General features: G+C 38.8%; 2 long non-coding RNA genes across 2 annotated transcripts; one reads left to right on the top strand and one right to left on the bottom strand.

Moving 5' to 3' along the window:
• Positions 1–29,600: 29,600 nt before the first annotated feature.
• On the top strand, positions 29,601–43,682 carry LOC126236175 (uncharacterized). Its single transcript, XR_007544879.1, has 3 exons — positions 29,601–29,933; positions 43,040–43,158; positions 43,341–43,682. It is a non-coding gene; the product is annotated as an uncharacterized LOC126236175 (long non-coding RNA).
• LOC126236176 (uncharacterized) lies at positions 39,502–65,954 on the bottom strand. The gene is made up of 3 exons (XR_007544880.1): positions 65,723–65,954; positions 42,101–42,778; positions 39,502–39,773 (listed from the first exon to the last, which is right to left on the bottom strand). It is a non-coding gene; the product is annotated as an uncharacterized LOC126236176 (long non-coding RNA).
• Between the last annotated feature and the right edge of the window lie 6,135 nt (positions 65,955–72,089).

Below are 72,089 nucleotides of genomic sequence, written 5' to 3'. Positions count from 1 at the left end.
CGTGGAAAACTTTAGCTTGGCTTGGTGACTTACCCCAAAAAATAATCCCATATGGCATTATGGAGTAAAAGTAAGCATAGTATGCCAGCGTTTTCATTTTTATATCCCCTATGTCTGGCAGAATTTGCATTGCAAATAGAGATTTGTTTAGACGCTTCAGCAGTTCTGTGATATGCTCCTCCCAGTTGAATTTATTATCAAGCTATAATCCCAAGAATTTAACACTGTCCACTTCTTCTATCTACCTGTCATCATATGTTAGGCATATACTCATGGGATACCCCTTACAACTTCTGAACTGCATGTATTGTGTATTTTCAAAGTTTAATGACAAAGAATTGGCTAGGAACCAGTGATTAATGTCCACAAATACTTTATTAGCTGATCTTTCTAAGACTACACTTGATTTGCTATTTATTGCAATGTTTGTATCAGCGGCAAACAAAACAAACTTGGCATCTGGTAATATTACTGATGAAACGTCATTGATATACACAAGAAAAAAGGAAGGGCCCTAAGATGGAATCTTCTGGGACCCCACATGTAATTAGTTCCCAGTTGGATGATGCCTGATAGCTTAATACATGTCTCTTTCCTAATAACACCCTTTGATTCCTGCCAGAGATATGAGATTTGAACCATTTTGCAGCATTTCCTGTTACACCATTTTTACTTAAAAGTATATTGTGATTTACACAGTCAAATGCCTTTGACAGATCACAAAATATACCAAAATTGTCTGAAATTTTTTGTCTAATGAATTAAGTACATTTTACTGTAAGTGTAGATAACCTTCTCAACATCAGAACCCTTTAGAAACTTGAACTGTGACTTTGACAGTATGTTATTTGTGATAATACGGCTATAAAGCCGACTGTGCATTACCTTTCCTAAAATTTTTGAGAATGCTGGTAAAAGTGAAATTGGACAGAAATTTGACTCTTATTTCTTTATTTCCCTTCTTAAACAGTGGCTTAACTTCAGCATATTTCAACCATTCAGGAAGTATTCCACTGATAAATGACTGGCTACACAGATAGCTTAACATGTTACTTAACTCAGAATCACATTCTTTAATTAACTTTGTTGATATTTCACCATACCCACTTGATGTTTTTGATTTTAAAGATTTTATGATTGACATTACTTCTGCTGGGGTAGTGAAGGTCAAATTCATATTATGGAAATTAATTGAAATATCTGGTCTGAGGCATCCCATGGCAGCATCTACAGAACCTGACAACCCCATCTTTTCAGTAACAGTTATAAAATGTTTGTTAAAAAGTTCTGCAACTCTATACACATCTGTCACCAATGTATCATTTACTCTCAATACTGTTTGCCCCTCTCCATGTCTGGTTCTATCGGTCTCCTCTTTCGCTACATCCCATATTGTCTTCATTTTGTTATCTGATATTACTATCTTTTCCTTGTAATATATTTGCTTTGATGTCCATATTACAGTCTTTAATACTTTACAGTATTTCTTGTAATGTGCTGTAGCATCAACATCAGAACTGTTTCGGATTGACAGATACAGTTTTCTTTTTCTTTTACAAGATACCTCTATTCCTTTGAGTAATCCATGGCTTCTTTTGGGGGAAAACAATGTTCAAATAAGGTAAGCACTTTATTAGCAAAAGTGTTATATTTTTCATTCATGCCATGAGTACTGTAAACATCAGTCCAGTGCATGTCTCTGAGGAGTGTCCTAAAATAATCAATTTTTGGCATATTGATTACCCTCTCGAGTTCAGATGTAACAGATTTTATATCTTGTTCAGTATTAACATTTAACAGAAGGAATTGCATGTCATGGTTTGAGAGGCCATTGATTATTGGTTTTGTAATATAATTTTGTTCATTTCTATAAAGATATTATCAATGGCTGTTTGTGAGCAATTGGCTATCCTAGTTGGGAACTTTACAGTGGGAATTAAGTTGATTGACTGTGTTATTAACTCAAATAAGTTCTTATTGGGAGAGTCTTTAAGGAAATCTACTGAGTCACCAGCAACCACTGTTTCTTTGTTTTTGGTTGTTAAATGGGCCAGTGCAGCTTCAAGGTGGTTTATGAACAGATTAAAGTTACTTGCAGGTGCTCGATATACAATTAATATTATGAAGGATTTTTTTACGAAATTCTACTTCTGTTGCACATGCTTCCATATGCTGTTCTAGGCAAAATTTATGAATGTCTATGTTCTTAAATTTATGACAGTTCCTTATGAATGTGGCAACTCCTCCTTTCTCCATTTCTGCTCTGCAAAAGTGAGATGCTAACCTAAATCCTGTAACATTTAAAAGTTCTATGTATTCACCAATTTTATTTCTCAGTCCTCGAATATTTTGATGCAATAAAGATAGCCGACATTTCACAATAACTGAGTTAAAATTGGGTAGAGTTGAAATGTCTGCTGACTGTTGAAAATTCTTAACCAAGAGCTGTTTATGCTTATGTAATAAACTAGAATTATGTTATTTGGTTTCTTTCTCAAGCCAAAGGTTTGTGTCAATCCTAACGTCTCTTAAAACTTGGTTCCTTTCTGTCCTCCATACCCTAAAAAAGGGTATTTTCTGAACCCTATAACAACTGGTATTTTATCACTCATGACAGTGCCTCCCCCCTTTAACTTTCCTGTTATTTTTCCAGCCAGTTTACACTTCCCTTTCCTATTGAGGTGGAGGCCTTGCCTAGTATTATCCCACCTATTGAGAGAGAATCAACAGGAACCACACCAATGTGTGACCCTGCACCTGACATAAACAGCCATTCCAACTCCAAATTAACTCTTCTGACAGAAGAGTTCAAATGAGGTCGGTCATGGTGCCCAAGAACAGATACAAAGTCAACACTAGTATGCTTCAATGCTGATGCAGTCTTTGCCAGGTCACACTCTATACTGTACCCAGGATCTCTGTCAGTACTATTATCCAGCCCACCCACTATAGCCATGGTGTCTTCCTTAGTGAAATCTTTGCAAAGTGATCCTAAATTCTCTGCCACCTGCTCCAGAGCAGCACTAGGTTAAAAAAAATTGGTATTCTCATCCTAGTTCATCCTGCAAAAGTTGGCCAACTCCTCTTCCATGGGAAACACCTAACAACAACACTTTCTTTCTCTGTACTGATTTCCCTACATTCTTACTTTTCAATATGCTGCTGAAACTTTGTTGTGCCCTGTCTACACCTGCAACTGCTTGAGGTTCACCAGCTTCTAACTGAAACAACAGGTCAAATATATTTTCCACATTCACCATGAAGCTGTCAGACAAAGTTCTAGGCCTGTTCCTCCTGTTGCCTGTTGCCACTTCCCACCTCTCTTTACCCTTCTCCCTCCTTAACCTGTCAAGATCTCCTCTGGCCTTGTCTAACTCAGCCTGAAGGGTGGCAATTTCCCCCTCCTGTTCTAGTATCTTCCTATCTCTTCTACATGTCCTACAAAACCACTGATGAGTCTCATTTACTTCCCCTGCTCCCATGCCACTACAGTCACCCACATGGAAAAAACTTCAGCACCTGTTACACCAAAGCCCAGACCTAGCAATTCTACAGCAAGTCAAGCACTTTTCACTCATGATAAATGTAATAGTTTATTAAGAGTACGTGAGTTGAATTACAGATAAACACAAAAATATGTTTCCACAAATTTCCCTCTGCCACACACCGTCAGGTGGCTTGCGGAGTATGGATGTAGATGTAGATGTAGATTTGGCCTATATGCAACTGTATGTAAACAAAATCAACAGTGCAATGTTTCTGAAATAACAACTTAAACTTTACGCTACTTTCCAGAAATGTGAGTTAAATAATGAAGAGGTATGCTACAGTTAAATTTCTGGAGAGAGCAAAGAATAATTAAACAAAATTCTATAGATTTGCTGTGGCAAGACGTAAACAGAAAATACGACTATAACCTGACTGTATGACCTTTCTGCATTTTATGCTATATTACGTAAAGAAAAATGAATCCTTTAATAGTACACTTAAAAAGCACACTAATACACCTATTTACCATGTAATCAGTACTAAACTAAATGTTGTCATAATCTAAAATGACTTATCTTTACGAGAACACCAAAACTAGTGCTAGTCACCTGGCTGCAGGGCTGCCAACCCAGACAGAGAAATATAAATCTGTATAGAGTGATTGAGCCTGTGTTTTTACATTTAAAAGATATTTGTAATGCTCCAACATACTTCTCAACAGAAAATAAGAGACTTAAATGGGATAGAGAAAGTGTATTCATTCATAAACTGCTGAGGTGCAAACCAGGAGTTAAAGTGGGAAAGGGAAGACATGCACCCAGATGCTTTGGTACAGGGTTCATAGTAGACAAGAGATAGGAGGATGGCATAACTGAAATGAAGAGCAGGTCAGAAAGGATATCAACACTGACATTTCAAGCAGGGAACAAAAAGTATACAATAATAAATGGACATGCACCAACAAATGACAAGAACAGGAAAGACAAGAAAGTTGCAGATAGTTTCTGGGAAGAGCTAGATGGTACACTGAAAAACATACCATACAGACATGTAAAGATACTCGTAGGAGATTATAATGCACAGATTGGAAGAGAGAAGCAACATAAAGGAGTAGTGGGTGAGTACCCTGCACACCAGTGGACAAACAAAAATGGTGAAAGACTAATTGAACTGTGTCGAGAACACAAAATGAGATTGATGACAGCACACTTCAGGACCAAACTGTGTAAGAAAAAGACACGGGCAAACCCATGCACCCGCCTTGGGGAATTCCAAATTGACCACATAGCAAGCAGCTGGACAAATGCTAAAGAGATCATGAACACAAAGGTCAGGAAGAACACAAGAATAGAATCGGATCACTATCTTATAGAAGTTAAGTGCCTTTGGATTCCAAACAGGGACAGATTGCTACAGACGAATAGAAGAACAGAAACATAAAGGTAGACAGAGACTAATTAAGACACAATCGATCCAAATATGAGGAAGGAATTGAATCATTCAATGAATGGGACAACATGAAGTGAAATATGGCGAAACAGGCTGAACTATGGGGAAAGGAAGAAAAGAAACAGAAGCACTGGTGGTGGAACAAGGAATGTGAGGAAGCGGTAGAGACTCGCAGGAAAAAGCCTGGAGAGACTGGAGCAGCAAGAAGGACCCGGAAAAATGGGAAGTTTTCTTAGGAGCAAGAAAGGAAGCAGCCCGAACAATAAGATGGACTAGAAGACAGAAGATGAAGCAGGAACTGGACGAGATTGAGACCAACTTCAGGAAAAATAACAGCAGACCTTTTTCGGGAAATTCAAAAAGAGTCTGATTGGATACAAGGGTAGAGAACTGTTTATAAAGAGATAAGAAAGGGGAGCTGGCTGTTAATGCAAAGGAGAACTATCGGATTTTTGCAGCACACTTTCACAACCTGCTGAACTGTGAACCACCTGAAAAAGAGCTGGAACTGGGGACTGACAGAGAAGAGAGAGAGCCACGCCCTCCAACCAGGGATGAAGTCGCACATGCCATAAGTGATCTAAGGAATAATAAGGCAGCTGGAAAAGATGGTATAGCAGCCGAGATGATAAAGTGGGGAGGCAACAAAGCAATAGACAACATGACCAACATAATTCACCAGATCTGGAGAACAAAGAAGTTGCCAGAAGGATGGAAGAATGCAATTGTACTACCAATACAAAAGAAGGGGGACAAGAGAGAATCAAACAACTACAGAGGAATATCGCTACTAGAGGTCGGATACAAGGTGCTGTCAAAACTATTGCTCAGGAGAGTAGAAGAAAAGGTAGAAAGTACAGTTGGCGACTACCAAGCAGGATTCAGGAATGGAAGAGGCTGTATAGAACAGATATTTATCCTGAAGCAACTGATTAAACACAGGGCCTTAAAAAACAAAAGGACAGTAATAACCTTCGTGGACTTCACAAAGGCATATGACTCCATCAACAGACAGACCCTTGTTAGGATCGTGAAGAACAGAGGACTTGATGGAACTACACAAGAACTCATAAAAGAAATTCTGACAGACACAAAAGCAAGGGTGAAATTCAGAGGAGCGCTGTCAGAAGAATTTGAGATCAAGACTGATGTTAAACAGGGAGATGGATTGTCACCATTATTGTTCAATATAGCACTGGACGAAATGATCAGGCAGTGGAGAGCAATAAATGAGGAAATGGGAGTACCAAAGACAACAGGGCTCAAGTGGACCGCCTAGCCTTTGCAGACGACATAGCAATAGTAAGTGAGACGGAAGAAGACGCAAAGACACAACTCGACAACTTAAGTAAGGTAGCCAGAAAGGTGGGACTGAGGATCGCCTATAACAAGACAAAGACATTAAATACCACTGCAGACTGGAAAACACCGGAAGGCACTGTGCAAATGGTGGACAAATTTAAATATCTGGGAGAATTTATAACAGGAAGGAACAGGAGCAAGGAGGGAATAACAGAGAGGATAAAGAAGATGAGGTCAGCCTTCTGCATGACGAGAGACATATTCAATAAAAATAATATATCCACAGAGGCAAAGATATGCCACTACAAGGCAACAGTGAGGAATGCAGTATTATATGCTGCAGAGACGATGATACTAGGAAGAAAGAGGCAGAACCACTAGAGAAAGAAGAGAGAAAAATACTAGGTCCCAAAAGAGGTGGAGAGAGGTGGATGCGAAGACCTAGGCAAGAATTGTACCGGAACATGAGAACAGTATCCGGGGAAATCAGACTCAAAATGGCAAGGTTTGCTGGACATGTAGTTAGGATGAGTATGGACAGAATGACAAAGAGAGTGTGGGAAACAACAGGGAGGACAAGGGGAAAGACAGGAACCAAGTGCTTGTTGAATTTCGGAAGGACGGGTTGGAATTGGGGATCAAGGTCGAAGGAAAGGAAAATTGTAGGAACAAATATACAGTGGCCAATATGCTGGAGATCAATGACAGAGAATAATACAGGAAAAGATTAGAGTGTCACCAGTGGAGCCGACAGGAGAAACGGAAACTGGAGATCTCGGAAGAAGAGCGGGAGAGAAGAAGAGAGGGAATGAAGAGGTTCTTGGAGAAGAAGAGAAAAATTCAGTCCACGAAGGGGCTACCCGCTATCCTACAGAGGCCGTAACGCAAGAAGAAGAAGGCTTCTGCCTCAGAGATGGATAAGTGGATGCCCTTTTTCCTGTCTCATACTGAAAAATGCATATCAGCATGCCAGACTAATCAGAATGGCATCCTATATGCAGCAGTAAAGAGCTGTAGGTCATTCCACCATTTGCATGAGAATCACTCATACAACCCATTCTGCAATATTGTTCAAGTGTGTGGGCCCATACCAAATAGGACTATTGGACATATACATAGAAGAGCAGCACAAATGGTTTCAGGTTTGTTTGACCTAAGGGAGAGTGTCACAAAGATTCTGAAGAAACTGAACTGACAGACTGTTGTAGATATAAACTATCCCAAGAAAGGCTACTTACAAAGTTTCAAGAACCTGCTTTAAATTATGCCGCTAGGAACATACTAGAACCTCCTAATTATCACTCCTGTAGGGATCATGAGGCATTGAAACAGTCACTCTAACCAGGCTCTGCACATGAATGGAACAGAAAAAAAACCTGAATAACTGGTTCACCGGAAAGTACCCTCTGTATGCACTTCATAGTGGTTTGCGGAGTATAAAAATATAGTTATTTGTGTTTGACTGGAAAGCCATTATGTAATACAGACAAGGAGCAGATTTCTAGAAAGATATTCAAGCCCTTTTTCCTCTTCATTTGTGATACTACCAAATGCATTAAAGCATTTTCCAGAGCTATAATGTATGCTAGATAATACAAGCGTACCGGCTAAGAGCCAGATGCAACTGTACTGCACAGATATAATATTGCTGAATAAACATATAATTCCCTAATGTTAACAGTGACTTACATATTTAAGAACTGGATGCCATTGTACAGACTCTTAATAAAATTCCTTGTTTAAAATTTTATCATTGGCCAGCTAGACAGCAAACTCATTGACAAGTGATAACAAAATATCAGCTTGGTATAGTCTTAACATATTTAGCTACGTGTCACATAGATAATTTGCACAACATGTTATAATGACATGTAGGGAGTCTGTTTACAGATTCATTAATATAATTCTTATATATATATATATATATATATATATATATATATATATATATATATATATATATATATATATATATATATATATATGCATACTAACGCTTGTTTACTGATTGTGCACAGAGTCAAGGGTGCCTATACCTGGGGGCAAGAGAGGGGTGTGGGATGAGGCGTGACCCCCACCTAGCTCTCAGGGGGAAAGGAAAAATATAGGTGTTTTTGATTCAAGAAAATGATTTAAAAGTCAGTATTTTGCAGGTTTTTAATAAGATCAGAAGGGGAACTTTTTTATGGCTACTTACAAGTCACCATTCAGCTTCCAAAATGTTAAAAATACTCCATACCACCAGATCCTGGAGCACCCTTGTGCAGAGTAATAAGTACATTAGTTCAATAACAACAGGAAGTGTGTTAATGTTGTACTATATGTGCCCAATAAGTTTACAATTAAAATTTGTGTATGAAGTAGCAAGAGTTGTCAGGAAAAAATTAATTTGCTTTTGAAGATAACTTAGTTATTTGTAATGGATCTTGCATCATTGGAGAAATGGTGGGAAATTTAGGTTGTGCATAATTAAGCCTTTTCGTAAATCCAGAGTCAACAAAAGCTGAGTAATGAATACAGTTTTGTCTTGTATTGTAATTACTGATATCGTCATTCATTTCGTATTATCATGAGTCATTCACTACAAAGTTCTATACAGAGATGCCAACAAGATGATTGTAAATGGCTATAGGATATGTGTTACAGCTTATAGTATGGCAGTTTCAGAACAGTGTTGATCATTGTTGTTTAAGACACATTTTATTGTATTATTCCAGTAGCACATGAGACCTATGCCAAAAAACCTGGGTGTTTTTACAATTTTTGTGCTACAGTGAAACTTCTTGTTCTTGTGGTCTTCAGTCTAAAGGCTGGTTTCATGCAACTCTCCATGAGACTCTTTCCTGAGAAGGCCAAATCATCTCTGCATAAGAAGTGCAACCTACATACATTAGGACCTGCTTGCTGTAGTTGAACCTTGGTATTTCTCTACATTTTTTACCCCTCCTTCCAACCCTGTGGCCACCCACTCCCTGCCATTAGTAAGACGATTCTTTATGCCTCGTGACATGTCCTGACCTCTTCTTTGGCTCAAGTTGTGCTATAAATCCCCAGCCTGTTTCAGTACCTCTTCACTTGTCATACAATCGACACATCTTATCTTCAGCATTCTCCTGTAGTGACACACTTCAAAAACTGATTCTGTCTTCTTATCTGAACTGTTTGTTGTTTACACGTCACTTTCTTACAATGCTTTACTCCAGTTACGAGGGTTGAATGAAAAGTAATGCCTCCACCTTCATTAATTAGATTTGGATGGGAATATTTTAATAAATCAAATGCAGAAATAATCCTTAAAATGTGATCTTTAATTGCCAATATTCACTTTTCCACATAATCACCAGCCAATTGGATACATTTCTGCCGATGATGAACAAGTTTTCTGAAGCCATCACAGAAGCACTCGACACTGTTTCTGCAATCACAGTCCCACAGTTCTCTCAAGGATAACGATGTCCCTGCAGATCATCTTTGATTATTGGGAACAGATGGAAGTCAGATGATGCTAAATCTGGACTGTATGGAGGATGCCGTACAGTGGTGAGATTCAGTCTCTGAAGTTCTGCTATGGTGCCACATGAAGTGTGTGGTTTGGCATTGTCATGCTGCAGGAAAACATTTCCCTTTTCCTTTTGGACATTGCTAGCCATCATTTCATTGTTCACAGCATTGCGATGTAACGCTCTGAACTTATTGTTGTTCCACGATCAAGGAAATCAACATAGATAACACCATCTGCATCCCAGAACACCATGGCCATGATTTTTCCAGCTGAGGACTGCGTCTTGAATTTCTTTTTCTGGGGCGCGTCTTTGTATCGATATTCCATAGACTGATGTTTCATCTCCAGGTTGAAATGGTGTGCCCACGTTTCGTCTCCTGTCACAATTGAATGGAGAAAGGTGTCACCTTCATTCTCGTAATGTGAGAGAAGTTCCTGGCAAATTTCAAGTCTGTGTGCTTTTATTTCAGGTGTCAGTATCCGGGGTACGCATCGTGCGCAGATCTTCCGATAGCCAAGCAAAGCAATAATGTGACCCACATGTACTTTTGAAATGCTGATTGTGCTTGCAGTTTCTCTCTGAGTGATAAGACGATTGTCCCGAATCAAATTGTCGATATTTTGCTTGTGAAACTCGGTGGTTGCTGTCACAGGACGTCCAACTCTTTGTTTGTCATGCAGGTCAGATATTCCCACCTCAACATCTTTAAACTTACTTGCCCAATGACACACAGTATTCACATCAACACAATCACCATAAACTGCTTTCATTCTCTGATGAATATCCTTTGGAGTGACACCTTCTGCTGTCAAGAATTCAATGACAGCACATTGCTTAAATTGCATTGACTAACCGTCTGCACAGGGTTCCATACTTTACACTGGAACAACACAACCGTTCAATGCTAAGGCTTCCTGCCAACTACAGCTGTAGATAAGAGGCTACAGAACAAGCCAGTACCTGCTGCATACCAATGCTGCCAACTGTTGAAGAGCTACGAAGGTGGAGGCATTACTTTTCAGTCAACCCTCGTACATGTGGTCAGAAGAGATTCCCTAACAATTAAAAGTTTAGTCAATGCCAACAAATTACTCTTTTTCAGAAACACTTTTCTCGTCATTGTCAGTCTGAATTGCATATCCTCTCTACTCTGCCCATTATCAGCTATTTCTTTGCCCAAAGGGTAAAGCTCATTAACATTTTTAATATGTTGTTTCCTCGTTTAATCCCCACAGCATCAGCTGGTTTAATTTAAGTACATTCTGTTAGCCATGTCTTAATCTTGTTGATATTTATCTTATACCCTCTTTTCAAGACACTGTTCTTACTGTTGACTCTCTCTAGTTCCTTGCCATCTCTGACAGAATTTCAGTGCCACTGGCAAACCTCAAACTTTTTATTTCTTCTCTCTGAACTTTAATTTCCTTTGCAGTGTTCTGATAAATTCTTCTTTTAATGTCTAATCTTCCATCTTATCTTCATTTACTTTTTCTTCTCTTTTCATATTGTGTTCAAGTTTGGTTCCTTCATGTTACTGTTCTGTATATTCCTTACACTTTTCAGCCTTTTCTGCTCTGGTTTGCCATGTAAGCTCTTTATCTCCATACAGCTGCTTCTCTTTTCTCTGAAGGTTTCTTTAATTTTCCTGCAGGCAGGGATGGATAATAGTAAAATCAGTGAAAGTCATTATTTTTCAGTGGCCAAATACAGTGGTCACGTGTGTGTGTGTGTCACATGAATCTGTTTGTGTTGTCTATTTTAGAATGACTTCTGGCCGAAAGCTAACATGTTTAGCAGTCTTTTTGTTGTGCCTGTTTGTGACTCAGCATCTGTATATGGTGAGTAACAATCTATCCTTTTCATAATATTGTCATTATTTTTCATGTTGGACAGTTTTAGTCTATATTATTCAGTTTTGGCCTTCAAAGTAAAATGTTATATCATAAATCTTAAAAAAACTAATATGAAAAGAAGTTTGTGTCCAACAAAGAAATGTTTTATGTGGCAAACAGATTGGAAAATTCCATTGAGAAGGCTTTGAGTTACAGTTTTGTTAACAACCTTGTGCACCAGCGAGTGAGTCTTGATCTGTATATTGGGAATGTTAACTAAGTGATGTGTGGTCATCAACAACATGAAGACATTTGATAAATCTCAAGATAAGTTTGAAATTTCACAAAAGAAAAATGGTACAATCAAATATGAAATGTCTGGGTTGTAAGTTTATGAAAAATGTTTTCTTTTGATGGCTGACATCAGAACCAGCTGGAGAGATACCTTTAGAACATTGATCAGCTGTTGAAAAATACTTCTTTCACTTCATATCCCAGCACAGAAGCAATTGATGAGTTCTATGAAATACAATAAAATTGTTAAACTATTAAAAGACAAAACTACCAAAGCAGAAATTATGTTTGCTTGTGCAGGTGCTCATACATGTTGAAGATTCACGCATTTCTTTCAGGAGAGAGATCCATTAATACATCTAATTTATAATGAGCTCACAAACCTTGTCATAACACTCATGAACTGATTTTGTGTTAATGCTATTCCACTGAGAATCATTTTGTGATAAGTTTTACTTCCTGTTGGCAACATAGTGTTCAGCACCAGAGAAACTGAATATCTCAAGAAGCTAACCACAAGAAGGATACTGTACTTCCAGGCAAGCTATAAAGCACTATGCATCTGCTTGAACACACATTTTGGGAAAGTCTTCTTTGTATAAACCTTTGTTGTGATAACTTTGGTGCTGCAATGAGGGTGAAAGAAGGGTCATACAAAAACAGTGAAATTAGTTTCTGTTCTCCCAATGCACTAATTGATTAATAGAAACTATTAACATTAGAAGAGAAAACTTGAGTAGTGACAGGTATCCAGGGGAAGTTGACTGGAGTCAGTTTTTTGAGAAGATATATACCTCTGGAGAAAAGAAATATCCTAGTGTTACAGAAATTGTGAGGGTTGCACTTGCACTTTTGCATGGCAATATGGATGTACGAGGTGCATTCCAAGTTCTAAGGCCTCCGATTTTTTTTTCTAATTAACTACTCACCCGAAATCGATGAAACTGGTGTTACTTCTCAACGTAATCGCCCTGCAGACGTACACATTTTTCACAACGCTGACGCCATGATTCCATGGCAGTGGCGAAGGCTTCTTTAGGAGTCTGTTTTGACCACTGGAAAATCGCTGAGGCAATAGCAGCACGGCTGGTGAATGTGCGGATACGGAGAGTGTCTTTCGTTGTTGGAAAAAGCCAAAAGTCACTAGGAGCCAGGTCAGGTGAGTAGGGAGCATGAGGAATCACTTCAAAGTTGTTATGACGAAGAAACTTGCGTAATGTTAGCTCGATGTGCGGGTGCATTGTCTTGGTGAAACAGCACATGCACAGCCCTTCCCGGACGTTTTTGTTGCAGTGCAGGAAGGAATTTGTTCTTCAAAACATTTTCGTAGGATGCACCAGTTACCGTAGTGCCCTTTGGAACGCAATGGGTAAGGATTACGCCCTCGCTGTCCCAGAACATGGACACCATCATTTTTTCAGCACTGGCGGTTACCCGAAATTTTTTTGGTGGCGGTTAATCTGTGTGCTTCCATTGAGCTGACTGGCACTTTGTTTCTGGATTGAAAAATGGCATCCACGTCTCATCCATTGTCACAACCGACGAAAAGAAAGTCCCATTCAGGCTGTCATTGCGCGTCAACATTGCTTGGCAACATGCCACACGGGCAGCCATGTGGTCGTCCGTCAGCATTCGTGGCATCCACCTGGATGACACTTTTCGCATTTTCAGGTCGTCATGCAGGATTGTGTGCACAGAACCCACAGAAATGCCAAATCTGGAGGCGATCTGTTCAACAGTCATTCGGTGATCCCCCAAAACAATTCTCTCCACTTTCTCGATCATGTCGTCAGACCGGCTTGTGCAAGCCCGAGGTTGTTTCGGTTTGTTGCCACATGATGTTCTGCCTTCATTAAACTGTCGCACCCACGGACGCACTTTCGACACATCCATAACTCCATCACCACATGTCTCCTTCAACTGTCGATGAATTTCAATTGGTTTCACACCACGCAAATTCAGAAAACGAATGATTGCACGCTGTTCAAGTAAGGAAAACGTCGCCATTTTAAGTATTTAAAACAGTTCTCATTCTCGCCGCTGGCGGTAAAATTCCATCTGCTGTACGGTGCTGCCATCTCTGGGACGTATTGACAATGAACAAAGCCTCATTTTAAAACAATGCGCATGTTTCTATCTCTTTCCAGTCCGGAGAAAAAAAATCGGTGGCCTTAGAACTTGAATGCACCTCGTAGAAAGGGAATTCTCATGTCAAGGAACATCTCTAATGAAGACACCGAAAATATATGTGAAAGACATTGGATGTTACATTGACTGGTAGAGATGCTGCGGTGAATATGTTTCAGCGAAGGCTCACTTTGTAATTATCAATGAGGAACTTCTTCAACTGGCATGCATAGCTCATGTCAGATACAAGCAGTACTGTGGAGATACGAAGAGAGTAGGTGAGGAAACAAGAGAATCTTTCAAGCAAGTATGAGGGTTGAGTTAGAAAAAGGAAAAGTAAACACTGAACATGGTGAACAGGTATTAAGGAAACTGAAAGAGTTAGAAAAAGAGAAAAGAATGAATGTTTACAGATTACTGGATGATGCAAACAAGTGCTTAAAAGAAGCAATACATAAAAAGAACTTGGTGGAAATTAGTGTGGCTCAAGTAATGTTGAAGAGCGTTATGAAACTAGAAAACAAGAAGTAAAGGCAATTAAAGACATAGATCAGGTACAGCAAGCAGTTGATAAGTGAAAACGACATATTGTACTTCCTCCCCAAAGAAGGAAAAACAAAACAAGGCGTAAGGACCCAATTTTGGAAAGATGAATAGATGATTTTCCACATTATATTTAAAAATTAAAACTTGTAAATATTTTTTTTTTTATATTACTCTGAAAATGTTATGGTACATCTGCACCGTAAACTTGTTTTTAGTTTTAGATATACTGAATTTATGCAAATCTAATGCACACATTTTTTTACCATATGCAGTATTCAGCACTGTTGTGCGCATACAATTTGATGGTGTATTACATTCAAGTCCAAACTTCAATCCATTATAACTGGCAAAGTCACTGAAATTTAGGTATTGTTCCTTACAACACAATGAATTGTTGTAATTCTCAACTTTCTGACATTATTATTGGCCTGTTAATAGGTAGTGGGTTTGCATTAGGTAGTCGTTAAAGAGAAGGCAAGCAGAGAAGAACATCATATGATGTTACAATCACGTGTAAAGTAATTCTTTATGCTGAAAAATACAGTTAACAGAAGGGCAGGATGAGGGTTGAAAGTGACTTGAGAGTAACATTCGCTTATGGAAGAAACAGAAATTGATATTATTCTACTAAATGAAATTCACTGGCCCTTGCAAAGTTGGATATTAAAGTAAAAGTTTTGTAATTCAGTCATGAAAGGAGGAAGAATGGGCAACCTGTGATGAGTGACAACATAAGAAACAAAGCAAAAGAGCTGGCTGCAGCTCATAGTACACCAAGGCAAGAATTTCAGGCTAGCCACAAATGGGATGATCACTTTCTGAAGTAGGCAGGCTTATCTCTATGACGCCATATAACAGTATGCCAAAAGCTTCCACAGAATTTTGAGTTTTACTTCAAAAACTTCAGCAGTAGGTCATCGCTCTTAGGAAAGACAAGAATTTTTTGATGGGCCAAACAGGCAACACTGATGGGACACCAATTTGGTTTGCTATACCATGTAATTGCACAATTGTTAACAAGCGGACAAAAGAAGAAACCATCAAAACATCAGAATGTGAAAAGCAACCCATAACTGCAATGCTGACAATCACAGCAGATGGGTGCAAACTTACACCTTTCTTAATCTTCAACTGGAAGACAAGCCCCAAGACCCCTAAAAACTAAAAGCTGTTCTTTGATGATTTCATTGTTCAAAATTAAGAGAAGGGACGGGAGACTGAAACTTTAATTCTTGAGTGGCACTGAAACATATGGGAACCCTATCGTGGTGGGCTTCCCAAACTACCATCAGTGTTTTACCTTGATGTATTTTGTGGTCATCTCACTGACTCAACAAAAAATTAGATCCACAGCCTAGCCACTGACCTTGTTATTATTCCTGGAGCAATGAATTATTGTAGTTTTACTAGTTCATGTATACATCTATTGTTGTGTAAAATAAATTTAGCATGATGCACCAACAAACTCTTTTTTATGATTTTAATTTTTAAAATGGAAGTGTGGATTACATTTGATAGCAGTTTCAATTCATGTACTGATTATTTTTTAGTATTATTGCAAGTAAGTTTATTATAATTTGATATGTTGGTTACATTTAAAATTATAAATAGGTGTGAGCTGGCTAGTTATGGGGATGGGGAGATCAGATCAAAAAAATTACTTTGGCCCTTTTTTCTAATGAGAAATTTGAGTCTGTATTTAGTCTGTTCTTTTTTATCTCCAAATCAATAAAGTCAATTTTTGCAATCAAAATGTTCAGTAAGTCAGTAATTTTAATCTTATGATTGATTTCCATCCCCATACAGGCAGTATTTGTTTATTTTGAGTAGTGCATGCTAATTGTATGTTTCACCACTAGCCATTTTGTAGCCATTATTGTATGATTACACAATTCCAGAATAATCACTGGAAGCAGAAACATCTATAAAATATCTAGGAGTGTGTGTATGGTGTGATTTAAAGTGGAGCAACCACTTACAACTAATCGCATGTAAGGCAAATGCCAGACAGGTTCTTTAGAAGAGTTCTCAGGAAAAGTAGCCCATCCACAAAGAAGGTAACTTACCAAACCCTCTTTCAAGCCGTATTTGAATATTGCTTGTCAGTCTGGGTTCTATACCCGATAGAATTGATAAAAGAAACAGCCAAAAACCAATAAAGATCAGCGTGTTTCATTACAGGTTCAATTAGTAAGTTTTAAAGTGTTGCAGAGTGCTCAGCCAGCTCCAGCAGTAGACACTGCAAGGGAGGTGTTGTGCATCACATTGTGATTTACTATTAAAGTGCCGAGAGAGTACATTCGTAGAAGAGAGAACCAATACATATATTGTGAAAAGACCATGAAGATAAAGTAAAAGAGGTTCAAGCTCATAAGGAGGTTGACCAGCAATCATTCATCTTGTGAACATTTGTGACAGCAGCAGGAAAAGGGGAAAGTGACAGTGGTACACACAGTATTCTCCACCACAATCTATTAAAGTAGCTTGTCGTGTATAGAAGTAGGTGTAGATATAGATATTAATCACATTTTTCAAACAAGTTGGAATGTATTCCCTTTTACTCGCTTCACTTGCTGCAGTTTCATATTTTCCCCTTTTGCTAATTGCATTCAGTATCACACGTGTTATCCAAGGATTTATACTGGGCCTTGGCATTTTGCCTATTTGATCCTATGCTCTCTTGCAGCTACTCTTTCATCTTGTTTTGTATTCCTTTCCCAGTTTCAGTCAATTTTTGCCTAGTGTTTCCTTTGAAACTATCGTTCTTAAAATTTATCCAGTTCGTTTGTTCTTCTGTCTCTAATGACCTTGATGCTGATTGGCTGTTAAACCATTTAATGTTACTTCCTTCTTATCTCCTTAATTTCTTACTTTTCTGCAATTTCTGGCGTTTCAATTTGCAGTTCATAACCAATAAATTATAGTCAGAGACCACATCAGCTCATGAAACTGTTTTTCATTTAAAATCTAGTCTTGAAATCACTATTTTACCAGTATATCATGTACTTAGAACATGTTTCTCCAGGTTTCATCCTCACATACAGCCTTCTTTCACAATTTGTAAACTATTGTGTTAGCAATTATTAAATTGTGCTCTGTGCAAAGCTGCACCATATGGTGTCCCCCTTTCATTTCTCTCCCCCAGTCCTTATTCTCCTTTTCTTGCTGTTGAATTACTACTGTCTCCATCCCATCACAGTTAAACCTTTGTTTCCCTTAAATATTTGAATAATGTATTTTATCTTGTGATGCATCTGTTTATCACTTGCAGAGCTAGTAGGCATATAAACTTGTCCTGTTGAGGTGGGTGTCTTGGTTGTGATAATACATTCAGTATGCTGTTGGTGACATGTACGTTCAGATTTAAATTGGTGTTAATACCTTCCTCTTGAATTAATATTATAGACTAGCCTGAAAAGATTACAGTATTTGTTTCACTTTTAACATGCCTGCCTTTTGAAAATATAGCAAAATAAGGTTGATTCAGTTAAAAGTTTGAACCTACTTACCAAACTTAGTGTGGTATTTTAATGCCAATGTTTCAGACATGTTTTATTGTGTGTAAGACTTGGGGAAATTTATGAAGGCTGAAGGCAAAAAGTCCATGAAGGTGACCTTCCTTTTCCCTTTATATACCTATATCTTTTGTGATCACACTTACATTGGCTCAAGGTGAGGTTCTCCTGTTTGCTGAATGAGGTGTAAAAGGAGAGCAACAAAAGTGAAATCACCATCTGCCAAAAGGGCTTGTGAGACAAAAGTGGCTGCCAAATGGGCTTGTGAGACAAAAGTGGCAGACTGTATTTTCAATATCATTCCCTTCGCAGTAAAGAAATTTTATCAGAAATTTAGCTTGTGAACACGGACTCAGGCAAATGGTATAAGTTTCTATCAATATTTAGACTTGCAAATCTATTGCAAAAGTATGCGTGCTACAAAGTAGGTAATTCCTCCAGACCCACAACTGAGCCTACAGGTATCAGAACTCTGCAACTGATCTTGTCTGCCTAATAGTCAGATACAGATAAATCAACAGTATTCTTATAACTACCAAAAGGAAAATTTTTAGTTAAAAGTCTTATAAGAAAAAATAGTTTAAAGCAGTCATAGTTTTTTGGTTGGATTCGAGAATACTTAGGTTGCATAGAGTCATAGGCACAATAAGACAGAAACAGTAACAATTGATAAGATGACCAAGGAAAATTGGACCAACATAACTTTAAATTGGATAACCAACCCAGAAGTACCAAACCACATGGGACAATGGTGAGACACTGTACTTGCATAGCAAATTGTGTTTAAAAGCCAACAAGAACTGCTGTCGACATTTGTGTTCGAACCACCCTGTGAGGAGTGCACTGCACAGTGTGGTGCTTTCAGTGCTGCAGGATGCCTTTTTTATTTAATCTTTTAGTGTCACAATAAGAACAATACCATACAGACTGATGTAAATTTTTATGTAATTTGGTGATGAGGAATAGAAGGGACAATAACTGCTGCAGAGGTGTTAACGTGAACTGGATAATGAGCTGCTTATTTGGTGAAATTATGTATGAGCAAATGTGGTGGAATGGTGGACACCGTATTGAAGAAGCCCAGAGTGGGTTCAGATAGAACAGATCCAGCACAGATAATCTCTCTATTTTACAATAGCTGATGGAGAAATTTATGCCAGTAGTGGAGTTACACTTTTCCTAGTAGATTTAGCAAAAATTTATGATAAGGTTGCAAGAGCAAAACTGTAAGAAGTTATGAAAGAATGTAAATATGAATGACCATCTTTTACAGGTTATTATTGAAATGTACAAAGATAGTAACATACAGATTAAAAAAGGGCCAAAAGTATCGGAAGCTAGTGATGCCGCAAAAGGGCTGAGTATCTCATGCATTTTGTTCAGTTTATACTTTGAAGCTGCTCTCCAAAAATGGAAGAACAGCTGTGGAGGAATGGGAATCATTATTAATAATGTAACAATATTAGAGAAGGAAAGTTGCCACTCACCATATAGCGGAGATCTGAGTCGTGATAGGCACAACAAAAAGATTCACACAATTGTAGCTTTCGGCCATTAAGGCCTTTGTCAGCAATAGACACAGATACATACATGTGTGCAGACGTGTGTACAAGTTGTGTTTGCGTGAGTGTGTCTTTGGGCGTGTGTGTGTGTGTGTGTGTTTCTATTGCTGACAAAGGCCTTAATGGCCAAAAGCTACATTCGTGTGAATCTTTTTGTTGTGCCTATCACAACTCAGCATTTCCACTATATGGTGAGTAGCAAATTTCCTTCTCTAAAATTGTTACATTCCATCCTGGATTTTCCGTTGTTTGCTTTATTAATAATGTACAGGTGTTTTCATTAAGTTTTGCTGATGATCAAGCTATTCTAGCTGAAGATAAATACAATACTGAGTTTTTCAGAAATATGACAAATGGGGGCTACAAATTAGTCTAACAAAAAACCAAATATCTGATTGTGAATAGTGACACTAGATTTCAAATACACATAAATGATGGAGCCATTATGAGACAGGTAAAAAAAATTTAAATAGCTAGGGGCATCTGTTGACAAAGGTGGACTGATAACACAGGAATAAAACACAGAATATAATGAAGCAGAAAAGAAATAGGTTGTATGAATTCTTTTGGTGGAACAAGAACATTATTAACAATAATAAGAAATGAGTGTTTAGACTAATGGATGAACCCGTCCTATAGTATGGATCAGAACTGTGGATTTCAAATGCTGGCTTCAAAAGAAAGCTAGTAACTGTGGCAATGGATTATTTACAAAGGAGTGCCAGAATACCAAGAATCGAGAAAAAAACTAATGATGCAATAAGAGCTAGAATGGAGGTAAATTTGAAAGAAAATCATTTAACGGGTATGGGCATTTGTTAAGGACAATAGATCATCAGTGACCAAAGAAAATTTTTGAATGGAAACTACCTGGCAGACATAAAAATGTGGCAGACCATGATGTTCTTGGAAAAACCACATCGGTGAAATAACGGAGCATCATGGTGTACCCAAGGAGAATGCCCTGAATACAGAGGCTTGGCAGAAGGTAATTATTGTTATTATTATTATTATTATTATTATTATTTTCTGATGATCAGTTGATCAAAACTGGTTTTGAATGAAGGTTTATTTCATCAGCAGCTCTCAATGGTTCTGAAAAAGGTCATTCTCTTCAGATACGTATGAGCTATGGGGCACCAGTTGCAAAAAAAGGGGGACACGCCAATACGAATATAACAATTACAAACAACTATAAACATCTGATGAAAAGTGATATGTTCATAATAATTACAGAGAATGTAAAAGAAAGTTCAAAATTTTGGCTGTTGCCCAAGTGCAGTGAATCAGAAGCCAGTGCATGCGCAGTGATGCATATGTGAAAAGTTTTGTATAATAATTGAAAATTGGATGTCCCCTGCAGAAGGCAGCCTACATTTTGGAATTTAATACATATCATTCTGTCATTACAGGCCAGAGAAGATTTTGTCAGAAATACAATGAAGTATCTCCTGATACAAAATTCACAGATGGCAGCAACAGTCTGAAGAAACAGGAAGTTTGTGCAAAGGAAAAAGTGGCAGCCACCCTGTTTATCAAAACAAAATATTGAAAAAATTAGATGTTGTTAAATTCTGAGATGGTTCCTTTGGAAAGCACACTGCCAGTTTCTTTATCCATTCTTTCACATCTATGACGATGGGACATTCAACCCAAATTTTCCTTTCTTCTTTCCACCCAAGTAAAATGTTCAAGAGAGCATTCAGTCTGAGGTAATGAAGAAAACTAACACAAGGTCAACAGAAATGGCTCCACAAGTGACAGAAGTCATCTGTCAGCAGTTTTGATATTGCATTTCTGCAATGTCACCTAGTGAACAAAATATGAGTGTACAGGATATCAGACCAAGTTTGTGGCTGGATTCAAGGGTTCCTAACAAATAGAACACAGCATGTCATTCTTAACTAAGAGAAGTCTCCAGATATGAAAGAAGCTTCAGGTATATCCAGTGGCAGCTTGTAGAACTATTATTGTTTACAATAAATATAACTGACCTTACAGATAATGCTGGGAGCTCCAAGAGGTGGTTTGCATATAACACTGTTGTATATAGAGAAGATGATGGTACAAAATTGTAGCAAAATGCAGGAAGACCTGCAGAAGATCTACACTGTGCAGAGATTGGCAGTTGACTCAACATAAACAAAATTAATGTAGTGCACATACATAGGTGTAAAGCCTGATTATTTTATAACTATGTGGTTTCTCAGAGTTGCTGGAAGCAGTCATATCCATTAAATATCTGGGATTAATGCCTATACATCAAATTAAAGTGGAAAAACAACATAAAACTAATTGAAGGAAGACAAATGCCAGACTGAGATTCACTGAAAGAATCCTCAGGAGCTGTAGAGCGCCCACAAAGGATGTAGCTTACAAAACCCTGTTTAAACCAGCGCTTGAGTATTGCATATTGCTGAAATAGAGAAGATCCAAAAAAAGGCAATTAATTTTGTGGCAGATTCATTTACTAACCACGAAATCATTAAAAATATGCTCAACCTAATCCAGTGGCACACTATAAGAGGCATTGTGCACTATGGTATGGTTTACTGTGAAAAGACAACAGTGGTAAAAATAGAGAGATTGGAGCTCATATAGAGGCTTACCAACAATCATTCTTTTCATGTGCCATTCAGAGCTGAAACAAGAAAGAGGGAGGTGACAGTGATACACAAAGTGCTTTCTGCCACACAGTCAGAAGGCTTGCAGAGTGTAGATGCAGATGTAGGAGGGTTACAGTATTTACACTGCTTCTGGTCACAAGATTGTGCCATGTAACCCACTTTTCATGTGCTCTCAGGTTTTTTTTTCAGTGTGACTGATTAATGGCATGCTTTTGGATGTTAAACTGAGTTGTTGATTCCATTTTATGCACCATATTTTGATGGACAATTCAATCATCTTCTTCAGATGCTGCAGGCTCTGTTACGTACTTGGTCCTTGGACTCCAACCAAATTGTGCAGCACTGTTAGTGCTGTGCTGGTATTCATAGCCAGTGCCCTGTGATACAAATTTGTTTTTCCATGGCCCACACTCTTATTCTGTGAAATGCATATTCTCACATTCATGCATCATTCATTGTGTTCAGCAGAGCCCAACAAGAATATGAAACTCCAGGTACGTGGAAAGAGTGAAGGTAAATATTAATATAAGACTAAGACATCAGGGAAGCTAAGTCTGCACAATGTATTAGTGCTACATTATCATCATACTGCTTAATGCTATTCACTGAAGAGTGAGAGAGGTGGTGACAGAAATGACAGTGTCAAGGAGTAAACACTCTGAACAATTACAAAGAGTTTTTTTGATCTTGGTACATGGCGTAATGAGGCAGGCACGCCCCTCCTCACAGTCCCTGGCTGGGATAGTGAATAGGTGCCAGCTTCCACCCGATGCTGCTGGGCTGTCACCTCGTGTTGCTGAGGCTGGCAACCTCTGTAGGCCACAGGCATTGACGTCAGTGGAGCATCGTGTTATGCTGTGATAGCACTCCACTCGAGAGGTAGCCCCTCAGCTCTGCACACAGCTGTGGTGGCTGTGAAGGAGACTGAAGTGCGCTGCTTTCCTCAGCATCACATAGACACAGCGAGCCTTTGCCCTGATCATGCCACTGCAACAGATGGTGAAGACAGCTATTCATGGGGAGTGACTTGCCACCCTCGGGCAGCAGTTAGCTGATGGCTGGCATTGTGGCACAGAATCCCACTGGGAATTCAGCATTGGAGTTGGCAGGCACAGACAGCAGATCAGTAGGGCTGACATGCCAAATCCCATGAAAGATTTATAGCAGACAGCAGATGCAGCCCGATCTGGAACCCTTGGCTGCAGCTGACAGAGCCCAGTCATTTCACTGTCTGTTGTCACTCTAGTGTCGTCATGGTTCTGCTGGCAATGACAACTGATCCCCACCTTAAAATCCAGACTTATTTAAATGGCAATTTGTGCTCCTTCAAGATGTCTCTCAGCCTCCTGTTACTAACTAGTACTTGCTGTATCCCAGTAAACACTTTTTCCAATCTCCTAATTTCAATCTGCAAATCCCACACATTAAACACTAAACCACGTGACACCTGTGGAAGAATAATATCACCTCTGGTTATCTGGAAAACACAACTCCTTCATCCAGGTGATGTTCCTGTAGTACCCTCACTCTCCCTCCGACAAAGAAGCACAGCACTGCCAAAACTAGCGTCCTTCTCCTTTGGCCTTTCTCCCATACAGCAACCTGAGAATGCTACTAATATCATCTCCCCTCCCCACAGAAGCCTGCTATCTCTAAACACTACCTCTCAACACACTTATGATAAAACCTGTCCTACACAAACATATAACTTAATCCAAAATAACATAATGCCCTATACTATACACACATAAAATTCAGTAATCGCAATAATCATACCAAATTACAGTTAATTCCTCCGGTTTAATGCATAAAAAGCCTGAGGTTTCTGGTCCTCTCTCTTCTGTCGCTCATCCTTCTGTTTCTTCTTTTTCATCTCTCTTCTTGTTTTCACTAGTACCTCCCATGAAATTTCCTCTGGCCCACTCTCGAATGGTTGCAGATGCTGTACATACAGAACTGTTGTCCTCATTGGCAGCTGTAGCTTCACATTTACCAGTAATGTAGTTTCAATCACTTGGTGTGGACTCTGGTACCATGTTACAAACTTCTTCGTCTTTTCATTTGGGGGGTATATGGGCTTGACCATATCACCCATTAACCCACTTTATGCTGAGTTAATTGTCCCCAGTCATTTCACTGCTTCTCCAGCACCTTAGTATTCACTCATTGGGCCTTTCTCCATACTTCCCTTCCTGTTCTAACATACTACTGTACTACCTCTCATTTCCTGACACTTTTCTGCTTAATCATATCAAATCATGTGTGCTTTGGAACTGTACGCACTCACCACAAAGGGTAGATCCGCATACCGATCTGAATGGTGTGAATTCACATAATAAGTATGCTTCTTTCCAACTGTTCGATGTACACATTCCATTCTTCCATTAGCTTGCAGGTAAAGTGGATTAGTTCTCAGCTTTTTCCACCTTTAGTAACTTACACAACTCTTTCATCAGGTCTGACATGAAATTGATTCCTTGGTCCACCATTCTGAATTGCAATATCCACCTGTTCACGAACACTTGTGCAACTGTGACTGCCTGTTGGTCCAGCATAGGCGTCGTCTCAATGTAACAATAAAATATGATCTATTATGCTCAGCACAAAACAATTACCTGCTGGCGTTCGGCTGAATGGGTCTAACATGTCCATCCCAATGAAATTGAATGGTTCCATCGCTTCTGGTATTGTGACACTACCTGCTTCCATCTCAAATCTGCTCGCTGTGCGCATTCTACACAATTCCTGACATATTGAGTGACATCATCTTTCCTTCCCTTCCACAAATACTTTTTTATCACTCTCCATTTTGTTGGCCAGCGTCCCCCATGGCCCAATAAAATGTGATCATGCATCTGACATAACACTTTAGTTTCTGCTTGGTTGGCATCACTACTCATGGCCTCTCTGTGTAACAATCTTTCGTGTGTGCTAAACTGTTATTGGTTGCCGTACTGCTTACACTGTTCGCTGCTGCTCTGTGGTGCTTACTATTCACGAAGATTGTGACCTAGTGCCTGTATTACAGTTATTTTTTCTTGATTACTTCATACTCAAATTCACTGAGTTTCAATGCCCACCTCATCAGTCTACTGGATGGGTCCTTCAAACCAAGTAACCACTTCAAAGCAGCATGTTCTGTCACTATACCGAACTTCCTTGTGCACGGGTAACACTGGAAGTACATCACTCCATTATCAAGCTAAGCTTTTCCCTTTCTGTTGTATAATAATTCTTATCTGCTGTCTTCAACTGTCATGATGCATAGGCAACAGGATGTTCTTGCCTGTCTATCTCCTGAGTCAAAACACAACGCAAAGCATGATTCGCTGCATCACATGATAATATGAATTCCTTGTGAAAGTCTGGAAGCACCAACACTGGAATGGACATTAATACTCTCTTGCACTTGACAAATGCTTCATGGTGTTCTCACAACTATATGAACTTAAACCCCTTCCTTAGTAACTGCATAATCAGTCTGGCAATGTCTGCAAATCCCTTCATGCATTTTCTATAATAATTTCTGAGACCAATAAAAGGTGGTAAGTCCTTGGTTGTTTGCATTACCAGAAATGTTGTGCTCCTTGTATTGACCTCGTATTGGTCCTAACATCATCCTTAGTAAAGATATGGTCCAGACAGTTAATCTATTCTAGTAAAAAGTAACATTTTCTGTGCTGAGTGCCGAATGGTCTACGCGTAATCTTTTGAACATTTCTGTTAGACGTCTATGCTCTTCTGTATCCCCTGAGAAGATGATTATATCATCAAAATATGTGAGACACTGATGCGCTTTCAATCCCTTCACTACTCTGTCCAACAGCTGTCGGAATGTTGTTGGTGCATTCTTCAACCCAGAGGGCATCCTTCTAAGTTGGTAATGTCACCAAGGTGCTAAAAATGCTGTTTTCAGTGTATCTTGTGGAGCAACTTCTAACTGATGTTACCCACTCCTTAACTCCATTGTCAAGAAGTTCTGGTTTTGCCCTAGCTTATCTGTCATCTATGTGATGTTGGGAATTGGTTAGGCATCTGTTGTAGACCTACTATTCAGGTGGCAGTAATCACAACAAAACTGATACTTCTTCGAGACATCAACAGACCTTTTTGTCATGACCACAATTCCTGCCCCACAGGGGCAGGAATCCCATCAGCCAACTGTTTAGTTATAAATTCCTCCACAGCTACTTGCAGTGATTGCAGGATTCTGTATGGCCTCCGATACATCAGTGCCTTGTTTCCGATTGGAATCTTGTGTTGTGTTACTGGCCTAGCAGGCAATGGCTCTTGCAGAAACAACAAATGTTAAAATTCCAACAACAGATCCTCAATTTGTATCCTATCTGTTCCTCTTAAATGATACATTTTCTCTCGAAATGCAGTCCTAGCAGCAATCTGTGGCTCGTCATAACCAACACCCCCTGCTTGCAGACTTACTTATCCAAAATCTCTAATGTAGCTAATAACATTCCTTTTAACAACTTAACTTCTTTGGAATCAAAATTGTCCACATTGATGGGAACTACTTTGCCTCCATACCTCTCCTGTATATGTACAAAATTATGTTTCACCAAACAACACACTGCCATCTAAAATTTCGCAACCCTCCGGTGGTTCTATTACACATAACATGTCAGCTGGGAAGTCAGGCTCAACATTTACCCACAGTGACTTCCCGGTGACTCCTAACACAGTCATGCAAATCAAGCATTAATGTCAATGCTTGTGGTTTAACTGGACTGTTTAGTACGATAGACATTCTTCACGGCAGATCAACATTGACACCAGTTTCTCCACATCAGAATGTCTCCCCTCTAAGTTCTACTACACATTGTTGCAGGTCAATTATGGCATGATGTAGATGCAGAAAGTCCAACCCTAGTATCATGCTGTTGCCTTCACATGCACGACTCATAACTTTTACACATTGCTTCAACCATGTTGTCTCAAACAAAAAGCTCATTACTGCTGGCAGCGCAGTGGTCATATATCACTGTCCTCTACCCCCATGCAAATTATGGTATAGTGGGTTTCAATATCTCCTTCACACTAACTCTCTTGATGCCACTGATATATGCTCCCCTGTGTCCAACAAAATTTTACATTTAGTATCATCTGCTAGATCCATTATGGCACACACTGCCCCTGCATTTGTTCGCACTGCACTTAATTTTACTGGGAATGCCTTTTGGAAGCTTTTGGGTTCTCTCCTAAGTTTAACAGATCCTTCCTGCCCCCTGGACCACCTCTGTTACCATGCCTATATCCTTGTTGGTGACCTGCACCTTTCTACCATTCCCATTAAATCATTGACCTCTCTATTAACTCAATCCCATCTTCGTGGCTGGTAGCAATGTTTCTGCATATGCCCTGTTCATCCTGAATTATAAACTTCACATTCAATGGAAATACATGTTTTTGATCCCTCACCCCTATTGACCTATCAATATCCTTGTATTCCAGAGCTAACCTAAACCCAGCAGGGAGATATTTAGGCACTCCTGTATGCACCCTTCCAGATACCTCTGTGCCAGACCACACTGAAAAGCATCAAGTGCTTGCTACTGGCCTCCTGCAACTGCAACACCACTTTGTTCACCTTATCATTCTGCAAACACTCACAGGTGTGAACATTCAACTTTCTAATGCTATTCACAAAGACCTCCACTATTTCATCGCACCTTCAGGACACAGTACCCAACTGCTCCCAAATAAATCATGCACTAATCTGTTTCCTGTACGATTGTCTCATTTGATTGGCTGCCTCTGCATGGCATAATTCTACTGTGCACCTTGCAAGCAACTTCACTTCCCCTGTCAAACGTAGCCTCGCAATCTGCAATAACTGCTAATCTGATCAAATCCCTATTTTAGCGGATGACTTGAAATCTTCTACAAATGCTACCACATCCTAAGACACCATACTAGAAAATGGAGAAAACAAGGCTAACAATAGCCGGATCCACACCTGGAACTTCAGACCTCAGCAGTTCTGTTTCCTACTACTCACTTCTGCTGAACAAACAATTTATTTACTTTGATTGCACTGCCCCAGAAGATAATGTTCTTCATTAGCTTATCCAAACTTTGCCTCCATTACGACTTGTTACTCAGATGGACCTCAAGGAATTTTACACACTGTGTTCCATTCAGTGAATTGTTTTTTATGTGGAGCATTCATTTCAAAAGTCAAACTGAAAGGTGGCAAACACATTCTGTACAGTTAAATGAGTCAGTGTTCTATCAAAGACTACTTTCACAAATGCTTATAAAAAGACTGGTAGGAGTTACCGTATTTACTCCAATACAGCTACAGTAGTTTGGTTCGAGTCGTAAGCTTAGCAGTTAAGCTTTAACAGGTAGCCATTGCAATCCGTCAGGCGCTCCGTCCGTGTTTATACGGGTACCCTTCCTTTTTCACGTGCTTCGTTTGGATTGAATTGATTGCTTATTTTTCTTTGATCTGATAAGTGCCGTGCTCTTTGTTATAGATGTTTACGTGTCACTCTAAGCTGAAAATGCATTACTGTACTGTGTCATGCATTGTTTGTTGCATTCTGATAATGAGTTTTTATGACCAGTCGCCGCTCGCGGCATGCCTTGCTTTTGTGCGTGCTACCGCTGCTTACAATTAAAAAAAAAAAAAGAGAGAGAGAGGAATCGTCTCATTAGCGAAACAATGGCAAGAGACTGCTATTTGTTGTTACTTACACCAATGCTTTCTTTGATAATGATCAACAAGAACCAAATAATACAATGCGTATGATAGATGATCTTCTGAACGAGAGTTTAGCGAAAATTTTTCTCAGTTTGAAAATCTCTGCAGACGCCTCTTTAGTACGTTACATTCTACATAGAAATTAGAGTCATCTTAGATTTAAAAATCTAGTCAATTGCCATGCTTCATTTCTTACTGTCTCACTATTAGGCATAAGAATAATACGAATATAAACATGACATGATACGTATTTTCTTCCGCATTTGCTGTTGTCTCACTCTAGTTTCGTAGTTTATTAGGCAGACAGGATTTAAATGAGATAGCAGCAAACACAAAAGAATACATGGCAAAACGTTTATATTCGTATTGTTCTTATGGTGAAGAGAATAGGCCTACTGCATGTGATTCACAATTCATAAAAGTTCCTATTAGCAACCATCTCTTCTCACAGGTAGGAAAAAATTCAGAACGTAGAGTTGGCCATATTGACGAACATCCCAAACACTTCAAACAGTCTTGCCAGTCGGATTTTCGTAGTACATTGAAATGCTGCTACTTTTGAAGATGAATAATATGGAATTTGTATCTACTGCGTTGGGTAATGTATGAAAATGCAGTGGTCGAAACTCGGGGTGGAGAAAAAAATCTCGTCTTCCACTTTTTTTTTGGCGCCAGTATTTATCTTTGTGCCTGCAAAGCATGCCTGTGTAGCGCTACATATATTCCACAGCAGAAGTTAGTTGTGGCGGCACCTACAAACATTTTTCAGAACTTCCGCTTACTTTGCACTCGATTCTAAGCCGCAGGCGGTTTTTTGGATTACAAAAACCGGAAAAAAAGTGCGGCTTAGATTCGAGTAAATACGGTACACAGATCTTCAAGTAGAGGTGGTTTGTTTATCTCCAATTTTTACGTCTGACAGGAATTATGCCAAAGTTGTTGATCGGTTACAAAGAAAACTTAAAGGTAATCCATTCAAGTCAGCAGAAGATGTCAATATTCTGGCAGTAAAACTATCGTATCCAGTAAAATTGCTACTTTTTTGTGACCTGATGAATTCTATGTGCTTCTTAGATGATTTATTTTTTAATCTAACATTTGTTGGTGGTGCATTCAGTGTCTGTACAAGTAAATTCAATGCATGTGTATTTGTTTGTTTATTATCGTGTGCATTGTTTACAGCCAGTATGAGGAAAATCATTTGAAAGTGTCACAATTTCCGCTAGAGGTATTTTCTGGAACTCGAGTTCATTAAGATGGCTAGTTTTGTTTATTTCTTGTTTAATAATAGTTTTGGCCGTCTCTTGGGAATGTTTTGATTTGTGAGCATAGTACTTTAGTTTTTCTGTTTTAATGACAGATCAGAGGATTTGACAATACTGGTGGTAATGGAGTTTAAAATCTCTGCATTACTTAAACCTCTCTCCTCCTAGCACAAGATATCTTAACCATAGGAGCAATCCATCCTTTATCCTTGTTTCTGATTAACTTCTGCCCTTATTTACTATAAAGGAAAACAATACTCATGAAGCTGAAGGAATAAGTTTAAGAAAGAAATACTTTCTCCATTAGCTCTGTCTACTTTATAAATTTTTCCCCCATGACTTCGTGTAATTTCTCTCTAAATACTGTGATCAAGGACTGTTTATGGTTCTGTGACACAGTATTTTTCTTCAGTGAACGATTCACTGAATTATGTTGTTAACATTTTACCATCATGACCAGATTTATCATTAACTGTTAGTTAACAATTAAATCACTGCAGCTGCTCCACGATGTCCTCCAAGCATCATAGTGAACTTTACTGCAGAAAATAACCCAAAGCTGGACACTGAAAACATTAAATGCCCTTTGTAAGCACTAATCTGACAAAAAATCAATATTGAAATCTCCACAAATAATGATTTTCCAGTTAAGTCCATATAACGTATCAAAATTTTTTGTAGATGCTTTTATAAAGCTTAAGATACATACTTCCATTGGTCTTTAAACTGTCAATGCAACAAGTTTCCTGGTCCTCTATAGTGGCACAGCATCCTAAAAGATATTTAAATCTATATTCATTAACGTTAAGGACTTCACATTTAACTCAATATTTTTTTATGTTTAGCTCCTCCTCGTTTCTTTTTATGGGCACCATAATTGTATGATATCAAATTGTACCCCTCAAGATGAACTGTTCAGTTCAGGATCTACATGTGATGTACTGATATAAACAATTTTGCTGAAATTCCATCTACCTTTTCTTTTTCCTCGTTGGATATGAGAAGTTTATCTTTTTCATTTACAAGGCTTCTGGTATTTTGATTAAATACATTTATTTTAAAATCCTTGTCTTTATACAAGCTACTGTATTTTGTTGTACAGGTAGCTGCATCGGCATAGCTATATTTATTCTGAAGCTCTATCTTTCATAAGAATTTACCATAAAAAGGCATTATGAACACATTAGAATACTGTGAATACTGTGTTGATAGGACTGGCTGCTTCTGGCAGTCAGCCATTCACTTAGCCTCTGACCAGAAGCAGTCAGGTGAAAACTATGCCATGTATAACACAACTGAGTGAGGGAGGGAAATGCATAATTCACACCCTGTGTGAACATCCCAATTCCCCTAAGCGATCTTCCAAGCTCTGTATTAATACTTCACATTTGTGTAAGGGACATTCTCAGCAATGTGATCAATGTTATTCTCGACTATTTACCTGTACTCACTACTGTTATTACATGAGATTTTTTTGAGGTCCTTCCCCAAAACCCTAAATCACATGTGACACTACTGAGCCCTGCACTTGGTTTTAAAAATATTAGTTACCTAGAAATCACTTTCCAAAGAGTTGTAAACTAGTTCAGTCTCAGTGTTTTCCAGCTCTGGTGGATGAATGGCCCGCAAGACCTTAATAAATTGATTCCCAGACCCAAAGTCTGATTTAAATTGAAATCTCCATCACAATTTATTAGATCTTCCAATATCTTCATTTTGATGCTGTCCCAGAAAATTGGTGTTGTAGCCATATTTCATTTCACGATTATATTCAAAGCAGAGCTCAGTGACAGCTGATATGGTTCATTGTTTGAGACAGGTGTGTTGCTGATGTTTCTAGTACCTCTTCTAGGCTGTTCTAATAGTCTGCCCCACATAAAACATGCCACCATCAGATGGGATATGGTACACCTTCTTTTCAGTGATCTTGATCATCTTTAACACAACAAAAGAGACATTATATGTTTATTGATGGGAGTGTAATACACTGAACTCCGTGTTTCCGTAGCAGTCCACTAATTTTTTCTAGAGACTGGTCCAGTGTAAAGCAGATAAATGATTCTCAGCTTCTCTTTTTCTATCCACATCTCACTCTGGTTATTCAGACATTGTTTATTTCTATTGCAGCACTATTTCACTTTGTTGAAGTTAGTTCTCATTCAGTTGGAATGCTATGGATTTTCTATATACACTAAGGCCCAGTATCTGTCCATTATTCTCTTAACTAATATGTCGAGGAAAGATAGCTGGCTCTCTTTTCCAATTTTCATTGTGAACTGTACATTAGGAAGGATAGAGTCTTAAGGTATTGTGAACATACACTGCCATCTTCGTGATGTGAGTGTCCCCTTCCTTACTTGTCTACATAAAGAATAGGTGCAGGACAGTCCTCCTATGGATCCACCTGACCTAGGTGTAGGCCATCCCTCCTAAGGGTCTATCTACCCTGTATCCTCCAGTACATCCATTATATGGTGCAGGTCATTCCTTCCATGGAATCACCTGACCAAGGACTAGACCATCCCTCCTGTTGTTGTTGTTGTTGTGGTCTTCAGTCCTGAGACTGGTTTGATGCAGCTCTCCATGCTACTCTATCCTGTGCAAGCTTCTTCATCTCCCAGTACCTACTGCAACCTACATCCTTTTGAATCTGCTTGGTGTATTGATCTCTTGGTCTCCCTCTACGATTTTTACCCTCCACGCTGCCCTCCAATTCTAAATTTGTGGTCCCTTGATGCCTCAAGACATGTCCTACCAACCGATCCCTTCTTCTAGTCAAGTTGTACCACAAACTTCTCTTCTCCCCAATCCTATTCAATACCTCCTCATTAGTTACGTGATCTACCCACCTTATCTTCAGCATTCTTCTGTAGCACCACATTTCGAAAGCTTCTATTCCCTTCTTGTCCAAACTGGTTATCGTCCATGTTTCACTAACATACATGGCTACACTCCATACAAATACTTTCAGAAACGACTTCCTGACACTTAAATCTATACTCGATGTTAACAAATTTCTCTTCTTCAGAAACGATTTCCTTGCCATTGCCAGTCTACATTTTATATCCTCTCTACTTCGACCATCATCAGTTATTTTACTCCCTAAATAGCAAAACTCCTTTACTACTTTAAGTGTCTCATTTCCTAATCTAATCCCCTCAGCATCACCCGATTTAATTTGACTACATTCCATTATCCTCGTTTTGCTTTTGTTGATGTTCATCTTATATCCTCCTTTCAAGACACTGTCCATTCCGTTCAACTGCTCTTCCAAGTCCTTTGCTGTCTCTGACAGAATTACAATGTCATCGGCGAACCTCAAAGTTTTTACTTCTTCTCCATGAATTTTAATACCTACTCCGAATTTTTCTTTTGTTTCCTTTACTGCTTGCTCAATATACAGATTGAATAACATCGGGGAGAGGCTACAACCCTGTCTTACTCCTTTCCCAACCACTGCTTCCCTTTCATGCCCCTGGACTCTTATAACTGCCATCTGGTTTCTGTACAAATTGTAAATAGCCTTTCGCTCCCTGTATTTTACCCCTGCCACCTTCAGAATTTGAAAGAGAGTATTCCAGTTAACGTTGTCAAAAGCTTTCTCTAAGTCTACAAATGCTAGAAACGTAGGTTTGCCTTTTCTTAATCTTTCTTCTAAGATAAGTCGTAAGGTTAGTATTGCCTCACGTGTTCCAACATTTCTACGGAATCCAAACTGATCTTCCCCGAGGTCCGCTTCTACCAGTTTTTCCATTCGTCTGTAAAGAATTCGCATTAGTATTTTGCAGCTGTGACTTATTAAACTGATAGTTCGGTAATTTTCACATCTGTCAACACCTGCTTTCTTTGGTATTGGAATTATTATATTCTTCTTGAAGTCTGTGGGTATTTCGCCTGTCTCATACATCTTGCTCACCAGATGGTAGAGTTTTGTCATGACTGGCTCTCCCAAGGCCATCAGTAGTTCTAATGGAATGTTGTCTACTCCCGGGGCCTTGTTTCGACTCAGGTCTTTCAGTGCTCTGTCAAACTCTTCACGCAGTATCTTATCTCCCATTTCATCTTCATCTACATCCTCTTCCATTTCCATAATACTGTCCTGAAGTACATCGCCCTTGTATAAACCCTCTATATACTCCTTCCACCTTTCTGCCTTCCCTTCTTTGCTTAGAACTGGGTTGCCATCTGAGCTCTTGATATTCATACAAGTGGTTCTCTTCTCTCCAAAGGTCTCTTTAATTTTCCTGTAGGCAGTATCTATCTTACCCCTAGTGAGACAAGCCTCTACATCCTTACATTTGTCCTCTAGCCATCCCTGCTTAGCCATTTTGCACTTTCTGTCGATCTCATTTTTGAGACGTTTGTATTCCCTTTTGCCAGCTTCATTTACTGCATTTTTATATTTTCTCCTTTCATCAATTAAATTCAATATTTCTTCTGTTACCCAAGGATTTCTATTAGCCCTCGTCTTTTTACCTACTTGATCCTCTGCTGCCTTCACTACTTCATCCCTCAGAGCTACCCATTCTTCTTCTACTGTATTTCTTTCCCCCATTCCTGTCAATTGTTCCCTTATGCTTTCCCTGAAACTCTCTACAACCTCTGGGTTAGTCAGTTTATCCAGGTCCCATCTCCTTAAATTCCCACCTTTTTGCAGTTTCTTCAGTTTCAATCTGCAGTTCATAACCAATAGATTGTGGTCAGAATCCACATCTGCCCCTGGAAATGTCTTACAATTTAAAACCTGGTTCCTAAATCTCTGTCTTACCATTATATAATCTATCTGATACCTATTAGTATCTCCAGGATTCTTCCAGGTATACAACCTTCTTTTATGATTCTTGAACCAAGTGTTAGCTATGATTAAGTTATGCTCTGTGCAAAATTCTACAAGGCGGCTTCCTCTTTCATTTCTTCCCCCCAATCCATATTCACCTACTATGTTTCCTTCTCTCCCTTTTCCTACTGACGAATTCGAGTCACCCATGACTATTAAATTTTCGTCTCCCTTCACTACCTGAATAATTTCTTTTATCTCGTCATACATTTCATCAATTTCTTCATCATCTGCAGAGCTAGTTGGCATATAAACTTGTACTACTGTAGTATCCTTTCTCTCTCCCATAACTAAAACTGGGTCCACCCCATCTTAAAATCTGAAACTGTATGCACAGCTTAAGGCCCGTTTGTTCTATAACTACCAACGTCAAAGTTTGCCTGTGGCATAGTGACTTTTTACCAGCTATTTCAAAGAGCCGTTAACTAACTCCTTCATAATATTCTTATGCCTATTGTCAAAGGATATTCACCCCTGGTTTATTTATTCTTTTTACATCATTATATTTATACTTTTGGCTCATCGAACTGGTCACCTTCCACCCATACTAAAAATCTTTACCAAAGACCAGTTTGCTACGAGTGATAACATGCACTATTTTTAGACCAACACCTCCTATATATGTAATAAGGTAGTAAAATATAACTGGTTATGGTGAGATAAATGTGCTAATCTATCTTGAATCATATGAAATGACCGATTCCCAAGATGAAGACTCAGAACCCAGAAATCCACTACAATATAGCAATACAAAAATGTATAAATGTCAACATATATAAACACTTAATGTAATTATGATGACGATTATGAACTTCTTAAAAGATAAGTTATGATAAACAACTATTTGTACATTATTTTTGAAATGGATGTTCCAAAGATGATTTTGCACAAAAAATATTGGTATATGATAGTATTTTCTTTGCTATATGTTGTTAGAGGTAAATCTTTGTCTTTGGGTAGTTAGTAGTATGAGTTTGAAGTGTGTGGATGGAGTAAAAGTTATGCATGTTGTGTTAACATCGTGGTTGATGTTGTTTTGTATTTGAAGTGAAACGACTGAAAATACATGTGTTAAACACCAGTAAATCCACCAGCATTCATATTATTGAACAAAATGAAGCCAAGCATCCTCTAGACCAGTATAAAACGGTACATTTCAGAATGGACTACAAGCCTACAACTTACAACAAAGAAGAAGAATAAAAGATGAGTATTATGAAAACGTACTCAAATTCTACTGTTGCTACCTCTCTCTGTAATATGTCACTATCAGCTGTCCCAATTATTATCTTAATTCAGAATTAATAAATCAACTTTGGGGTAGAAGAGGGTGGTGATGGTCTGAGTAGCTTCATACTTTTAAAGGCTGTCTGTTCAGTAAGGACTTGTTTCTTGTTACTAGATTGCATTATGAGGGCATGCTGAAAAGTAATTCCTCCGAATTGTTTATGTGAAAACTCTTAAAGCTTTTTAAATAAAACAAAAGTTATTGACATTCTACATTTTTATTCTTCATTTCTACATATTTGCAGCCTTCTGCCACTAGAGGGCTTTGAATTGTAGTGTGTAACAGTGTTGTGTAACATAACTATGTTGGTGCATAAGAAATAGCATGCAGTAATTGAGTGCTGAATTCAGAGTTTGTCTACATGTGGGGCATCCTCTCCTTCAGCCTGATGGCAGGCACACACAAGTGATGGGACATATGCAACAATCCAAAGACTTGGGTTAACTGTCATCGATCATCCTCCATGCAGTATCAACTGGGCCCCAACTGATTTTTGTCTGTTTCCAAAACCTAAAGAACACCTTTGAGGACTTCATTCGATGGTGATGAAGTTGTGCAAGCAGAGGTCAGGTTGTGGCTCCACCAACAAAGTCAAACAGTCTGCAGTGATGGTATCAACAAACTGGTCTCTCATTGGGAGAAATGTGTTCATTGCCATGGTAACTATGCTGAGAAATAAATATGTAGATATGAAGACCTAAGGCATCCTGATAACCACAGTGTTAAGTGCCCATACACTCCAAGAAAAAAAATTGCAGAATGTTAATAACATATGTTTTATTTAGAAAGCTTTAAGAGTTTTCACATAAAATATTCAAAGGCATTACATTTCAGCATGCCCTTATATATTTCTTTGTTCTATATTACACGCACAGTTACCTTTAGAACACTAATTTAAAAAGAAAACCTTGAAGGAGTACCAACTGTGTTCTTCCATATTCAATACTTTTCCTTTCATTTATGTGGACAAGGATTTGCTATATAATTAGAACATACATTCCCAAATCTGTTTGAGAAGACTTCTAGGTTTGCCGTTAATCTATATTTTGTTTTTCTTATAGTTGCAATGTATGAAACCTTTATTTAATAGCTCTTTGATTTTTTCCTCTTCCATTAAAAGACATAATATATCCATAATTATTGTGTTTTTATTATGTTCAGACAAACCTTCTAGCCACTAAGTGCATTCTTCTGCGACAATTCAAGTTTTGTAGTTTAATTTTGCTCCTCATCTGTTAAACAAGTCATCACCATTATCAGACATAATGCTAATGCCATCTACTGTGGCCTCAGAAAAGCAGTTTGTGTTCCATGCTGTTTCATTCTTGCTTATATGTTAGTACTTCACCTCGTATTTTAAGAGCTAGTGTTAATGCCCTCTGTTATCCCTCACTCAATTGATGTTACTGACATATGCATATCATAATAATATCAACAATTTCATTGCTCACTTTTCTTGCTTACCTTTCTTGCTTACCTTGCATCTCTTAGCTCCACCTGTGAAAACAGGTTATTATTACCACTGTGTGTGACAGACAAAAGAAGGATTTCAGTGACAGAAATTTGTGAGTATGAAAAGAGGGAAAATAGAGTCAGTACTCCAACTGGAGAAGAAAGAAAGAAAATAAAAGAGTAAATGTATTAGGATCAAAGAAATAAAGAAGAGAGAACTCCAAAGACAGGTTCCCCTACCACCTGCATGCCAAGGTACCCTTCCTGATTGGCTCTTCACTGAGGTTCCGGGGTACAAAGTGTGGTCAGCATACCCTACAGAATGAATTTGTCCCAGTTTCACCTATACAGGCCCTGAAAATTGATTCTAACTACTCTAGTTAGTAGAGATTGGGTAACCACATGTCAGTTGTCAGTAGTAATCTGTCTTTGAATTGTCAGTTTGTAAGTCAATGGTCGCTCGCAGCATTATAAGTACCCATCTACTCAACTGCTTGCAGTAGATATTTAATACCTTGTATGACCATACATTCCCTATAGATGATATATGAAAGCCAACAATTATTCACAAATGATAGAAAGGCATTTTAAAAAAGTCTCACTTATTACTAAACATACAAAATTACTTTTCATATTCTCAAATGGAGCTTACAATTGCTATTTAATGTTGTATACTCATTATGTTCAAATAAAAGTCTTTGATTGTTACTTTTATGATATAAGATAGGACATTAAGAGAATGATGTAAATCATTGACAATAGGATACTTAAAGTGGAAGAAACTCCTCCCTGGAAAACTAAATATGAAGTAATGAAGCAGTTAACTTGGAACCTGGTGGTTGTTACTTCACCTAAATTGCAAAGGTAGCAGAGTTTCCAGAGAGTTTGAATTTCTTTAACATTATATAATTGTATCCTGAACAGGATGACTTGCTCAATGCCAACCAGCATGGATTCCAAAAACATGCATCATGTGAATCCCAAGTTGGACTTTTCTCACATGACATACTGAAAGATTTGGATCAAGGGAGTCAGGTAGATGCAGTATATCTTGATTTCCAAAAAGCATTTGGCTCAGTCCACACCTACACATGTTGTCAAAAGTATGATGACACAGGGTATCAAGCAAAATTTGTGACTTTTTGGGGGGAGGGCACAATGATCCATTTTCAGCAAGTAGTCTCCAAGGTAAAGTTACATCTTTATAATAAAGTTATCATCTTTAACCTTCTGACATACCTCAAAGGAGCACAGTAAGTTTACTGTTTTCCTACTTAAGTTTTTAAAGTAATAAAATTTATTCATGTGTGTAATACATTTGCAGACACTGAAAAGTCCATAGCCCTTATCGATAAACCACATTAAATCTTCCTCCGCACTTTGGGTTATGCATAACTTCCATCTAGAAGCAGTGGTGTTTAATCTCCAGAACAAAATACCATATCGTCCATAATTCCTGCTTGTCTGGTAGCCTTTCTGCAAGAATGCATTGAAAGAATTTGATACTAATATATTCATCTGCCTTTTTTTCCTGATGCTACTGTTCTTATCTTTCTGTTGATGTGACTTTGACTTAGAAAATTAACTGCAAAAATCACACAAGTTTCCTCAGTACATTTTATTACATTCATACATGAAGGTAGACTTGACAGTCCATTAGGAACTTGGTTCTGGAAACCCCTTATGTAATTTATTTCTGCTTGGGATATTTGTAAAGACAATGCCTAACTCATTAGATGTTTATGCAATAGTTTACTTCCCAACAGGAAGGCTAATGCCTGATGATCAGTATCGATAATTATCTTTGATCCCTAAATTAATGTCTGGAATTTTTGTGTACACCAAGTGATAACTAGTGACTCCTTCTCTGTCACAGTGTAATTTATGTTTGTTAAGGCTCATACTTGCAAAAGCTATAGTCATATGTTTACCTGTTTCCAAATCCCATTTTCCTTGGAATAATTCTGAAAAATAAAAAAAAAAAATTATGCTAGTTAAAGAGGATGTAAATTCCTCAGTAAGTAATATCATAACTTTGCCACATTATGAATAAGTAAATTCTTCACTAAGTAATAATCTAAGTGAGACAACATTTCAAATACATGAACTGTAACGGTGACATGTCTCCTGTACATCAGACTTATGTTCTGAAATTCTTTACGTTATGAGATGAATAAAACACATTTTACATTTCGAAGCAATACTGTATTCTGATGCATCTGTTGCTAACTTAAACCATTCATACACTGTTGAGTGATTCAGTATAGGAGCATTTACTAACATCTCATTTTTGTTCTTGAAATCTTCTAATGACCCTTTCCCCCATGTCCATTTAGCTCTTCATTGTATTAATGATTGCCCCAGTCTTTTCAAAGTTTCTCACATTCATTATCCCATTTTCCAGGAGTTACTCACATACAATAATACTGAAAGTATATCTACACTATCAAACACTGAAAGCCTATTTTCTTCACTTAGAGACCAACATAAAACATCAGTAAAATGTATATCACCCACAATTCACTGACGGGTCACCACCAAAATAAATTTAACTAAGGGGTGCTAACAGCTAACCTAACCGTGCACACTGCCCACTGCTACTGCATCATGTGTGGGCTGCATGACTTCTTGGCATAACCATTATGCAGTGGTCACATAGTCAGCTAATCAGCCACTGCTCTGTGATGCGAGTCTGTACTGCTATTGTGTTGGTTGGCTGCTGCAAAGATGATTTCATAGATTACTACGGCAGACATAGACACAGAAGCAGTACATTGGAATCTTTCATTTTGTAGGTGTACTATTTCTTTCCCCCCATGAACCATGGACCTTGCCGATGGTGGGGAGGCTTGCATGCCTCAGCAATACAGATAGCCATACTGTAGGTGCAACTGCAATGGAGGGAGGCAGTTTCTTCATTTTTGAATTGCTTCATCCTGAAAATGATACATGGATACACTGTAGCCTGCAAACTTCGGAGCACATGGCAACATTATTTGTGATTGTATTATATTGCATTATTTATCATGGAGCTGGACGCTGCATCATCTTCAAGAAAGAAGGGGTAAATATCACTCTATTCAAAGGAGAGTTAATGGAAGTATCACTTTGCAACCCACCCCAAAAACCTATCCAACAGCAAACCTGACATTGAACACTGCCTTGAACAGTTCAGACCATGAACCCAACATGATCCACCACCAATACCTCAAAATCATTCCTTACAAGCCTTCCAAGAGTTCCTCACATCTAGAATTGCAACACAACCCTTCCTCAGGTCCCTACAACATGACCCTAACCTGTCCTCTGTAGAACTCCAGGTTCTATGTTCCCTAAAAGCTGACTCCATCATTATCCTACCAGCAGGCAAAGGATCTACCACTGTAGTACTTGACTGAAAAGAGTATGTTACTGACAGGTCTACGAGAGCTGTCTTACACCTCTACGTACAGTGTCTGCCATCAAGATCCCATCCCTGTGATTCAAACTGATCTGCAGTCCCTCCATAAAACCTCAAGCCCCTCACAAGAACTAACACCTCAATCCATAGAACTTCTCACCCTACCCAAACCATGCACCCCCACCTTTTATCTTCTTCCTAAGATCCACAAACCCAATCATCCTGGCCATCCTATAGTTGCTGGCTTCAAAGCACTTACCGAATGTATATCTGCCTTAGTTGATCAACTCCTGCAACCCATAGTACAAAGACTCTCGTCCTACATCAAAGATACGAACCATTTCCTAGATCGACTGAAATCCGTGCCCGTCCCTCTCCCACCACTCACCTTGCTTGTCACCATTGATGCCACCTCCCTCTATACCAACAGCCCCAATATACATGGTCTGTCTGCTGCTGAACATTTCCTCAGTCAGTGCCCACCTATGACATCTTTCCTACTCACCTTAACCAACTTTATACTTATCAACAACTAATTCACCTTTGAGGGGCAGACATACAAACAGATCAGGGGTACGGCCATGGGAAACAGGATTGCCCCTTCCTATGCCAACCTTTTCATGGGTCATTTGGAGGGGGTCTTCCTGGGATCCATAAGTCTTCAGCCCCTGGTTTGGTTTATATACATTGATGACATCTTTACCATATGGACTCATGGTGAGGCTGACCTGCTAAAATTCTTGGAATCTCTGAATACCTTCTTCCAATTAAATTTCACATGGTCCTATTCCAAATCCCATGCCACTTTCCTTGATATTGATCTCATCCTCACCAAAGGCCAGCTACACCCTTCTGTCCACATTAAATGTATCAACAAACAACAGTACTTACATTTTGACAATTACCATCCTTTCCATGTAAAACATTCCCTCCCATACAGCCTTGGCATCCGAGGCAAACGTATTTGCCTTGGCATCCGAGGCAAATGTATTTGTTCAGTTGCAGGCTCTTTACAGCAATACACCACCATTCTCTCCTCAGCCTTCACTGCACGTAATCACGCCACCAGCCTAGTTAAAACAATCAGAGCAGTGTCTGAGTTAACAGGAGTTGACAAGGAATGTGTCGAACAAGTTTACCGATTTTTTCAATGTTTGCATCAGTTTTTGCTGACAATGGTCTGCAGTGCGAGTGTCATCACTGGTGTCTTCACGGCCATCTTTAAATCATTTAACCACTCAAACACTTGTGTTCGCGATAAACAATCATCGCCGTACACTTGTTGTAACATTACAAACGTTTCACTTGCAGATTTTCCTAGTTTGAAACAAAATTTGATGTTAACACGCTGTTCTTTCTGTACACTCAACATTTTCCGACGCACAGACAAAATGTCAACTACTTAAAACAGACGCCACGGGCAGACTGAGTGCAGGAGGCAGATGAAACTCGAGCAGTAGGCGGAGCGAGAGTCATGTGACTTTCAGCCTTATTGCATTCGTTTTATTGTTTCACCAGTACTAGTCCGGTTTTTTTCTAGCCACACCTCGTACACCAAGTAGAATATACCTGAAAGAATATAAATTGATTACTAAGATAAATACTGAAGTCTACATTATAATAATAAAACTAATATAAGACAAGAGAACTAAAATAAGGAAATATTTACTTGGAAGGAAAGAAAATTAACTAATTCCTGGAAGGTATCTACATACTAGGTTACTATTTACAATATACACACAAAAATCTTCATGATGTGTATATACAAAATAAACTAAGCACTATAGCATAGAAAATATGTATGTACTATGAAAGAATAAATAATTCCAGGGTAATGCTCACACTCTGAATAAGCTACGAGAGGGGCTAATGACACTGTGCCTCATCTAGGAAGATACCTGTTAGTTTCATGTGCACTCATTGTTATGAATATGGAAGAGATGGGAAAGGTAAGTCAAAGCAATAGACATGCTGTTAATATTTCCACTCTCACAAAAAAGGGTTGAATTCTGAAAATCAGTCAAAAAATAATGAACTGAAAACATTTGCGTACTGAATGATATATATGAGATAAGTGTGAATGATACATTGGTTGGAGCAACTATATGCTTGTTTATAAGTTAATATTTAGTTTTTACAGGGAACAAGAAAAGGATAATGAGAAGAAAGAGAATTTAGGTAGCTGGTACCAAAAGAAATGGGTCACACTGCAAAATGAGTAATTATTTAATATATATAAATGTGTGTATGAATGTGATAGTGTTAATTGTGTGAATATAAAGAAGTTATAGTACGTAAAATGTTGTAAAATGAAGTTGAAGACTGCCAAAGGAGAGGAAGGGAGGGGGTCAGATTGTACATTGAAGAATGCAAGTAACAGATATGAACGCCAAATGCAAGTGTTCAAGACATAATTACACATGATAACAGTTTATCTGAAACTCATTCCATGAACATTTCTTCAGAAACAACTTTCGTTGCAATGTATTAACATATATACATATTTCCACAGTGAAAAGTATAAATTAAGTAAACTGAAGTACAATCATTACATGTATTGTAAGGAAATGATGTTCAGAAACTTGTATTACACAATGTTGTTAGAATTTTATCTATAGTGCTGCAAACACTGAGTAAATAATTTGTCACAAAACACAAAGAAGTGTTCACAGAGAATTTGCTCAATTATTGTCTGATGTGTAAATGATGGATTTCAGCAGGAGATGATAAATGCTTATTTCCATTCTTTATCATAACTCCCTGTAGATTCATAGACCACCACCTGGTAGATCTGAGAGAGGTGGAGCTAAGTGTGGTTACGTTTGCTTGTGTCGGAAAACAAGACTAAGGTTCTCTATTCCTTTTGTAAGCAATTTGGAACTACAAAAACTTGAGTTAAACGAGATGATGATAGTAGTTCACGCATATCATCAGATTGCATATATGTATATGGTTCCCCCCCCCCCCCCCCCCCCAGTCCTGACATGTAACATGCTTTGCAAATTATTCTTGTAAACAGAGATTGCTTCATGAGTATAAAAGTTAAAGGAAAAACTAGCTCATCACAATAGTTTTAAACATAAATGATACATGAATGATGAAAATTAATATGAAATAACTAGTTATAGAAATGTTGCTTTACAAATTTTGAAGGGAAACGGTTTCTTAAATATTATTTACTTGTATTTAAATATTTTTGTGCAAACACTGAAAATGATGTGCCAAATTCATATATATAAGTAAAATATATTAGACCTCACATGTCAGCTAATATTAAAATGACATTTATGTAGTTATAAGAGCGAATTTATGTCATGTTTTAATTTCTTTATGTAAGTCATGTAAAATTTTATGCACTTGTACAAATACATGCAAGGAAAATTGCATATGAAAAGGGTGGTTAATGTATGTGAACTGAAAAGGAACTTCAAGTAAAACTGTGCACATGTCATACATTTAGTGTTGTGGAATGAGGACTACATACTTTGTGTGAAATAGTGATCAAACTTGCATGTGCCTACAATGGCAAAAATGTTCTAAGTGCCCTTTGTAGTGATGTTGGACTCTGAACTTTGCTATGGAGGAGAACTTAAGGAAGTGTTTTATGTACTTAACTGCAATATGGTGAGCTCTCGTTGTGATGCCTTTCGTACGCTGAAATACATGATGGACGACGTGGTCTGTATAACTGCGGTCAGAATTTTATGGCTTCTCCATTGTGGAATCAAACTTTTTAACCAAATACACATCAGTGTGCACTTATCCTCTGGAGTTACCCTGTGGACACCATAACGACATGCAATTCGTCATCATCTACCAAGTTATAGACCCAAGGCTGAGCCATGCTCTGTAGCTGCACCGAAGATACCACAAGGCGCTTGCACAACAAACACCTCTAATGTGTGGAGATGTGGCCATGCAAAATATGGCTGGCAGTTACACTTCAGTCAGGAAGCAAAAGACTCTAACTCAGACATGCCATATGTTGAGTCATGATCTCTCAGAAACAGAACCTTTTAAGATTTGTAAATTAATTGTAATATAAATAAAGCTGACACATGCAAAGGATAAATAAGATGTAAACTTGGCCACAAATAAAGGGATTTGATCCCTAGCTGGGCCAAAAAGGAGTTTGTCATACTCCATATAAAATTTGAATATTTATGTTATGTATGTTTGTAAAATGCACCACTACTGTATACTGTCATCCATTAATTATGGACAAAACACTATATGGTGGAGGGGAGGGGGAGCAGTTGTAATATATCTTATTTTGGAATCATTTAGTAAGTATTAGAACACTGTGCAGGGCAAAGATGCGATATAAACATGCCCACAAGGAGAGATATATACCAAAAGAAAGATGAACATATATCTACATTCTAATGTTTTCTTAAGCTGATATTTCTAAATTGCTTCATCCTGAAAATGATACCTGGATACACCATGGCCTGCAAATTTCAGAACACATTGCTATATGATTTATGATTGTATTATACTGCATTCTTTATCACAGAGCTGGACGCTGCATCTTCTTCAAGAGAGAAGTAGTAAATATTGCTCTGTTCAAAGGAGAGTTAATATGTCAATCAATTTAGACTGTCACAGAGATAATCATAGCAACAGACTGTGGAGGTGCAAACTTAGATGTGTGAATTGCTGCTCGTGAAAGTGTCAGCCACTGGCAAAAGCATCTGCCAGCCACACGCCTCAAAATAATCCAGATTATTCACACCTCCTTATGGTGCCAGTACTTAAACACTATTACAACATCTATACTTGACTGGCCTACCACCTTGCCACTCTGCTTAATCCATGGGACTGTCTATCTAAGGCGTGCATTCGTATGTAGCCATCTTCTCACTCTTGTAGGATGATCATCAGGCATCAGACAAATCCTGAATTTATAGATGGAGATCGTGTTAATGAGCCAGATTCAAATCCAGGTTTTCCCTCACCTACCACCTTCAAATGCACAGTGCTGAGGTGTTTGTGTTAATAATGGATACCAGAGGACAACTGACCATTGTCAGTGAGTATGGTGGCGACCTGGGAAGATATATCTTAATCCAGTTTTTGGAGAGAGGGAGAGGGAGGGAGAGAGAGAGAGAGAGAGAGAGAGAATGTGTGTGTGTGTATTTTGTCTAATTCTGATTGAGGCCTGTTTGGCCAAAACCTTTGCTTGACAATCTTTCCATTGTGCCTATATGCAACTCAGCGTCTCTGCTAAATGGTGAGTAGCAACTATCCTTTTCGTAATATTGTCATTATTACATCCTGGATTTTCCATTGTTTGATATAAATGCCTTTTGCGTATATAATCCGTATACTGTCCATCAACATATACATCATCAGCTGAATAACATCAAACGTCTATCAAATCAGAACATTCAACATAAAACCTTAACATATGAGACTATCCAAAGAATGAATGGATCTGAATGACATTTCATTAACATTTCATTTGTCTGAGCAAATATCATAACTATTGCCAGAGTTAGAGTGAACAATGGAAACTCCAGGTAGGAAAAGCAACAAAGTAGGGGAAGACAGATTGTTACTTACCATAAAGAAGACACATCAAGTTCCAGACAGGAACAATTAAAAGACACGCACATATAGCTTTCAGCCACAGCGTCAATCAGTAAAAGAGACACATACATGCACCATTTGTGCATGCAAGCATGTATGTCTCTCTTACTGATAAAGGCTGTGGCTGAAAGCTACATGTGAGTGTCTTTTAATTTAGCCTGTCTGCAGCTTGATGTGTCTTCTTTACAGTAAGTAGCAATCTGTCTTTTCCAAAATTATTGCCATTGTTATATCTTCTCCAAAGCAGGCCAGTCCTGCTAGGAACTTCTGAAGTTGCGTTCACATAGATACTTCTTCCTGGAAGTTTCTGCACTTGCCGCCCCTTCTTGGAGGCATGCATCACCCTTGGCCTGGTTCTCCACATGCAAGCAAAATAATAAATCCATATTATATTATGCTCTCCTCTATGATACACTGTTTTATGATTTTTCATTGCAAGTATCGTGCACCAGGAAGAATATGTAGGGACAGAAATTACTTCTTTGGAGTGGTATGTAAAAGCCTATATCCCCTCATGTAGATGAATGATCAAGGTAAATATAGATACTTTTATTAATTCACGTAACACACTTCTATCATTTTGCAATCCTTTTACATTATCAACAAATTCTTTTTGTAAATCTCTCTATCTATTAATACAGTGTAAAGTTAGTAACAATTGTCTTGTAAGTATAGTAATGTGCATCTCATTTTGCACATCTAACAGTTTCTTGATGATTAACAATTCAAAAATATTCTTGGATCAATATGAATTGAAGAATATTCTTTTACATTGGCCCATAAAATTTTCTTAACATGATAAATATTCAAATCTTAATGTCTACTGCAATATATTTATTTTAATGTGTCTGTGCTTTTTCATCAAATACTGCTCTATCATTACAATTTTTGCCTCTTAATGGCACTGTGCTAAAGTTGTGGTAACGTTCTTTCAAGGCAAAATTATAAGAAAGAACTTTTTGAAATATGCAGTTTTCTTTCCATTACATTTTTGATGTGGAAACAATATAGGCAGAATTACATTCTGAGTACTTAATAATCTTAAAAATTTCCCGTGACTTTTATCTCACAACACCTTTATCTTTTAGATACATATTCTTTCTACTACGCAAACTCAAACAGTCTTCACATCTTTAATATTTTTCTACTCAATTAACAATGAAAGGAAAAGATAGATTGCTACTTAGGAAAGTTCCCTTCAGCACAACACTAGAGCAAGTCTCAAAATATTAAATATTCTACTTACACATAAATTATCACTCACATCTCTTTCTTCGCATACACTTCTTTTATCTTGTTATTAACAATATTAAATATTCTACTTACACAGAAATTATCATTCACATCTCTTTCCTCACATACACTTCTTTTATCTTCCTATTAACACTACTTTACTCTACATAGAAGGTGTACATTGTAACGCCATCATGTAGTGTGGTAGTTAATAATAATCAGATAGAATAATTAGCATGCAATTGTAGTAAACAAACACTAAACTTGCATATTAAATAAGAGCCACTGTAAGAATGTTATATTTTTAATGTTCAAGATTATTTATCTTCCACTGGCAGCAGTCGTCTACCGCAGCAATCATAAAAGTGTGGGGCACAGAGAGTAATAGCGGGAGGTGACTGCTTTCAATGAAATATTTATATTTCATATCATGTAGGAAAAAGACTTCTGGTGAGCAAATATTGCTGGTGTCAGCTTCTCATTTTCATGAGTCATGTTAGGAAGCCGGCACATTGTTAATTTGCTGTCTTATTTCACAAGAATTGACTAGTAGATCCTGCAAGCAAGAATGGTGAGAAAAGTCACCAATCACTCACTGGGCTATCTACTTAACAGCCACTAATGACAATTAGCTCCATAACAATGTGACCACTGCTTCTTTGCGAAACTTACTACAAGAATACCTTACTACAAGAATACATTGTTATTCACAGCCATTTTCACTGTCCACCTGATTTCAGCTGAGACCACCTGATTTCAGCTGAGAGGGATATCTAGAAATTGAATTCTAGTGTGTGTTCAGTGGAAGCAGTTAACTGGATTTAAAATGAAGCAGCTTATTCACTGTGATAACAAGAGATCCCATGGAAGTGATTCAAAGAATGTGCCTCTTCTCATTTGAAAGTATGTAGTCCTAATAAGGAAAAAGATTTGAATTTAATCAAAGTGTATTCTTCTATCACATCTTCCTCTGTTCCTTTCAGTTGTAAATGTAAAACCAAACTGCATAAATTTAAGTTCATTATCTGACATTAGGCTTTGACAGCATTCTTTTCAATAAAGAGGAATAATCACAATATGTTCTTTGTTTGGAGATTTTAGCTAACAATAGCCTGAAGCCTATAAAATTAAAGAGACACCTGCAGACAAAATGTCCAGACCATGAATTTTTTAAGCATCCTGAGGAACAGCTATAAGAAATTTCAGATTCCTCAAAACACAGGTATCATTTCCTAAGAAATTCCTAAGATCATCTCTAGAGATATCCCATTCAATTGCAAAATTCAAATCACCCCACATTACTGGTGTGAATCTACGTCTTCTTGCAGCTGTCAAAATGTGCAAAATCATCCAAGGAGGAAGGTCTGAAATCAATACCATTCTCACATGATATGGCTCATCATGTTTAAGTAATAGTCACTGACATGGAAAACAATTTGCTACCATGTTTTCACGAGCCCAAATTCGCACTGCTACTTGATGATAGTACTGATATCAGAAATCTTGCCAGCTTCTTGATTTATATACCAGTGTTATGAAAATGAAATCCAGGAGTTCTTTCCACTTTGTAAATCTCTGGAAGGGATGATTATAGGTGAAGATATTTTCTTTCTTGTACATTCTTTTTTTGTTGACAACAATCTGTCATGGTGAATGAACTGACAGGATGCCAGCATTTACTGGAACTAGAAAGGCGTTCATGACAAGAATGTGTGCTGTTTTTACTTCTGTAAAATTCACTCATTGCATGATACACAGGGAGGTGTTGGCTTCTAAAATAATGCAACAGGAAGTTAATGAAGTACTGAATAGTGCAGTTAGTATTGTACATTTGGCGAAAGCATGAGCTTTAAACAGTGGGCTATTTCGCATTCTTCAGAAGGAGAAGGGTTCCACTTATCATTCACTTCTGTCACACTTGGAGGTGCTTGTGCCATGGTAAAACTTCTTCATCACATTGTGGAGCTGAAGGATAAACTTTTGTCTCTTCAAATTGGACAGTTGTCTCATACTTGTGGCTCAGTTTCTGGATGAAAAATGGCTTCTAATATTGTGCTAGGTGGCTGACATTTTTGAGAAACTGAATGATTTTAATGTATCACTTCAAGGCTGAAATAGTAATATCACCTTTCTAATCAAGAAAGTGCTTGAATTTAAGAGAAAATTTGGAGAGATGGAGAAGGATAACTGTGAGATATTTTCTTTTCTGAATGATTTGGTGGAGGAAAATGAGTTGGATGTAGATAATAGTAATAGAATTGACATAGTTCATCCCAGAAACCTTCATCAGCAGTTCAAGAATAAATTTTCAGAACCTCCACTCGAGTATGACTGGATCCACAATCCATTCGATACATTCATAACAGACCAATTGTCAACAATAGAACAGGAGGAGCTTATAGAACTCTCAAGTGATAGGGCATTTTGCAGTGAGTTTAAATCGAGTTTCTTGAAAGTTTCTGGGTGCAGACCTAGAATAAATATCCCAAATTAGCAAGAAGGGCAGTGCATGTGTTATTACCCTTTACATCATCTTGCAGGCATAAATCGAGAAGAAACATTGGTCTCAGCTACACCTGTAAGAGGATCTGTGAGTTGCTGATTCAAAGCTCCAACCAAGTTTGAATCTACTTTCGTCTTATGAAGAAGCAAACGCAACACATAGAATTAGCAAATGTCAAAAAATTTCTGAATTTTCAACCATGTGTATTTTTGCTCTTGTTTATTTCCTTTTTTGGATGATTAGTTTGAATATAACACTTTTTAAATTGGTATTTGAATGTTAAATGTTGTTTTATCATTATTTGTACATCATAATCTTCTAAACATTATAACTTTCTAAATGAATTAACCATGGACCTTGCACTGGTGGGGAGGCTTGCGTGCCTCAGTGATATAGATAGCCGTACTGTAGGTGCAACCACAACGGAGGGGTATCTGTTGAGAGGCCAGACAAATGTGTGGTTCCTGAAGAGGGGCAGCAGCCTTTTCAGTAGTTGCAGGGGCAATAGTCTGGATGATTGACTGATCTGGCCTTGTAACACAAACCAAAACGGCCTTGCTGTGCTGGTACTGTGAACGGCTGAAAGCAAGGGGAAAGTATAGCCGTAATTTTTCCCGAGGGCATGCAGCTTTACTGTATGGTTAAATGATGATAGCATCCTCTTGGGTCAAATATTCCGGAGGTAAAATAGTCCCCCATTTGGATACCCGGGCGGGGACTACTCAAGAGGACGTCATTATCAGGAGAAAGAAAACTGGCGTTCTACGGATTGGAACATGGAATGTCAGATCCCTTAATCGGGCAGGTAGGTTAGAAAATTTAAAAAGGGAAATGGATAGGTTAAAGTTAGTGGGAATTAGTGAAATTCGGTGGCAGGAGGAACAAGAGTTTTGGTCAGGTGAATACAGGGTTATAAAAACAAAATCAAATAGGGGTAATGCAGGAGTAGCTTTAATAATGAATAGGAAAATAGGAGTGCGGGTAAGCTTCTACAAACAGCATAGTGAACACATTATTGTGGCCAAGATAGACACGAAGCCCATGCCTACTACAGTAGTAAAAGTTTATATGCCAACTAGCTCTGCAGATGATGAAGAAATTGATGAAAAAATATGAGATAAAAGAAATTATGCAGGTAGTGAAGGGAGATGAAAATTTAATAGTCATGGGTGACTGGAATTCTAGAGTAGGAAAAGGGAGAGAAGGAAACATAGTAGGTAAATATGGACTGGGGGTAAGAAATGAAAGAGGAAGCCGTCTGGTAGAATTTTGCACAAAGCATAACTTAATCATAGCTAACACTTGGTTCAAGAATCATAAAAGAAGGCTGTATACATGGAAGAATCCTGGAGATTCTAGAAGGTATCAGATAGATTATATAATGGTAAGTCAGAGATTTAGGAAGCAGGTTTTAAATTGTAAGACATTTCCAGGTGCAGATGTGGACTCTGACTACAATTTATTGGTTATGAACTGTAGGTTAAAACTGAAGAAACTGCAAAAAGGTGGGAATTTAAGGAGATGGGACCTGGATAAACTGAAAGAACCAGAGGTTGTACAGAGTTTCAGGGAGAGCATATGGGAACAACTGACAGGAAAGGGGGAAAGAAATACAGTAGAAGAAGGATGGGTAGCTCTGAGGGATGAAGTAGTGAAGGCAGCAGAGGATCAAGTAGGATTTAAAGGAGAGGGGTAGTAGAAATCCTTGGGTAACAGAAGAAATATTGAATTTAATTGATGAAAGGAGAAAATATAAAAATGCAGTAAATGAAGCGGGCAAAAAGGAATACAAATGTCTCAAAAATGAGATAGACAGGAAGTGCAAAATGGCTAAGCAGGGATGGCTAGAGGACAAATGTAAGGAAGTAGAGGCTTATCTCACTAGGGTTAAGATAGGTACTGCCTACAGGAAAATTAAAGAGACTTTTGGAGAAAAGAGAGCCACTTGTATGAATATCAAGAGCTCAGGTGGAAACCGAGTTCTAAGCAAAGAAGGGAAACAGAAAGGTGTAAGGAGTATATAGAGAGCCTATACAAGGGCGATGTACTTGAGGACAATATTATGGAAATGGAAGAGAATGTAGATGAAGATGAAATGGGAGAGATGATACTGCGTGAAGAGTTTGACAGAGCACTGAAAGACCTAAGTTGAAACAAGGCTCCGGGAGTAGATGACATTCCATTAGAACCACTGACAGCCTTGGGAGAGCCAGTCCTGACAAAACTCTACCATCTGGTGACCAAGATGTATGAGATAGGTGAAATACCCTCAGACTTCAAGAAGAATATAATAATTCCAATCCCAAAGAAAGCAGATGTGAAAATTACCGAACTATCAGTTTAATAAGTCACAGCTGCAAAATACTAGCACGAATTCTTTACAGACGAATAGAAAAACTGGTAGAAGCCGACCTCGGGGAAGATCAGTTTGGATTCCGTAGAAATATTGGAACATGTGAGGCAATACTGACCTTATGACTTACCTTAAAAGAAAGATTAAGGAAAGGCAAACCTATGTTCCTAGCATTTGTAGACTTATAGAAATCTTTTGACAATGTTGACTGGAATACTCTTTTTTCAAATTCTGAAGGTGGCAGGGGTAAAATACAGGGAGTGAAAGGCTATTTACAATTTGTACAGAAATCAGATGGCAGTTATAAGAGACGAGGGACGTGAAAGGGAAGCTGCGGTTGGGAAGGAAGTGAGACAGGGTTATAGCCTCTCCCCGATGCCATTCAATCTGCATATTGAGCAAGCAGTAAAGAAAACAAAACAAACGAAAAGTTCAGAGTAGGTATTATAATCCATACAGAAGAAATAAAAACTTTGGGTTTGCCGATGACATTGTAATTCTGTCAGAGACAGCAAAGGACTTGGAAGAGCAGTTGAACGGAATGGACAGTGTCTTGAAATGAGGATGTAAGATGAACATCAACAAAAGCAAAATGAGGATAATGGAATGTAGTCTAATTAAGTCGGGTGATGCTGAGGGAATTAGATTAGGAAATGAGACACTTAAAGTAGTAAAGGAGTTTTGCTATTTGGGGAGCAAAATAACTGATGATGGTCGAAGTAGAGAGGATATAAAATGTAGACTGGCAATGGCAAGGAAAGCGTTTCTGAACAAGAGAAATTTGTTAACATCAAGTATAGATTTATGCGTCAGGAAGTCGTGTCTGAAAGTATTTCTATGGAGTGTAGCCATGTATGGAAGTGAAACATGGATGATAAATAGGTTGGACAAGAAAGGGAATAGAAGCTTTCAAAATGTGGTGCTACAGAAGAAAGCTGAAGATTAGATGGGTAGATCACATAACTAATGAGGAGGTATTGAATAGAATTGGGGAGAAGAGGAGTTTGTGGCACAACTTGACAAGAAGAAGGGACCGGTTGGTAGGACATGCTCTGAGTCATCAAGGGATCACAAATTTAGCATTGGAGGGAAGCGTGGAAGGTAAAAACCGTAGACGGAGACCAAGAGATGAATACACTAAGCAGATTCAGAAGGATGTAGGTTGCAGTTAAGTACTGGGAGATGAAGAAGCTTGCACAGGATAGGGTAGCATGGAGAGCTGCATCAAACCAGTCTCAGGACTGAAGACAACAACAACAGGAATTTTTAGACTCTTTCCCTTATGAAATAAGTAGACATACAAACTTTACTTTCCATCAACTAACAATGTATTTGACCTCTATACACAATAAAAATCTCACTTTCCACATGAATATGTAACTTCCTGTAAGTCTCTCATACAGTCAGATGTTAGAAACTGACAGAGTTACATTTAAAAGAAAGTTGGCTTGGATATCATGACCTTTCTTAACATGAATCATAAAATGAGTCTTGCCTCTAATAAGGTCACATCAAGAGTCTACAAGAGTACTTCTTCAAGTGTACTTGTTTTAATAACAATAGTCAACACAATAAGCACAGAGCTGCATATAAACTCCATGGTTCTTCCTTACACACTCACTAAAACATCTATGGATTGCCCGACAGGTACTTGTCAGTGCCATCCGACCACCACATCTACTTTCTTGCTGCGACTGATTTTAAACCTGCACACACAAACGTATCCACACTCATATCCAGAATATCATGGGTTTGAGATGGTAGAAGGCTGAGTGGTTCTAGAATTTACACAGAAATTCTAGAATCACTATATATCTCCCCCCCCCCCCCTCCCCCCGCCCTTTCAGATTGAAGATGTGAGATTTTGTACATAATAATTATGCAATTAATTTAATATCTTAACAGTATACATTTCTTACATATGTTTATATACATATCTTTCCTTTCCATAACAATTGTGTGTCCTCTTTTGAACAATCTTTCTCTTACTGTTTCTCTACTCTTTTCGTATTTTATTTTGTTATTAAGACATGAGCATTTATTAGTGGTTTTAGTCAGCTTTACTAATATTCAGTAATTGTGAGGACTCTTTTTTCTTTTCTTTATTTCCTTTTTTCAATTGTAAACTTCAGGTGTTTATGACACATGATTAATCTATTTTCTATTCCTATCTTTTGTACTAACTTTTTCCTAGTATGTTCTATTTCCATTATTTGTAGCTTGGAGGAACTCTGGACGAAATGAAAGTATTCTTTTGGCACTCATTTATTTCCACAAAACATAATAATGTTTGTCTTTCATAGAATTCACACTTCCCAGAATAATCCCCATAAAATTTGTGACTTTTGTCATGATACTATCGTCTTCTCCTAGCATCAGCACCTATTCCTTGCTTGTGGGTTGACCTTATGAGAAGACTTCCTCTTTTCATTCTGGTAGCTACACCCCTTATGAAACATAACTATTTCTCAAGCCACATATCGTCCTATCTCCACGTAGGTATGCCTGCCCTTTATACTTAGTGGATGCTGGGTACGCCCCCATGCTGGGTACGTCCCCATATCCTTTCTGAGTAGGTCTCATGGTTCATTACCCTAGTACACATTTCTATGTATACCCTAACTAAGTGTCTTCTGGTAAAGATATAAATCTATCTTAAACTTCACATTCATTCTTCAATATCTCATTTACTCCCTTGAGTCCTCCTCTACTTATCAACTTCTATATTTTCAATATATACTATGTCTACATATACTATTTACATCCCACTATCCTTCAATTCATCAGAGTACTTATTATGCTGATGTTTGTTAATGATCAACGTGACTAATTCTAGTCCTACTTTCGTTTTCTTTCTTTGCTCATGCCTCTCTCTTGTTTATCCATTACTCATTATTACTCTACAGTTGTTCATTATGTATGTTCACCTCTTCTCATTTATATTCGATGTAGAACTCTCATAGCTTCCTATATATGTGCCCATATTTCCATATGTACACACATTTTCCCTACAACACCTGGCAGTTCTCACATTGTGACAGGCTTCCTCTTACGTGATTTAATGTTTGTGTAGAAGTGTATATTTGTGTATATGCGGATGTGTGTTCACGTAGTCTGATTCTTCGGCCTTCTTATCTAAAGATAAGATTTAGTTTTTTAGTAACCACAGAAATAAGGAAGGACTTCAGCGATAGAAGTTTGTGAATATGGAAAGATGGAAAAAATAGACAGGTCCTCAAATGAGAAGTAAGGAAGGAAAAAATAGATTTGGATGCCAGGATCAAAGAAGAGTAAGAGGACAGTCCCAAAGACAGGAAACTCGTCCTACATCCCTTCCGCAGGATCCCTACCCCTCAGCTACTTGAGTGAGACACCGGAGGAGGTTTGGTGTTAAATCGTCTCCTATAGAATGGACTTCTCCTAGCTTTACCCTTTGAGGTCCTCAAAGGAAATCCTAGCAACCCTATGGAAACGGCAAGTGATGAAAAATCAGGCACACTTGTTTGTGAGGGTTGTTTGAAGGGTATGATGTGTGTTTTGTGTTAATCATGATTTATCTGTTCTTGTAAATCATGCTTTTAGCTACAATACCACCCTCTCCCTTTCAAAATTTATACAAGCCCTACCATTTACATCACATCTCATAAAAGGTATAAAATACTCTATACAAAATAGAAAATCTATACACTACGGTATAACAGTTGTTCAGCTAGTCACAACTTATTATACTTTCCACAAATATAACACTCTATTCAGTTTATTTTGTCTAGATATCACTTTTTTATGTGATTCTCTCAAGTTGTTCTCTATTTCATAGTCATATCCAATTTTCTAAGCAGTAAGATTACAGAACAGATCTAGATTTTAAAGGAATTCGGCGCAGGAAACTATTTGGAAAAAAACACCAAAAATAACTCGGGATCCAATGGTCATTACTCCATCCATTAACTTAGAATGTTAATGTCCCTGGGGGACAAATGACAGAATAGTTTAAGATTTTAAAGGAATTTTGGTAGAAACATTGAAAAAAACTCAGGATCCGACGGTCATTACTCCGCCCATTAACTCAGAATGTTAACATCCCTGGGGGACGGATGAAGAATCGTTTAAGATTTTAAAGGAATTCAGTGCAGGAAACGGAATTCGGTGCAGGAAACTATTTGGAAGAAACAACTCAGGATCCGACGGTCTTTACTATGCCCTTTAACTCAGAATATTAACGTCCCTGAGGGATATACAATTTTACATCCTTTGCAGTGTATTTACCCCTCTCTAATCCAGTTGTGGGATCTACTAAAAATAATGTCTTAGGATAGACCATCATTTGTGCCCGGTACGGTCCCTCATATTTTTGGTAAAACTTGTGAGTCTCTTTCTTCAGAGTTGAGCTGGGAAAATGTTATTTTATAAGAATCAGGTCATTGACTTGGTACTGAAGTTCCACAGCCTTTTCATTATGCTTACTTACTCTTTGTAGCACCTTTTCAACTAAATTTTTAGAAACTATTTACTGATTTACTTTGTAATTGACACTAGGTTGTTCAGGCCAATTAAAACACTTAGTTAGAGGTCCTCCTACAAAAGGTTTGCCTATAACTTCTAAAGTTGTCATACCAGTTGATAAATGGAATAATTCATTTGGGATAATTTCAAAGTCCTTAATTTTCGGAGCCCACGAACTATGTTTTTCATGGCAGTAAGTACGACATAATTTTCCAATTTCCTTCATTACTCTCTCACACGTATTTTAAGGCAGGTTATATTTGGATATTAACGCTTGTCGAATATGAAACTTCCTGGCAGATTAAAACTGTGTGCCCGACCGAGACTAGAACTCGGGACCTTTGCCTTTCGCGGGCAAGTGCTCTACCATCTGAGCTACCGAAGCACAACTCACGCCCGGTCCTCACACCTTTACTTCTGCCAGTATCTCGTCTCCTACCTTCCAAACTTTACAGAAGCTCTTCTGCGAACCTTGCAGAACTAGCACTCCTGAAAGAAAGGATACGCAGAGACATGGCTTAGGCACAGCCTGGGGGATGTTTCCAGAATGAGATTTTCACTCTGCAGCGGAGTGTGCGCTGATATGAAACTTCCTGGCAGATTAAAACTGTGTGCCCGACCGAGACTCGAACTCGGGACCTTTGCGTTTCGCAGGCAAGTGCTCTACCATCTGAGCTACCGAAGCACGACTCATGCCCGGTCCTCACAGCTTTACTTCTGCCAGTATCTCGTCTCCTACCTTCCAAACTTTACAGAAGCTCTTCTGCGAACCTAGCAGAACTAGCACTCCTGAAAGAAAGGATACGCAGAGACATGGCTTACCCACAACCCGGGGGATGTTTCCAGAGTGAGATTTTCACTCTGCAGCGGAGTGTGCGCTGATATGAAACTTCCTGGCAGATTAAAACTGTGTGCCCGACCGAGACTCGAACTCGGGACCTTTGCGTTTCGTGGGCAAGTGCTCTACCGTCTGAGCTACCAAAGCACGACTCACGCCCAGTCCTCACAGCATTACTTCTGCCAGTATCTCGTCTCCTACCTTCCCAACTTTACAGAAGCTCTTCGCAGAAGTTATAATCTGCCAGGAAGTTTCATATCAGCGCACACTCCGCTGCAGAGCGAAAATCTCATTCTGGAAACATCCCCCAGGCTGTGGCTAAGCCATGTATCTGCGTATCCTTTCTTTCAGGAGTGTTAGTTCTGCAAGGTTCGCAGAGGAGCTTCTGTAAAGTTTGGAAGGTAGGAGACGAGATACTGGCAGAAGTAAAGCTGTGAGGACCGGGCGTGAGTCGTGCTTCGGTAGCTCAGATGGTAGAGCACTTGCCCGTGAAAGGCAAAGGTCCCGAGTTCGAGTTTCGGTCTGGCACACAGTTTTAATCTGCCAGGAAGTTTCATATCAGCGCACACTCCGCTGCAGAGTGAAAATCTCATTCTGGAAACATCCCCCAGGCTGTGGCTAAGCCATGTCTCTGCGTATCCTTTCTTTCAGGAGTGCTAGTTCTGCTAGGTTCGCAGAAGAGCTTCTGTAAAGTTTGGAAGGTAGGAGACGAGATAGTGGCAGAAGTAAAGCTGTGAGGATCGGGCGTGAGTCGTGGTTCGGTAGCTCAGATGGTAGAGCACTTGCCCGCGAAAGGCAAAGGTCCCGAGTTCGAGTCTCGGTCGGCACACAGTTTTAATCTACCAGGAAGTTTCATATCAGCGCACACTCCGCTGCAGAGTGAAAATCTCATTCTGGAAACTTGTCGAATACCTTCCAATGCTAGGAATTATCTAAATTCATTACTCACAAATTGTGGTCCATTAGCAATACAAAATCGTTTTGGTTTAGCATCTTCTAGAAAGTATTGTTGTAAACAGTGTATAATCATCTGCATTATTGCTCTTTTAATGGGGTATAGTTTAACATATTTTGACCAACATTCTATGATACCCTAAATATATGATACTGCTCCCTTTCCTTGCGGAATTGGTCCAAAAAAATCTGCCGCTATGAGGTCGTATAATGACTTAGGAATAATAGGATACATTTTGTATTTCACATGAGTATTATTCTCTCTTACTTTCTGGCAAGTTTCACAGGTTCTAATCAAAGATGCTATTTTATGACCTAGTTTCTTGATATAATAAAATTTATTCATATAGGATATACATTTTTTGATTCCGAAGTGTCCATACCCTTTGTGAACATACCCCACAAGTTCGTCTTCCATTACCTTCAGGATACATAAGTGTCAACGCTGTGACGTTATACTGCCTCTCTAAAACAAGTTATGATCTATAATTTTATATTTTTCTCACCATGATGTTCGGATATTCTGCTGATATAAAATTAATTGTCAAAAATATCGCCGGGACCTTCCATACATTTCAATTCTTCCATTCCTGTGTGTGGTCTGATAAAGCATCAGGTACAATATTTTTGGAACCTTTCACGTATTGTATCTTAATATCATATTCCTGCAGGAAAAGCATCCATTGCATCAACCTACTGTGTAGTAATCGACTACTCATTAGAAAGGATAAAGCTTGATGATCTGTATAAATATGGATTTCTGGTCCCCGTACTAGTGTTTGAAACTTTTGAATACTCCACACAATTGCCAATAGTTCCTTTTCGGTAGCTGTGTAATTTAGTTCGTGCTTATTTAGGCTATGGCTAGCAGAAACTATGGTTCTGTCTATGGTTCTGTGTTCTACATTACTTGTATCCCATTCTCCTTGGAAAAGTTCAGCAGCAACACCGTAATCAGATGCATCTGTCAAAAATTTAAATGGTTCACCCATAACTGGATGATGTAATATGGGTGACTCAACAAGTCCTCTTTTAATGTTTTCAAATGCATCATTTGCACCTTGATCCCAAGTCCATGGTACTCCCTTTCTTAATAAATGTAAAATTCTCGGGTCATTTAACTCTTGCTCTCATATGTACCATCGATAGTATCTGGCCATATCAATAAATCCTTTTAATTGTCTTACATTTCTGGGGTGCAGACATTCTGTGATAGCTTTCATGCAGTCAGGGTCTGGTCTAATTCCCTTTACCCTTATAATATGACTTAAGAACTTAAGTTCTTGGGACGCAAAAAACGATTTTGACAGCTTCACCATAATACCTTCCTCTTTAAATTTTTTCAGAGTCTTGCACAAAGTTATAAAATGTTCTTCCTAAGTAGCTGATATTATTAGGATATCATCTACACATACAGTATTATCAAATCCTCCAATAAGTCTCTCCCTAGTGCTTCATCCAACGCACATGTAAATATGGACGCAGAGATATTAAGTCCAAATGGCAATACATTGAAATTATATTATTTTCCATCTATTGGCTTTGTTCTCCCAAAGGAAGTTTCATGTGGTCGCTGAGGTTTCCCAAGCATGTACATCTTCTCTAACTCTGGATCGACGATTCGCCAAATTTTCTGCACTGCCATCTTGGTTGAGACCATTGGTCGACAATGGCACTGCAGACACTTCTGAGCTCACAAAGCGACTGAATCTGCAGTTGAACCAAAGTTCTCTCCCACACAATGGCCTCCCAGTAGTTTGGATTACAGGAGATGAGATTTCGATTATTGGGTATGGAGGTCAAATACATCGTTAGTTGGCGAAAAATAAAGTTTGTATGTCTACTTATTTCATAAGTAGAAAGAGTCTTTAAATTCCTTTACCTAGTGTTATTCGACAGAGAAGAAGTCAAGAAGGTTTCAAGCAGCCAATAAACAAGAGTGGCGGCAAATTCCAAGTAAATCACGTCGTAAAGAAGTGGAAGGTGGTTTGGGGGAACAAGCCAATATAATCCAGATCGACACTCACACTTTAAGTCATTAGAACATTAGAATGCTTCAGTTTATACAATAAATGGCATATTCAAATAAGGAAACCCAAAACAGGGGCATTACTCAAGGCATATTTCAATTCCTCAAATGCTGCTTGCTGGGATTCCCCTCATTCAAACCTCTCGCCGTTCTGATGAAGTCGGTTCAGGAGAGCAGCAATTTGTGCAAAGTAGGGTAGGAATTTCCTTAAAAAATTTACCATTTCAATGAAACAAGCTAAGTCTTTTTTGTCTCAAGGTCTAGGGAACTTGTAAACTGCCTGTGTTCTAGCTTGGTTGACCTCATTCCTTTGGCAGACACAACATTCCCTAGGAAGGAAATTTCTTTTCATGCAAATGTGACTTTAGAAGGCTTCACGGTTAACCCAGCTTCCCTAAGATGACTCAAAACATGCCTGAGATGTTCTAGATGCTTTTGGAAGTCAACTACCTGTCTAGGCCTGGGGGCATTAGGCTTAGGCAGGAGAAAAATAGGTGCTGCATAAGATGACACAGAGGGTCTAATCACTCCATCTTTTAACTTACGGTTGACAATCTCATGCAATTCCCATATTTTGGGCAGCAAAAGCCAATAAGTGGCCATCTCACTGGTATATTACCTGTTAATCTGATCTTATACTGTATTTTATTAGTCATCCCCAACCAATCAGTAAGAACCTGTGGAACTCCTTTAATAAATCAATTAACTGCTGAACCTGGATGGGTGGCAAATGTTAAACGTCTAATGGATTTTCTTCAGTTAGAAGGTGTCTCACCATGAACGAATCCTGATGAGGACAAAATGAAACCCTCTCCTCGGGCCAAAATTTAAAATACAACCCCCACTGGAATAATCCAGACAACACTGGGTTCTTTTTAAAACATCACATCACAATACCACTCAGATAGAAAGTCCCCCCACCATAAGAAATTCAACTGCCCAAGAAAACTTCTCGATACTAAGTTTATGATGTATCTCACCAAACACCTTCAACATTTCATCCAATACAGACCTACATGCTCTGTTTGTTCCTCCCAAGTGCGGCAAACCCACAATTTTTTCCATCTACATCTACAAGGATACTCTGGAAATAACCTTTAAGTGCCTGGCAGAGGGTTCATTGAACCACCTTCACAATTCTCTGTTATTCCAATCTCGTATAGCGCGCGGAAAGAATGAACACCTATATCTTTCTGTACGAGCTCTGATTTCCCTTATTTTATTGTGGTGATAGTTCCTCCCTATGTAGGTTGATGTCAACAAAATTGTTCGCCTTCAGAGGAGAAAGTTGGCGATTGTAATTTCGTGACAAGATTCCATCGCAACAAAAAATGCCATTCTTGTAATGATTTCCAGCCCAAATCCTGTATCATTTCTGTGACACTCTCTCCCATATTTCACGATAATACAAAACATTCTGCCTATCTTTGAACTTTTTCGATGTACTCCGTCTGTCCTATCTGGAAAGGATCCCACAATGCGCAGCAGTATTCTAAAAGAGGACGGACAAGCATAGTGTAGGCAGTCTCCTTAGTAGGTCTGTTACATTTTCTAAGTGTCCTGCCAATAAAACGCAGTCTTTGGTTAGCCTTCCCCACAACATTTTCTATGAGTTCCTTCCAATTTAAGTTGTTCATAATAGTAATACCTAGGTATTTAGTTGAATTTACGGCTTTTAGATTAGACTGATTTATCGTGTAACTGAAGTTTAATGAGTTCCTTTTAGCACTCATGTGGATGACTGCCACTTTTTGCACCATTCCAATATTTATTTTAAATTGTTTTGTAGTTTGTTTTGATCTTCTGATGACTTTATTAGTCAATAAACAACAGCGTCATCTGCAAACAACCAAAGAAAGCTACTCAGATTGTCTCCCAAATTGTTTATATAGATAAGGAACAGCAAAGGGCCTATAACACTACCTTGGGGAATGCCAGAAATCACTTCTGTTTTACTTGATGACTCTCCGTCATTTACTACGAACTGTGACCTCTCTGACAGGAATACACAGATCCAGTCACATAACTGAGGCGATATTCCCTAACCACGCAATTTCACTGCAAGCCGCTTGTGTGGTACAGTGTCAAAAGCCTTCTGGAAATCCCGAAATACAGAATCGATCTGAAATCTCTTGTCAATAGCATTCGACACTTCGTGTGAATAAAGAGCTAGTTGTGTTTTACAGGAACGATGTTTTCTAAACCCATGTTGACTGTGTGTCAATAGATCATTTTCTTCAAGGTAATTCATAATGTTCGAACACAATAGGGGTTCTAAAATCCTGCTGCATATCGACGTTAACAATATGGGCCTGTAATTTAATGGATTACTCCTACTACCTTTCTTGAATGTTGGTGTGACCTGTGCAACTTTCCAGTCTTTGGGTATGGATCTTTTTGAGCAAACGGTTGTAAATGATTGTTAATAATGGAGCTAATGCATCAGAATAATCTGAAATGAACCTAATTGGTATACTGTCTGGACCAGAAGACTTGCTTTTATTAAGTGATTTAAGTTGCTTCATTACTCCAAGGATATTTACTTTTACGTTACTCATGTTGGCAGCTGGAATATTTACTTCATCTTCTTTTGTGAAGGCATTTCAGATGGCTGTGTTTAGTAACTCTGCTTTGGCAGCACTCTCTTCGATAGGATCTCCATTGTTATCAGAGAAGGCATTAATTGTTTCTTGCCACTAACATACTTCACATACAACCAGAATGTCTTTGGATTTTCTGCCAGGTTTCGAGACAAAGTTTCGTTGTGGAAACTAAGTCCGCACTAAATTTCGAGCTCCTGTAAAAGATCGCCAATCTTGGGGATTTTGTGTCTGTTTAAATTTGGCATGTTTGTTTCGTTGTTTCTGCAACAGTTTGCTAACCCGTTTTGTGTACCAAGGAGGATCAGCTCCATCGTTTGTTAATTTATTTGGTATAAATCTCTCAATTACTGCCAATACTATTTCTTTGAATTTAAGCCACATCTGGTCTACACTTATATTATTAATTTGGAATGAGTGGAGATTGTCCCTCAGGAAGGCGTCAAGTGAATTTTTATCTGATTTTTTGAATAGGTATATTTTTCGAGGATTTGGGGATTACAATATCCAGTCTCGTTATGACAACCCTGTGTTCACTAATCCCTGAATCGAATTTTGATGCTTGTTATTAACTCAGGATTATTTGTTGCTAAGAGGTCAAGTGTGTCTTCATAACCGTTTCCTATTCGCGTGGGCTCATGAACTAACTGCTCGAAATAATTTTCAGAGAATGCGTTTAGCACAATTTCAGATGATATTTTTTGCATACCTCCAGAATTAAACATGTATTTTCCCCAACATATCGAGGATTGTTATAACAGTCGAAATCAATTAAAGACACACTACTACCCAAATCTATCAGTACACACACCAGTTCCCACCCCACTGTGGTGCACATGAACAGGACCTGCGACACCCCCACGGAGGCCAGCAAGAAGCATCCCCCTGGCATCAGCTGTTTGTATGCTCTTCATGGAGCTCCCTGCAGTCCTTAACTAGGTGCTTCAAGTTCCCACATTGAAAAGACTAATATTGTGAGTACCTCTCCATACTAGCATTTGGCACCTTTCCTGGCATTCCTATAGTTGGCCTTTTGGGAGGCATAACTTTCTGATGCTTGTCATTGTCCCACCTAACATTTTCCTCATTAGTAACCATCTTATAAAGTTCTGGAAAGGTGCACAACGTATTCAAGAACATAACACAAGATTCATCCTAAGGTCAAAACTCCTATAAAATATTTGTAATGACTCCAGCTTCAGTTCCATCTACACAGGGCACAAGCTTTGCCATCTGTACTCACTTTATGTAATCTCCCAAGAATTTATTCCCATTTTGTACCCTGTAATAAGGCTCATATATTAATTCCTTTCTTGTACGTGAGCCTAAACATTCTGCCCAGATTCTGCTATGAAAAACCTGGAGAAATTTACCCACCTGCATAACTTCAGCAACCACTCTAAGTAATCAACCATTTGCCAATGGAAACATCACATGGAATATCAACCTATGGTTCACTGACAAGACTTCAGCCTGCTCCTCCAATCTGCTTATTAACACAACACATCAGTTATGTGATCAGTAGAACTAACTGACAAAGTGTGAATACCCTGGATGGTTGGCAAGAGGGGGTTCAGCAGTTTACCAAATTGACTCAACATATTTACTTACAGGTTAACTTCCGCTACCTCATTACGCACATTACCCCTTCTACTTCACCTTCCTCAGATACGCTAAGAAGGGACAATTGCCATTGCATAGATAAGGCTTGCACTTGCAGCTGAGGATAACCTCCAATTTTTAACATCCTTTTTTACTGAACAGACACCGTTAATCTTATTGACCACATGATCTGCCTGAGTGCACAATCGCATGAGCTGGGTGCGAGAGGGAGGAGCTTTCCACTAGGATAATACGTTCTTGAATGACGACAAACAACAACAAACATGCAGTGCATGTGGCACTTACCTCCCCAACAATCTGCAAGGTGATGTGTACAGGCTTCTCCAATACCCCTGCAGCCATTGGCACAATTCCACAGTCATGCCCTCCTCGGATGCCCTTCTAATCTGGAGCTCGCACAGCAAGCTAAACTTGTGTAAATACTTCACCTCCAGGACACCTCATGATTCCATATTAAACCAAAGCTGAAACCACAAAACAACAAACAGTACCAGAACACAACAAAACACTTCCTTACAGTATTAATACAACAAAAGCCTGTACCTAGCTACTGAGCGTCTCTCCTGCAGTCTTCCACTGGAGTTTATCTATCATCTCCGTAAAGCTTTCACAATTACTAAATGATCCTGTAATGAAGCGCGCTGCTCTCCGTTGGATCTTCTCTATCTCTTCTATCAACCCTGTCTGGTACGGATCCCACACTGCTGAGCAGTATTCAAGCAGTGGGCGAACAAGTGTACTGTAACCTACTTCCTTTGTTTTCGGATTGCATTTCCTTAGGATTCTTCCAATGAATCTCAGTCTGGCATCTGCTTTACCGACGATCAACTTTATATGATCATTCCATTTTAAATCACTCCTAATACGTACTCCCAGATAATTTATGGAATTAACTGCTTCCAGTTGCTGACCTGCTATATTGTAGCTAAATGATAAGGGATCTTTCTTTCTATGTATTCGCAGCACATTACACTTGTCTACATTGAGATTCAATTGCCATTCCCTGCACCATGCGTCAATTTGCTGCAGATCCCCTGCATTTCAGTGCAATTTTCCATTGTTACAACCTCTCGATATACCACAGCATCATCCGCAAAAAGCCTCAGTGAACTTCCGATGTCATCCACAAGGTTATTTATGTATATTGTGAATAGCAACGATCCTACGACACTCCCCTGCAGCACACCTGAAATCACTCTTACTTCGGAAGACTTCTCTCCATTGAGAATGACGTGCTGCGTTCTGTTATCTAGGAACTCTTCAATCCAATCACACAATTGGTCTGATAGTCCATATGCTCTTACTTTGTTCATGAAGCAACTGTGGGGAATATGGAGTAATACAGTTCTTTATTTACGTGAACTGGAAACATTTACTTAACTTGAAGAGTCAGTCTGCAAGAGGACTATTACTGATGAGCTTGTACCACAAAACATGGACTCTCTTCAAGTAAATGTTTCCAGTTCATGGAAATAAAGAACTGTATTAATCCATGTGTGCATTTATGTTGTAAAAAGAGGATACTGGCCACCCATAAAAACCTCCTCTCCCTTGCTTCCTTGTAGTACAAGACCCTACAGTGGCAAATGAGGTTAATTCAGTGGGAATCGAAGTTAATCAACATGGCCGAAGATTTTGCTTGCTTCTCTTGTGTTTTAGCTTGCAAGTGTGCTCAAGTTCAAGTGTTTCTATTTGCTGATTTGTTGTTGCGTTCTTGCATGTTTCCAGAAGGGGAGCCACAGAATTAATCAAATTTCTCTTTTCAGAGGCTTTGCTTGTTTTTGGATATAACATATTTGTGTAAACAATGAATTCCCTGCCTCCTGCACCCCCTACCCCCACGCCTCAGCTGCAGATGGCCAATGTCAAGGATCTAACATAAGATTTTCAGTTTCAGAACCAACTAATTGCTATCTTACTGACAGCAGTACAACAACTATATGCTACGCAAGGTGTGTTGGCTGCACAACCTCACATGACCAACCAAACAGCCTGACAAGTGCTGCCGACCAGTACACCAACATTCTGGCAATTTAAGGAAACAAAGGAGGAATGGACTGAATAGCTGACTCAGTTCCAAGCACATTGTCAAGTTCATCATGTTCAGGGTACTGTAAAGTTGCAATACTTTCTTTTGATTTTAGGGTCCCCAGTGTTCAGGTAAATACAAAAACTATTCCCAACTACATCTCCCGATAAACTCATCTATGACCAAGTAATTGCTGCATCAACTCAATACTATGATCAGCAAGTCCACGTAGCTACAGCTAGATATCAGTTCTTTCACTTGCAGAAAAAGCCGGAACAGATATACCACCAATGGCACACAGAATTAATGGGCATGATTAGGAAGTGTAAGTTTAAGTGTAGCTGTGGCAACTTTTACAGTGATTTAATGATACATGATGCTACAACATTCAATTTCCCAGATAGTAGAATATGGGACCGATCTTCAAAGTACTCTGATCCATCACTGCCCTAAGTATTGCAAATCTTAGAGCAATATGATTCGGGTGCCATAGCAGTCAATAAGTTTGTCGGGTTGAGTCGCCCTTCGCTCGCGACCGCCCCAAGCAGCCACAACAATGAGCATACACACTGCCATGTGGACAGCCGCATAGACATGTAAACAGGCCTGTGAATTTAGTGAAGTTGCGCCCTAGATGTTTTGATCACCATACAAGACAGGATTGCCCATCACGTAATGCAACGTGTTACATGTGTGGCAAAAAAGGCCACGTCCAATCAGTTTGTTTGCAATGGCACAAAAACACCAATTTTGCCAGCTCCCAGAAAAAACAGGCTCATGCACATGCAGTGAATTCTGTGTTTTCAAAACCTACAACAGGTTCTGACAAAAGTAAGATTAAGGTTGTGCCTCCCTCTCGCCCTCGTGGTGTGCACCGACATTTTAACAAACTATTTGTCTCATTAGGAACTCCTGGCTGTCATGTGAACTTTCAGTTAGACATAGGTGCCTCAGTAACTTTTCTTAATTGTGCCATGTACAAACAGTTAGGCTCACCATGTCTTTCTAAATCTAGCAAGCACCTCACTGCTTATAACGGACAGAGTAGTTTGCCTGATACTTACAAATCTCACACTAGCACAGTGAATTTTACTGTGATGATATCAAGAGACAGTGAGAACATATTTGGTCTAGATGCCTTTGATTTGTTTGGACTTAGCATGCAAGACCATGTTCTTTCAGTGGCTGCTTTTGAACCAAAAGACAGTGCTTGGTTAAAGAATTTCCTGAACTATTTTCAGAAGGAATGGGAAAAGCTAATAACTTGGTAGCACGTTACATTGAAAGACAGTGCACAGCCTAAGTTTTTCCAGGCCCACCCCATTCCAATTGCATTAAGAGACGAAGTAGTAGCCAGTGATTTGAAAGAACTGCAAGATAATGGTGTAATTGCTCCCATTCAAGCTAGTCAATGTGCAAGTCCTCCCTTTTTGTTGCCTAAGCCTTCTGGTCACATTTGGATTTGTGTTCACTTGAAGTCTACAGCCAACCACAGCCAGTAGTTGACACTTATCCATTACTTTGCCCTGAGGAACCTATGGACATGCTTGGTGCAGGCCTTTACTTTTATAAGACAGATTTTCGTGACGTCTACTTGCAAATTACATTGAATTATTCAAAAATTGCTCAGGCCATGGAAGCAGAGACTGATCTGAAGATTTTGTTGCATTACATTTGCACATCTTGGCCTCGCCCATTGAACATTATTCAGAACTCAGTAGTGCGCCGATACTTTGCTTGTCAGCATAATCTTTCAGTACAACAAGGTGTGATCTTAGTATAATCTGACAGTGGACAGTTGCATGTGCTTATTCCCAAAGTGCTGCAAAAGGATGTGTTGCAATTGCTCCACCAAGGACATTGGAGAATTGTTTGCACTAAACAGTTAGCGCGACAGCAGTGTACTTGGCAGGGCATGGACACCCGTATTGAACAGATGATATCACAGTGTCATGCATGCACAGAAAACCAATCTGCTCTGCCACAGACATTTGCAGCTTGGCCTAAGCCTCAATCTTCATGACAACGAGTGCACATAGACTCGTTGGCTCATAGTAGTAGACTCTTTTAGCAAGTTTCCATTTTTGGTGCCTATGAGCTCTACCACACCACATAGCACCATTCAAGTACTGTCCTCAATTTTTTGCATTGAAGAATTGCCTGACATCATTGTTATGGACAATGGGCCTCAGTTCACATGACATGACTCTGAACAGGTGCTGCAACCCTTTCTTGTCTCCTATCACTCCCACCCATGCAACAGACCATCACTGGCAGAACTTCTGCATAGCCACCACCATTGGACACTACTTCACTTGGTCCACCCACTGCAGCATCCGGCACTGACGATGGTCCACAAGTATCGGTTTGCAGTGCATGATCTTGTTCTTTACAGGGTTTTTGGCTGTGCTGGGAGTGAGGTGAGATCCAGAAACACATTGGCACACATATATATGTATATATCTAATTGCAGATCGTGGTAGTTTGCAGTGCTGTCACCAGAATCAAATTCACATTTGTCACTTGCCCCATGCTTCTGCTGCTTTTCTTCCCCCAGATTCACGGCCTCACGGGACCATGTAGCCTTCACAGCCACCCGCTGATGCCGCCATGACACCCCAATGAATGACTATCGCACCCTCCCCTCCACCATTGCTGCTCTCTGATCCACTGGAGCTGGACCCGCCATTACGATCGCCGCTGCTGTCATCACTGCAGGACATGCCCTCAGGCCTGGGCGTGTGCCCTGGCAGTAGTTTTCTGGAGGATGTTACTGTTACCTTGCCAGCCAGATGCCAGGGTATAGTCAGGTATATGCTCTCCTTCACAGTCACAGCTCACAGCTCATCTCTACGTCGAGCATCCTGCCTCTGCACCAGAACACCTCATGTGTTTTTGTTATTGTTCTGGTTGTTGTTATTATTCATGGGGGGTTAGTTATGATCTGCCATATGAGAATTCCATCAGTAATCATTGTAGCATACATTATGATTGGCCAAGATGCATTACCATTCCCATTAAATCTCGGGTGATACTGGCTATCAAGCCCATTTTCTCTTATGTGAATTTTGCAGGCCACAATCAAACTGTTTTGTGTTTTACAAGGGTGGTAGACCCAGCTGTATGACGTAACCTACTTGATCCTCTCCTTTTCCACCATGACGGTACCACAGTGCACACAGTGGAGAGGATTGCTCCATGCGGATATTGTTACTGTTGCTCAATTTAGCATCCTCTTGTATGAGATCTGAGGAGTCAGCCGTAAACTCTTAGTCATCATCAGATGCCTGAACCAATTTGTGTCTCTGGTCAAGTGGTAATTTGTCCTGCAATACTCTGAGAACATCTTGGTTGCCAATCTTTTCAACCTAGTACTTCGTGAAGTACTTGCAGAGGCTGTCCTGTCTGCTGTTGTAAGGTTCTGGGTTAGAAATCTCCTTTCACAGATGCCCCTGAATACCATGAGATCAATATTTTTTAAAAAAAGCTCATTCAGTTTGTTCATAATCCTAACAATTGTCAGCAGCCTCAGAAGTCCAAATGGCAGTCTACCATTGGATGAAACATGTGATGTAATGTATATGTTGTGTATTGTTGATGACTTAGGCAATACATCTCTAAATGACAACAAATTCAACTGGATCTGAACCTTTCTTGTCTGGTATGAATACCTGAAATTGCCTATACTTTAGTAGGCTTTCATCCAGCAGTACTGAGGACAAAGGTGGTGCTGCTCCAACCCCATACAGCGCATATCAAATGTTTTTTATTCCAGTCTCTGATCACAATATCAATTCATTAGACGATGACCAGTTTCATTCCATAATGACCATCCTCGGATCTAAAATATATAAATATATACATCTAGTGAGCAGTGTGTCTTTCAACATAAAACAGCAACGTGTATCACAATATACTGTCATACAACCAGGGAAATGCACAGATAAAATATGGTATAATGTACCTTTTTTACACCATGTCCTAAAGTGATAAGGCCATAATGGCATCATCAAAACATATAAATATAATCAGCACTGCATCATCACATGGATCTAAAATAAGGTGTAGAATAGGTCATATCACCCACATAGTGATTATTGCAACTGGCTACTGAAGTACAGTAGCAACCAGAAACTTGTTTGCCTACATCCTCCCTAGATGTCGCTACTGTGGGCTTACTTAGATGTAGTCATCATTTACGCAAAAACATAATCTGATAAAAACACAATAGGTAAAATGCATGTAGCAGACTTATTAAAATTGATGACTAACATAGAAACCAATTGTGATACATTAAGAGACGAATTCAGTTACCCATATAAAATTATTAAAAGGAAATGTACACTCCTGGAAATTGAAATAAGAACACCGTGAATTCATTGTCCCAGGAAGGGGAAACTTTATTGACACATTCCTGTGGTCAGATACATCACATGATCACACTGACAGAACCACAGGCACATAGACACAGGCAACAGAGCATGCACAATGTCGGCACTAGTACAGTGTATATCCACCTTTCGCAGCAATGCAGGCTGCTATTCTCCCATGGAGACGATCATAGAGATGCTGGATGTAGTCCTGTGGAACGGCTTGCCATGCCATTTCCACCTGGCGCCTCAG

The sequence above is a fragment of the Schistocerca nitens genome, chromosome 2 (assembly GCF_023898315.1).
Source record: "Schistocerca nitens isolate TAMUIC-IGC-003100 chromosome 2, iqSchNite1.1, whole genome shotgun sequence".
Lineage (NCBI taxonomy): Eukaryota > Metazoa > Arthropoda > Insecta > Orthoptera > Acrididae > Schistocerca > Schistocerca nitens.
This window is presented reverse-complemented; position numbering and strand designations above follow the sequence as displayed.